We start from the raw sequence: 71516 nt of genomic DNA on the forward strand, positions 1-71516 counted from the left end.
CCCACAGGACCACAAGACTGAGCCAGGAGTGAGTGAGCTGGGTGTATGGGTGAGTGCTGAGTTGGCTGGTTATAGATAGGGCATACAATAGTAGAACAGTGGATTTACAAGGACTTGATTTTGAATTTTTAGTAGGATGGATGGGGGACTGAATCATCAGCATGGAAAATGAGGGTGGGGCATGGTGGTAAGAGTTTTTGGAAGGAGAAAGATGAGTGAGAAATTGAAGCTGATCTTCCTATTATTTTTAGGCATTAAACAAGTCAGCTCCCTTACTCCTGACCACCATCCCAAATAGGGAAAAATTAAGTCATTGTCTGTGATCACAAAACAAACTCTATCCAGCTGGGGATTAGTCCTCTCCAGAATTCAGAAATCCTGTTTAAGAATACAATTATTCCTCTGACAAAATTCTCTCGTACAGTTTCCTTCGAAGTCCTTCTTATATCTCCTGATCATTCTGAATATCAGTAATTTGTAGTTAATAGCAAGATCTTTAAAACAAAAACAGTTTTTACCACAGTATGTTCACTCATCCATGCATTCTCTCATTTCTTCAAAAATACTTAATGGGAGAGGGAGCGGAGTTGGGAGGGTTGCGGGTGGGAGGGAAGTTATGGGGGGGAAAAGCCATTTTAATCCATAAGCTGTACTTTGGAAATTTATATTTACTAAATAAAAGTTTAAAAAAATCACAAAGCAAAAAGTGATAAAAAATACTTAATGAGCAGTTACTTAAGTGCTGGGGGTTTAGAAGTAAACATGAGGGGAAGCTTGTCCTTTTATAAGTGGACTTTAGTATTTTTATTGCTTCTTTTACTAATAATTTTGAGATTCTTAATCTAGCCTAAGACTTTCTATGTGAAAGATTCCCATGAGATATCCTAATTATTTACCCAAGACCTCCACACCAGACTTCTGCTAGGTAAGATGACTTACATTTTCCTAGGCAAATACAAATATTTTGAATAACAACAGTGGAAGGAGATTTAAAGCTAAACTTGTTCTGAGGGGAGTCTCTGCTTTCAACGCTTAGATGAGAACATGGATCTCAGTAGGGATGTTAGCACTATTGGCTCAGGGTGAGGTTCTGGAAATATGTCTGGGCCTGTGGCTGTGGTCTGGATGAGTCCCTCTCCAATTCATGTGCTGAAATCGTAAGCTCCAAGGTGACGGTGTCTGGAAGTAGGGCCTTTGGGAGATGGTTAGTTCTGGAGGGAGGGCTTGGCCTTATGATTGGGATTAGTTCCCTTATAGATGAGACCCTAGAGAGCTAGCCAGCTGTTTTCACTACATGACGTTGTAGCGAGAAGACAGCTGTCAGGGGGAAGCAGATCCTCACCATACCGCATGTTTGCCGACTCTTTTTATCTTAAGATTTCCCAGCCTCTAAAACTAGGAGAAACAAGTTTCTGTTGTGTATAAGCCACACATCTTATGGCATTTTGCTTTGGCAACCTGAATGTACCAAGATAGCTGTTTTCCCTTAGGATACTGTGACCTTGCTAAATCTGAAGGGCATGGATGGGGAGACACTGGAATAAAACTATACTCTAGTACCACTGCTGGGATGCAGTGGTCCACATGGCCTCACCTCTGCTTGTCATCCTGGGACTCTGAGGCAGGGACACAAGGAGGCCAGCCAGGGCACTTGAACTCAATTGGGGTGGTGCTTTTGGAGACCTTGGCACCAGCAGACGGGGACTGCTGCATTTAGAGACCAGTGTGGAGGGTAAGGGCCTGGGCTAGCTGTGTGTTGATGGGGGCCTACAATGGAAGACTCTGCCTGGGAAAGAATAGCAGGGCAGAAAACGGGTGGCACCAGGAAGCATCAGGTTGGACTCCCTCCCCCCTCAAGGTGGGCCTGCGAGTTCTGAGACTGGCAGGTGATGGGATGCAACAGGCCTTGCTGGGCAGGGCAGGCAGAGGAGGTAAATTTTGCTTTTAATGTGAAGGCGAGGAGCTGAGAGCAAGCTAGGAGCTAAGAGCAGTAGTGAGAGTTTTTAGAGGGGAGGAGAGCCATGGGAAATGCAAACGATCTTTCTATAATCTGTGAGATATTTGCTTACATGAGCTCATTTTATTCAAATCATCACTCTAGATAAGGAAATCCAGGATCAGGGTAATCACGTAATGTGTCCAAGTCAAATGACTAATAAGCTGGCAGAGTAGGGATCTGACTCCAATTCTGTCTGATATCAGATGCTGGCTCTTTCCAGCTCTTGTCTGGGAGGTGGAAGGTTCCTCCTTTCCCTCTGTAAGCATCCCCTACCTTACCTCTCAGCCCCTATCTCCTATTTCCTCTTCCTCTCTCAGCTCACTTTCCAGTCTTCTTTCCTTCTGCTTTAGCCACAATTTGCAAGAAGTATACTTATTAAATAAACTCAGCTTAAAAGCAGACTAATTGAAAATTTTATATTTTTCTAAAGAACAAGACTCCCGACATCCTAAAACTGGGGAAGCATTGCTTTGTACTTACTTTAACAGAACCTGTAACTTATTTTCCTCTGTGGACCTATACGGTCAAGGGAAACAGTATGGCAATGAGAATGTGATCCAAAGATTAGAGTTGAGAGATGCAGAAACTGCCACACAAGCAGTTCAGTGGCTTGTTTGGAGTGGGTTGGCTAGTTCCTGAGTGAGTCAAGTAATTGAGGGAAAGCGTAAAACAGAGAACATCCCAAGTTTACCAGTAAATTGAGGTTGAGTGTGTTTGCATCAGTTGTCTGACATTTGGACTATTTTCCCAATAAAGGGACAATTGATATGATCCGATTGTCTCACAGAAAATAGCTGCATGCTATTATTTAGACCCAACAACAGTAAAAACAAACTGAAATTATTACATAATATTTATACTTAACACAAAGACAGTATGTTGAGTAATTTATACTTAACACAAAGACAGTATGTTGAGTAATTTATACTTAACACAAAGACAGTATGGGGAGTAAGAAGGACTTTAATTTTAATTGCACAGGAAGAGAAAGCGTAATTAGGAGGATCAGAGAGTTACTTGGAGAATCTGGTGCAGAGTCTGAAGGTGACTTTTGATCCTAGGGACTTTGGGAGATGTCAGACACTGGCTTTTAACAGGCAGTAAAAGGAGATTTCCTGAGTGTCCATTATTTATACCACCCAGCAGCTAAAACTCATCAGTGTTGTACTTAGTGAAGTACAGCACTCAGGGCTACATGTGCATATGGCATTCTGCCTTTAGGCACCCCCCTCCGCCCCCATCCTGATCATTTTGGAAAGGTCAGTTCACACATGCACATAAAGGTCTGTTTCTTCATTTGGTTTTTGCGGTGCACTTAACTAGACCACCCTTTCTGTCCCGATTTGCCTTAAAAAATACCTTTCCTCAAAGGCTAACTCGAAGGCTACATCAATCAGGCTTTTTAATCCCTTGACCAAATACTAGCTGTCTCTCCTCTGAACCCAGGTGCGTTTTATGCTCTTCTTTCATAGCTGGCCATCTGTGCCTCAATTTTCGTGTCTGTATACTTGCCTTATCTCCAACATGAAGGTGCACTCTCTGATGCATGCTTTTTCCATAGGTGCTCTGTAAATAGCTGTCAATACAATTAAATTCTTTCAGTCTCTGCTCAAGTCTTCTCAGAAATACCTTCAAAACAGTGTTCCCCGCACCACCGTTCCCTAGCCTTGTGTCATTTTATTCATAGCATAAATGTCTACTAATTCATCTGTCCTGTGATTATTTAGCTCAAGGACATAGAGCATTAACCCATGATGGCATCACTTTCCTAGGGAATCAATCACTGTTAAACATAGAATCACCGAGGTTCTGTCTAATTCCATTTCTGCAGCAGTAGGAAAAAAAAGAGACGCAAAAGATCGAGCAGATGAGGGTGCTGGGCAAAAAAGAAGTCTCTGGGCCTCTGCTGTGGCATTGTGGACTAAACTTTCACCTCTGGCGCTGGCATCCCATATGGGTGCTTAATGCTGTCCAGGCTGCTCCTCTTCCGATCCAGCTCTCTGCTACGGTCTGGGAAAGCAGCAGAAAATGGCCGAAGTCCTTTGGCCTCTGCACCTGCATGGGAGACCCGAAAGATGCTCCTGGCTCCTAGCTTGGGATTGGCCCGCTGTGGCCGCTGTGGCCATTTGGGGAGTGAACCAGTGGATGCAAGACCTTTCTCCATCTCTCCTTCTTTCTCTAGCTCTGCCTCTCAACTAAACGAAACATTTTAAAAAAAGTCTGTAAGCCTGCTGAAAGGGGCTGCTATTGGTAAAGAGCAGAGAGAGACAGGAGAAGCACGAGGGTCAGAGACAGACGCCAAGGAAACGCTGCCTGTAGTCAGGCACAGGGGCCTGTAATGGACGCGCTGGAAGGAGCGCTGAAGTCAGGCGCCCAGGGCCGGGCAGAGACGCGGGCTGGTGCCGGGGAGGCTGTCTGGCCCTGGTCTGCAGGGCCAGGAGGAGTGGCCAGCTCCACCCACTCCGCAGTTTGGCTCCCCTTTTCTGACAATTACCGCTCTGTGTGACTTGGCTCCCCTTTTCTGACAATTACCGCTCTGTGTGACTTAGCCAGGACCCCACTGAGGCAGCTCACATCTAGAAGCAAAGGAGACGATCTAAACAAAGAGTCACATTCATTTTCATTTATTCTTCCTCATTTCAGACTAGTCCCTTTCTGTCCTCTGCTGAGCCGCCACAACACTTTGCACTTCTCATCCTGGGGCATTTGTCTCTAGAACACTGGGCCTGCTGTCGCAAGCTCTTGCCCTCTTGCCTTATCTTGTCGCCTGCCTTCTCCATCCCAGCAGGTCCCAGAATCGGAGCTGTCTCTCTCCATTTCTGCTTTTCCAGCGCCAGGCTAACACAGTACCCTGGAGACTCGCCCTCCACTCTCAAAACCTCATGTGTTTCGCGTTGAACCAGTACGGGCCATGGCTCGCGTTCAAGCTCTATTCAAGTTCTGGGTTAGTTTTGACAATATAAGCTAGTTACAGGCCTGGGCTTTGAAATATTCCACACAGGCTACTAAATATCCATGTAAGAGACGGCCATTTAGGAAGGAATCATTGACACTTTAAGAAGACAAAAAAACAATTAACTTGGGCCACAGCTCACAAAGCTGCACACTTTCCCTACATGACGGTCAAAGACGCGCTGTCCCCGGCTGCAGTGACTACGCTCACGCGCCCCAGGGAGGCCACAGCTGCTGTGGCGACCGCGGACCGAGGTCCCAGCGACCCCAAGCCCCGAGTCCCGGACAGCTCCCCGCGCCCTCTTCAGGGCCCCGGAGGAGCGGCGCCCCCTCCCGGTAACAGTGGAGCCTCAGCCTGGCCCCACCCGGCCGCTGGCCCCGCCGGGCATCCCACGCACCCTCGGGAGGGAGTGGGTCGAGCCGCGCCCCACGCAGGCGCGCTGAGGCCCGGGCTGGGGTGAGGTCCCGGCAGGGGCGGGCCACGCTCGTGGGGCAGGGCCGGGGCGGGGCCGCCGGCGTTTCCGTTGCTTGGAGTAGTTAGGGAGCAGGGCCCAGATCCCTCTCCGCCTTATCCCTGCCCTGCCCTTGCGCGCCGCGGGCTCGCACTCCGCAACTCTGCGGTAGGCTCGAGGTACCCAGTCTAGGCGAGTGGTCGCACAGCCCGGGCTGGGTCGGGGAGAGGGGTCGCGCAGCCGCCTCTGGAGCTGTGGAGAGCGCGCGTCTCCCAGCCTCAGATTCCGCCCAGTTCTGCGCTCTGGGGAGGGCCGGGGGCTAGCAGTGGCTCGCTAAGCCGGGTGTCTCTACTCTCTTGCAGTGCTCCGTCCCTGTCTCCTGCCGCTAGCAGTCGCCATGGCACAGGTAAGGCGGTGCGCCCCAGGGCCGCGCTCGGATTTACGCACACCTCTGTGAGCGGCCACAAGAAAGTTCCAGAACTTGTGGGACAGCCAGAAAAGTTTCAGAAGGAACTGAGCCTGTCGCCTGACCATCGCTTACACTTTTCTTGCTTCCCTTCTCCTCCCCGCCCTTTTCCCGCGTCCTTTGAGCTTCCCGCGGAGCGTTCCCTGGAAAGGGCGCCCGCGCGGCGACGCGGACAGCGGCCGGTGACGTGGCCGAGATTCCGTTTGCTCCCGGTTCACGAGAGAATGGATAAAAGAGGGCCTTCCCCGCAATGCTGAGCGCCCCTAAAATTAGAGCCGGAGCCAGGACGGCTCATCGTGGTGACGTGAGGCGGACGCTCACGCACCCTCCCCTCCCTGGCTTCCTTTATTTTTTTCTCAGCAAAGTTTCCTGTATTTTAATTCCGTGCGTGGGCACTGGCCTTTTCCAGTGGGGTCGCCATGGAGCTTTTTGCATGTGCGCAGCCCAGTTTTACTCAAAGAACTTGGTCGTCCACAGTGATTTTTTTTTTTTAATGCAAAAAGTTAAACAGGAGAGCTGTTTTTCTTAAATCATGAACTTGTGGAACGAGTTCTGAATTTGCCTTTGGGACTGTCAGAAGTTGGTTACCAAAGTGTAAGAAAGAGAAGGTAGGGTAATTTACATAGTAGTGTTCAAAAGTCGACCATGTGAGACAATCTTTTGTGACAATCAGTTCCTAAAACTCCACCCCAGAACTAATTACACAGATCTTGTCATTTTAAAAGATATTTGCACTTGGGGCACGCATAGTGCTGCAGCTGTGTTGCCCACATGAGGGCTTATGTGAGACTTGAGTCCAGGCTGTCCCACTTCTGATCCAGCTCCTTGCTAATGCACCTGGGAGGGAGCAGATGATAGTCTTAGTGCTTGGGCCCCTGCCACGGGGTGGAAGACCTGGATGGAGTTCCTGGCTCCTGGCTTTGGCCTGGCCCAGCCCTGGTTTGGGGAGTGAACCAGTGGATGAAAGATTTGTTTCTGTCTCTCCCTCACTATGATTTTGCCTTTCAAGTAAATTAAATCTTTAAAAAAGAAAAAAAAAAGATTTATTTGGGTGGTTGGTGGGTGAGGGAGGTGGGGAGAAAAAGGAGAGGAGTGTGGTAGCAAGAGAGAGCCTCCACCCTTAGGTTCACTTGCCAAATGGCCACAACAGCCAGGGCTGGGCTAGGTGGGAGCTAGTAGCCAGGAACTCCATCTGGGTTTCCCAAGTTGGTGGCAGGGAGCCAAATACTTGGACCATCATCTGCTGCCTCCCAGGTGTATCAGCAGGAAGTTGTATTGGATGCGCAGGGTAGCTGGGAGCCTAACCAGGTACTCTGCTATGGGTTTCGGGTGTATTACAGGCTGTGCCGCGACACTTGTCCCTGCCCCATAAATATTTTAAACAAATGTTTTAATTGCCCAGGCAATACTCTCTCTCATTTGTACTTCATTTTTTTTTATCAGATAGGTTCATCAAAATAATATAAGATTTCATGGCCCTTTCCAAGAGAAAATGGGAGGATTGAGTGGAGTTGGTAACTTTATTAACTTTGTACAGTGCTCCCATTCTTATTCCTTTGTTGAGCTTAGCTGTTAGCATAAGCCCGCTCTCACATTACTTCAGGTGGAAAGCTTATTGTAGGTTCTTCCCGTGGAAAGGATACTTCTGTGTGGAATTAACTTTCCTTCCTGGAACAGTATCTTTCCTGTCTTGAGGTGGTGATGTACATGATGAGTTAGTAAGTAGCAAAGAATCATTCCCTTATCCTTGCTCATTGGCTGTTTCTTGGATCTCTTCGAATGTTTCCCAGTGATATCTGAAGTTTTTCTGTCAATTCTTTTTAATTATGTAGACTCCTTACCCAAGGTGGTAAAAAATGGATATGTTTCCCAGTTGTGGATGTTAGTTTTAATAATTTCAAAGAACGATAATAGGGACTGGCATTGTGGCATAGTGGGTAAAGCCGCCATCTGCATCCCATATGGGCGCCGATTTTGGGTCCTGACTGCTCCACTTCTGATCCAGCTCCCTGATAACAGCCTGAGAAAAACAGCAGAAGATGGCCCAAGTACTTGGATGCCTGCCGCCCACATGGGAGACCTTTCTGAAACTCCTGGCTTCGGCCTGGGTTAGTAGTGGCAGTTGTGGCCATCTGGAGAGTGAACCAGTAGATGGAAGATCTCACTCTGCCTTTCTCTCTGTCTCTCCCTTTCTCTGTATGATTCTTTCAAATAAATAATTTTCAAAAAAAAAGAATGATAATAGCATAAATGCCTTTTGAAGATTGATTTATTTTTCATTGGAATGACAGAGAGAGCGAGAGAGAGCACGCACGCAATCTTCCAGCTGCTGGTTCACTCCCTAAATAGTTGCAAAGGCCGGGGCTGGGCCAGGCTGAGTCCAGGAACCCAGAGCTTCTTCTGAGTCTCCCCACATGGGTGCAGGAACCCAAGCACTTTGCTCATCTTCCACAGCTTTCTGTAGCACATTATCAGGGAGCTGGATTGGAAGTGGAGCAGCCAAGCCTTGAACTGATGGGGTACCAGTGTTGTAGGCAGAGCCTAACCTGATAGGCTACAACACTAGCCCCACGTAAAGGCCTTTACATATAGAAAACCTAGGAGAATAGTGGCTTGCATCATTAAATTATGTGTATGATCTCTACCACAATGTAACACCAGGGCTATTTCCTATCAAAACCCTAGTTTTTAGTCATCATGAAAGTTGCAAGTAGTGTTTAAAAAAGCAAGTGTTGAGGTTTGCTCCTGCCCTGTCATTAGTTATCCTTGGAAATCGTGAAAGTAAAACATTTTGTGAAAATATTAAGTATAAAGATGGAGTCTTGTGACCTTTATGTTTACATTTTGTGATGTGCAGAATGCATTGAAATTGTACTTGTATTGTGTAAAATTGTGTTAAGTCCCAGGGTAATTGTAGTACAGATGGAGAAAACTCAGTGTTAGGTTTCTGTGGGTTGCTATGGTAGTACCTTTGCTGACCTTTGGGTATCCTATAGGAACCAGTGACCAACCTCCATTCCTTAATCATCTGCAGAGTGATGATGACAGATGCTCAAGTCTTAGAGGTGCACATTCCAGTGACTTAAAATGTATTATTTTAAATAGAAATGTCTCTTATTTATTGAAAAATTAAAATGTCATTTCCCAGTCAGAGCAATTCATGTTTATTGATTATATCTTTCATTCCAACAGTTTTTTCTTTTTAATATGTTGGGACCACTATGTCACTAACCATTAGCCAAAGTCCAGAGACATTAGTTACTGCTTGTGCATATGGTGGGCCTGATCCCCAAGTTTATGAACTGTGAAGTTCGTAACCAGCATGATTAAGACTTGTTAGAGAATTGTTAGGAATTTTGGTTTTTGATGATTCCATTGGGGTTTCTTTTTTTTTAAATAAACAAGTATTACTAGAACTGTGTTGATATTCATGCATATTTGTGTTGATGTTTGCATTTGAAATATGTATTCATATTGATGTAAATTGTTTCAGTTAAATTTTACCTTCATTATGCCAGTGTAGGGGAACACAGCCAGGGCAGAAGATAGTACTGGGAACTCCATAAAAATGATTTATATTATGTTGGGTGAATACATTCAGAGTTGGAGGCATTTGTGGGGTAACCACTTGATCTGCCCTTTTCTTTCTCGTTCTAATCCTTGATCTAATCCTGATTCTCTTGAAATATGTGAGATTGTATTCAACTGACAGTTATAATGGAAAAAAAAGTAGTTTAGTAATAGGTCACCTAGTCCTTAGAGTATGTTGGGTAACTTTATCTTCTATGATATATAAGAAAAAATTAAATTACCAGTGCACCTGCAAGTGAATAATTCCTAGACAGTATTTACTTTTCAAATGTGTTTGCAACATTTATTCCAATGATTTATATATAGTTTGAAATAATAAGATCCATGTTATTGTAGTATAAACTTTACTAAATGAGTAATTAGTTTGATTTTTAGATCAGTTATATTCTCTACCATGTTAAATTTAGTATCAGCTAGGTCAAATAAAATGCTAAGAATGGCCAAAGAACTGTTAAAAGCTGCCTGATGACCCACGTGTAGTAAAATATTTTGAATCTTCTCATCTTTTCTTTCTATAGGCAACTTCTGACTATATATAAATATGATTTTTTCATTAGGTCTTAGGGTCATTTTCTCAATCACACTTAGTATATTTTGAGTTGGATTTCTTAAATTGAGTTTTTATTTGTTACTTGCTCATGCAGGTTTTTCATCCTACCATTTAGTTAGAGCCAAATTTCATAGATACACTAATTTATTTAAGTACTTAAAAGCTTGTGAGCTTGTAGTGTTTGATTTGTCTGGCTGTATTTCACAGATGAATGATCCATTTAATACATTTTAATTCAGTTTAAGGCTTTGCTATCTTTCCCTCTAAAATAGATGTTCAAAATTGAATTTTTGACAGTGTGAAGTGAATTTTATTTATAATGTTGCTTGTAAAGAGTTAATATATTAATATATTCTGGGCATTAGGAATGGGATAAAGGCAAAACTAGGATACATAATTGTTTACTTTGTTTCATGAGTATCAGAATTATTGCCATGATATATACTTAAACTGTCAATGATTTTTTTTTTTTTGACAGGCAGAATTAGACAGTGAGAGAGAGAGACAGAGAGAGAAAGGTCTTCCTTCCGTTGGTTCATCCCCCAAATTGCCACTATGGCCGGCGCGCTGCGCCAATCCAAAGCCAGGAGCCAGATGCTTCCTCCTGGTCTCCCATACGGGTGCAGGGCCCAAGGACTTAGGCCATCCTCCACTGCCTTCCCGGGCCACAGCAGAGAGCTGGACTGGAAGAGGAGCAACCGGGACAGAATCCAGTACCCCAACCGGGTCTAGAACCCGGGTTGCTGGCGCCGCAGGCGGAGGATTAGCCCAGTGAGCCGCGCTGCCTGCCAAACTGTCCATGATTTGATTAGAAAATTTTTTGGTCAGTTTGAAATTATTGTGCCTCAATAAGTTACAGAGTCCCTGTGCAGAGCAAGCAGATTCAAAATGTAAGCGAGTAAATCTGAGATGAGGCTCATTCCAAAGGGGTTGACTGGATATTGATGGCATCTTTTCATGCCATTCACATTTTTTCTAGATGACACAATTTTCTTTATTTCTTGGATATATTAATTTTTTCTATGTCCTAAAACACTGTACATTTTAAGCTTAAATTTTTTAGCTTTCATTTAATAAATACAGATTTCATAGGTACAGCTTTAGGAATATAGCTGTTTTCCCCCCATACCCACCCTCCCACCCCCACTCCCATCCCACCTCCTACTCCCTCTCTCATCCCATTCTTCATTAAGATTCATTTTTAATTATCTTTATATATAGAAGACCAACTCTATACTAAGTAAAGATTTCAACAGTATGTACCCACACAGAAACACAAAGTATAAAGTACTGTTTGAAGACAAGTTTTACCGTTAATTCTTGTAGTACAGCTCATTAAGGACAGAGATCCTACATGGGGAGTAAGTGCACAGTGACTCCTGTTGTTGATTTAGCAATTGACACTCTTATTTTTGGTGTCATTGATCACCCAAGGCTCTTGTTATAAGCTGCCAAGGCTATGGAAGCCTTTTTTTTTTTTTTTTAAAGATTTATTTATTTAAAAGGCAGGGTTACAGAGATGCAGAGGCAGAAAGGGGGGGGGAAGAGAGAGGGAGAGGGAGAGGGAGGGAGAGAGAGGTCTTCCATCCACTGGTTCACTCCCCAGTTGGCTGGAATGCCTGGAGCTGCACCAATCCGAAGCCAGGAGCCAGGAGCTTCTTTGGGTCTCCCACACAGGTGCAGGGGCCCAAGGACTTGAACCATCTTCTACTGCTTTACCAGGGCAAAGCAGAGAGTTGGATCGAAAGTGGAGTAGCCGGGGCTTGAACTGGCGCCCATATGGGATGTCGACACTGCAGGCAGCAGCTTTACCAGCTGCACCACAGTGCTGGCTCCGGAAGCCTTTTGAGTCCACAAACTCCCATCAATATTTAGAAAGGCCATAAGCAAAGTGGAAGTTCTCTTCTCCCTTCAGAGAAAAGTACCTCCTTCTTTGCATGCCATCACTTTTAAGGTCAAATCTTGCTATAGCTAATGATTCACAATTAGGAAATTAGATCAGGGTTACCTGTTTCCCCATGGCCTTTGCTGCTCTAGATTAGACTCTGTTCCTGATTCTTTTGACTCTTTTATCCATGTTGGATGCTGAGAAAAAAAACCAGATTGCAAACTGATAGGCTGCTTTGGAAGCCATTGAGCAATTCTTTGGCATTCAGCAAACCCCAGCTCCCTTATGTAGTATCTAGTATCCATTGCCTTTTGGGAGAACTGCAAAGGTGAATTAAGCTAGCATGGAGCAGGTACTCTGGGGTTTTCCTCTTTCAATGACTTAGAAGTTAAACGTGGTAACATGGGAAGTGAGATACACAGCAGACTCATAGAATGGTGGATGTCCTAAACAGCACTCTGGCCTCAGAATCAACCCTTAAGGCATGCAGATCTCGCTGAAAAGCCCATGAAAGTATTTCAGAGGCATGGAAAGCCAAGACACTCTGGAAAAAAAAAATGACCTAAATGAAAGATCTCCGCGAGTGAGATCCCAGTGGAAAGAACAGGTAATCAAAAAAGGGGGTACCTTTCTCTGAAGGGAGGAGAGAACTTCCACTCTGACTACGACCTTTTCTAAATATGATCAGTCGGTGAACTCAAAAGGCTTCCATAGCCTTGGCAACTCATGACAAGAGCCTAGGTTGATTACTGATGCCATAAACAAGAGTGTCAATTTCTTAAGTCAACAACAGGAGTCACTGTGCACTTACTCCTCATGTAGGATCTCTGTCCTTAGTGTGCTGTACATTGTGATTTAATGCTATAACTAGTACTGAAACAGTATTTTTCACTCTGTGTTTCTGTGTGGGTGCAAACTGTTGAAACCTTTACTTAATGTATGCTAAACTGATCTTCTGTATATAAAGAGAATTGAAAATGAATCTTGATGTGAATGGAAGGGGAGAGGGAGTGGGAAAGGGGAGGGTTGCGGGTGGGAGGGAAGTTATGGGTGGGGGGAAGCCGTTGTAATCCATAAGCTGTACTTTGGAAATTTATATTCATTAAATAAAAGTTAAAAAAGAAAAGATACCTTAGGAGGGAAAAAGAATGAAATGAAAAAAAAAAGAAGTTAAACATAGTAGAAATTGATGGATCCATTTGCGTGATAGATCCATTTCTGAAATAGATTTTATTCACATAAGTGTTATGGTATTCTAAAATTTCACAAATGCATCAGTTGATTTATTTTTAAATGAGTACGCCTAAGACCTTTGCTTTAAGTGCTGTTTTGGACTCAGCCTTTAGTCATTTTTGTAACATGTAAACATATAAGCAGTTGATGAATCGGAAGGAATGAGGATTCCAATTGGCTTCATTTCTTTGGACACTAGTTTCTAGCTGTTCTCTTTACCTTCGATTTGTGCATTCATTCATGAAAATATGAGGATACTTTAGAAAGTTCTGGAAAGTGGAATTAAAAGATGTTTTAGTGTAAAAGATTTTGAAAACTATGAATCATTTTTTTCATAATACGTATTTTCTGTGAAATTTTTGAAGATCTCTCCTAACATGGATTTGAAAATCTTTTTGCTCAAGATTAACATCTTCTATTAACTTTTTTTTTTTTTTTGACAGGCAGAGTGGATAGTGAGAGAGAGAGACAGAGAGAAAGGTCTTCCTTTTTGCCGTTGGTTCACCCTCCAATGGCCGCCATGGCCGGTGCGCTGTAGCCAGCGCACTGCGCTGATCCGATGGCTGGAGCCAGGTACTTACCCTGGTCTCCCATGGGGTGCAGGGCCCAAGGACCTGGGCCATCCTCCACTGCACTCCCTGGCAACAGCAGAGAGCTGGCCTGGAAGAGGGGCAACCGGGACAGAATCGGGTGCCCCGACCGGGACTAGAACCCGGTGTGCCGGCACTGCAAGGCAGAGGATTAGCCTAGTGAGTCGCGGTGCTGGCCCATTCTATTAACTTTTATTTATGTTTATTAAGGGGAGGCAGTAGAGAGAGAGTGAGAGAGAGAAATAGAGTCCCATCTACTGGGTCACTCTCCAAAAGTCTGTGACACTGGGATTGGGCTGAGGTGGAAACCTGGAGTTAGGGATGCAGTGCACACAATTCAGATTCCATGTGGTGACAAGAACCCAGCTTCCTGGGCCATCACTGCTGCCCCCCCGGGTTGGCTTTGCCAGGCAGCTGGAATCAGGAGCCAGAGACTTGTATGAAACCCAGGCACTCTGATGTGGAACATGGGTGTCCTAACCACTAGACCAGGTGCCCAGCCCTCCACTTGACGTTTTAAATCCATTTTCTGTTAACTTTTTGAAGTACCCTTCTATGAAGGTTTTGAATTCCTGCTCTATGCCAGCTATCATTAGCTAGGAAACAGGAAATGGAACTAAGCCTCATTGACTTAACAGATGCATTGCCAAGTCCTTTGTGTGCGTTTTTTAGTGCATACAATACAGTTTTGGAGGTTAGTGTTACTATTTCTGATTCACTTAGGAGGAAATTGAGGTTACTTAGTTGGGATGAGTTGCAGGGGAGAAAGGAGGGAAGGCATTTTACAGTGAATTCTGGGGGTGTTGGGGCATGGCCTGCACCTGATGGTAGCCGGGCAGTGCTGGAGTGAGGCTCAGCAAGGGAGGCCGTGGAGCCCTGTCTTGGAAAGAGGTGCCGTCTTGGAAAGGGGTGTCGGCTAAGTAGACAGGAGCCAGAGCTAAAGAAGATGAACTGGTTTCTAGGTGTGGAGAGCTACCAGAGGATTCTAAGAGAGAGTATGCCGTGGTTGCATTTGTGTCTCACAAAGATTGTCCTGTGGCCAAGGAGGTGGTTGCCTTTCTGGGGGTTGCAGAGGAGGAGTGATGTGGTAGAGTTTCTGGGAGGGGAGAAGAGGGAGGCTGGGCATGGGAAGGCCACTTAGGAATCTGATGCAGTAATCCTGGTGAGACTTTAGGACTTCGAGTGGGCAGCGGCTGTGGCTTAATAGATAGGAGAGGTCTAGGGGAGAGAGTGGGCAAATTGGATGCACAGATGGGGTAGTGGTTGCTGGCGAAAGGTCAGGAAAGGGCCAAGATGACTGGGCTGCTTGAGTGTATTTTCTTGGGGAGTGCAGATTTGAGTCAGGAAAGAGGCAGTAGTGGGGATGTTGAATTTGCATTCCTTATGAAACATTTAGGTGGCACCAGCTCTGTGTGGAAGTTAGCTCGGTGTTATATGATCTCCAAGTCCTCTTTTATCTCTGTAAGTCCATTTGCTTATGCATTATTTATCTCTTCCTGCAGCCAAAAAGGATTTGAAGCTAGCTTACTTTCTGCCTTGGCTTAGGGTCAGTCATATTCATTAGGTTTGTTCCCCTTGTTTTCTATGAAAAAGGAAATGAAGTTGTAAATCTGTGTATGCTCTTCTCTGCTGTGAGAATTCTGTACACTTGATTATCTTGTGATGCACTGGTGTGAATGAGTTGGTGCGTGCTGCAGCTTTTCAAGTACTAGTCACAGAATGCCCAGGTGCACACATAGGGAAAACATTCCTGGCTCCCTTGACTTAGTGTGAGCTTTGGGCGGCCACTGCCGCTCGCCTCCATCTCTTTAACTTACTCAGCTGTCACCTTGTCTCCCCTGCTCTTGGGTAACTTTTAGGAGCACCCATTTTAGCTTTCCATTTTATTGTTGTTTACCAAGGGAAGACTTTTTTTTTAAATTTATTTTTTATTTATTTGAAAGGTAGTGTTAGAAAGAGAGAGATTGATTGATTGATTTCCATCTTGTAGCTTCTCTCCCCAAATGGCTGCCACAGCTGGGCCTGAGTCAGGCTGAAGCCAGGAGCCCAGAACCTCTTCCGGGTCTCCAACATGAGTGCAGTGGCCCAAGCACTTGGGCCATCCTCCACTTCCCTCCTAGGCCCATTAGCAAGGAGCTGGATTGGAAGTGGAGCTGCTAGGACTTGAAGCAGTGCTCACATGGGATGCCGGCGGTACCGCAGGCTTTACCCACTATGCTACGATGCCTACAGGCCCCAGAAGACATTCTTATACTGGCAGGGAAGTTTAAAGAAACAGCACATTCAACACAGGAGTCAAGGCACAATAAACATTTAAATCATGCTCGTGAATTTTTATTTGATTATCAGTTTCTTTTCTACTGCTGTGCAAACTATTTTAAAATGGTACTTTCCTCCCTTAATGCTTGATTTTATGAAGGAAGTCAATTGTAGTGGGCTCCTCACCTCAGCCCCATCCCAGGCTTCTCTTTGATTTTGGTTACCTAAGATCAAGCAGGATCCAAAAGTATTACTGTGATGCAGTGAGGAATTAAGATACTGAGAGAGAGAGAGAGCGAAAGAGAGAGCCATTCATGTTAACTGTTACTATAGTATATTATTCCAGTTGTCCTATTTTATTATTAGTTATTGTTAATCTCTTGTTGTGCCTAATTGATAGATTGAACTTTGTCACGGCATGTGCAAATAGGACAAGGCACAGTATGGGCTCCAGCATCCAGTGGGGGCCTTGGAGCTAACCCCTCGAGACTAAGAGGGGGACTGCCGTGTTAGACAAGGTGGAAGGAAGCAAAAACAAGCAAGGAGGAGCATGGAAGGGGAAGGAAGCTGAGTGGAAGAAGCAGCAGGCCAATTCGAGTTTCAGGCTTTTAACTGTGACCTTCACCTTTTCTGATGGGATTGCAGCAAGGGTGTGGGTGGTGGTTGAGATCTTGTTTCTGATCCCTGATGTGTTGGTGCCCCTCAGTCTTCTTGGGGATTCTGTGTTTTTTTTTTTGTTTGTTTTTTTTGTTTTTTTTTTTTTTTTTAATTTCCTGATATTTAATTTACTTTGAAGCTCACAGCATGATTTTCTCTTTCCTGGCTTATCTCCTTTCTTTGTACAGTGATTAATTTTTTTTTAAGATTTATTTACTTATTTGAAAGGCAAAGTGACAAAGAGAAAAAGATTTTTCATGTGCTGGTTCACTCCCCAAACAGTTGCAACAGCCAGGCATGGGCCAGGCTGAGACCAGGCTGAGACCAGGAGCCTGCAGCTCCATACTGTTCTCAACGGCACCAACACTTGGGCCGTCCTCCATTGCTTTTCCAGGCACATCAGCAGGGAGCTGGATTGAAAGCAGGGCAGCTGGGATTGTAACCAGCACTTTGATTTGGATTCTGGTGTTAATAAGCAGCATTTTAAATGGCTGTGACACACATTGACCCCCACTTTTTTTTTTATCAGTGGGACCCATTATCACAGGAAGGAGTAATGGGGTCCCTAAGTATCTGTGTCAGGTAAGACCCGAGCTGCTCTGACTGTGAAGGGAGGCAGACTCTGCCCATTTGGTCTTCCTGTCTTCCCATCTTTCCCGGTGGCCCCTCCCTGAGGCTTTTAGGAAGCCAAGCCTCTGAAGAGCCATCCTTAAAAATCATCACAGGTGAAGCCACTGTGTGCAGTGCTGGCATCTCATATGGGCGCTGGTTCAAGTCCCAGCTACTCCCCTTCTGATTCAGCTCTCTGCTATGGCCTGGGAAAGCAGTGGAAGGCGGCTCAAGTTCTTGGGCTTCTGTACCTGCATGGGAGATCCTGAAGAAGCTTCTGGTTCCTGGCTTCAGATTGGTCCAGTTTTGGCTGTTGGGGCCATTTTGGGAATGAAACAGTAGGTAGAAGACATCTCTGTCTGCCTCTGCCTCTCTGTAACTCTGCCTTTCAAATAAACAAAGAAATCTAAAAAAAAAAAAAAAAAAGAAATCTCTGCTCAGCTGCTTAGCACTTGTTCAAATTGAGTGGTTTGTGCCATGATTTCTGGCTCCTGGTTAGCATCACGTGGAATGTTGGGTGGGTTTTGATGAAGTACTGATTACATAGAACTGCAAGACAGACTTAAAAAGGGTTCAGTCCTCCCCTGTGCCTCTGGGAAAAGCTTTGTTTAAAATGTTCCAGGCATGTGAATATTTTCTCATTTAAACCAGAAATTGTTATTTCTGTGTTATTTTTCTGTGTCTCTTAATTCTCTGTCTAGAGAAGCAGCCCTTTGTTTGTGTTTTGGCTGATTTTATTCATTTTATTTTGGCATGCCTAGTCTTGGAAGGTAAAGAACTTTTTAGTTTAGAGGGAGAAAAAAAGCCAACAAAAATACAGAGCTAAAGAATGGATATTTTTGAGGGTGTGAGTTAAAAGAGTTAATTAGATGTTCTGACCATGTGTTGTCTGAGAATATGTAATAATTCTGGGAAGGCGTTAGCGGGTTGAGGATAGAGTGAGGCTTTGTGAACCTGCTTGGAGGTGGCGTTGAATGGGTAAATGTGGGACTCGGGAAACAGGGGAAGCCCTCTTGAATGAGTCACTTCTAGTCCCATATGCAGAGTTTGTGTGGGCAGAGAGGGGGACTGGGCAGGATGTCCAAACAAGGCCTCTGCCCTGTGACTCATGTCTGTGTTTCTCATCTGGTCCCTTGACACTGCCACATGGCTTGGCTAGCTTTGGTGAATGACTGCAATGACTTGGAATGTAGCAAAAGTATTTCACAATTTCTAGAAAGCTCCCAAAAATATGGCCAGCAGTTATTTCTTCTTCATAGCTGGTAGCGTAGATTTCTGAGGACACTTCTCTTCCTTTCATCTTTCACCCCTTTTCCTGTGGTCTCTGAGGTCAGGTTATCATTTTGCTATAAGGCAGATCCCTCCTGTCTCTTCTGTTTGTAACCTTCCCCCTGCTGTTAACCTTTCGCTCCACTAGCAGTTTCTTCATGGCCTACAAACTGGGTCCAGGCCTTCTTTGAAGTGTGTTTTGAAAATTGCGTTTTTCCAGACTTTGTAAAGTGGGTTCCATGGAGATGACCTGTTTCTTTCTTTCTCTTTTTTTTTTTTAAAGATTTATTTTTTTTTTGAAAGGCACAGTTAGAGAGAGAGAGAGAGAGACAGAGGGAGAGAGAGAGAGGGAGGGAGGGAGAGAGAGAGAAAGAAATCTTCCATCTGCTGTTTCATTTCACAGATGGCTGAAGACAGGAGCCAGGTGCTTCCTCTGGGTCTCCCACATGGGTGCAGGGCCCCAAGCACTTGGGCCATCTTCTGCTACTTTCCCAGGTGCATTAGCAGAGAGCTGGATTGGAAATGGAGCAGCTGGGACTTGAACCAGCACTCATGTGGGATGCCAGCCTTGTAGGCATTTACCTGCTATGCCACAACACTGTCCCAATGACCTGCTTCTCAGATCACGCTAGAGTATCCCACAGCTGGGCTCTTACTGCTGCTCCAGCCTGTGTCCAGGGGCCTCTGTGATCTTCCCACTTCCTAGACTTGCCTATGATATTGGAAGTTGCTTTTTCTTCCTTTCCCCTTGGAATGTTCTCCCCTTTGGCTCCCATGCCACCACCCTCTTTGGATTTTCTTCTTTCTCTTGGGAAATGGTGAAGCATTGTGGTTGAGAGCCCATTAGCCATAGCGCCATAAGGCCTGAGTTCCAGTCCCAGCTTTGCTACTTGCTTGCTTGGTGGCACTTGGGTGTTTTGCCAAGCCTTCCTGAGCCAGTAGTTTGCTTCATTTGTAAAGTGGGGTTCACTGAGATGACCACATGAAGCTCTGAGTGCAGTCTGGCTCACAGTTGCGCCAGGCAGATATCGGCTGCCATCTGATTGTGGGTCACTTTCCTGGCCTTTTCCTTCCTTTCCATCTTAATGTTGTGTGGTGGTCCCTGCATGTGGCCCCACCTTCCATCTGTGTGTGCTCATAACTCACTGGCCTGCTTCTCTTCCAGTGTACCTACTAAGAGGAATTGCAAAAGCAGCCATCCCTTTCCCATCTGGAAGTGAAATCATCCTCAGTAGTAGTTCCCTTCTTCCCTGACTCCTTTTCCATTCCATTTCCACTGCCCTGCCTTTGACTTTGACTTCCTCACCCTTCATTATGCAAATAATTTTTAAATAATCTTTTTTGTCTCCACTCTTTTTATTTTTTTTTTTTAATACTTATTTACTTTATTTGAAAGGCAAGGCTACTGGGGGCCGGCGCCATGGCACACTAGGTTAATCTTCTGCCTGCGGCACCGGATTCCCATAAAAGGCGCTGGTTCTAATCCCGTTGCTCCTCTTCCAGTCCAACTCTCTGCTGTGGCCTGAGAAGGCAGTGGAGGATGGCCCAAGTGCTTGGGCCCTGCACCCGCATGGGAGACCAGGAAGAAACTCTTGGCTCCTGGCTTCAGATCGGCGTAGCTCTGGCCATTGCAGCCATTTGGATAGTGAACCAACGGAAGGAAGACCTTTCTCTCTCTCTCTCTCTCTCTCTCTCTCTCTCTGTAGTTCTACCTGTCAAATAAATACATTAAAAAAAAAAAAAAAAGAAAGGCAGGGCTACGGCGGGTGAGGGGGAGACCCATCTTCCATCCACTGGTTGACTCCCCAGATGGTCACGCTAGCTAGGCTGGGACTGGGCAACGCTGAAGCCAGGAGCCCTGAACTAATCTGGGTCTTCCTTGTGGGTGGCAGGGCCTCGAGTTCATCCTCTGCTGCTTTCCCATGTGCATTAGCAGGGAGCCAGATGGGAAGTGGAGCATATGGGATACCAGCATTGCAGATGGTGGCTTAACCCACTGTGCCACAATGCCAGTTCCTTGTCTCCACTCTTGAACAGTCTGTTCCCATGTCTCCATTGCTGCAGGAGACATAGTACCATGCAGAGTTGACTCTGTTGCCCTCTGAACCCCGCCACCCCTGAATATCCTCCAGCGGTCTCCTGTTGCCCACAGGATGATGGCTGTACTTTTTTCTGTGGCTTTTATACCCCATCTCTCCCCCGATCATGGCTCCCCTTGTTGAGTTTTCTTTCCAGCCTGACTGCTTATTCCCATCCGTTGAGGTTCTTAACCCTTTATCCAAAGTACCAGATTATTTTGTTCTCTCATGTTTTGTTTTTCTGTGTGTTAAAACAATACTATACTGCACGGCTCTGCCTCCTGAACCTGCCTGAAAAAATTGCTGCCAACTTTGAAGACATTTTTTGGAAGTTTTTCCAATTTCTTCTGACCTGTCCTTCCCAGCTCAGTCCCCAGTTTATGTGTTCACATGACCCTGATTCAACCTGTGTCTATGTTAACTGCACTTGATTATGAATATACTTGTCAGTTCTTATTTGACTTAGGCATCAAGATATTTTCTAGTGATGAGTATGATACATGGCATGTTAAAAGGCATTAAAAAATCGTTGTTAGGGAAAGCATTTGGCACAGTGGTTAAGTTGCCACTTGGGACACCTGCATTCCATATTGGAGTGCTTGGTTCAAGTCCTGGCTCTCCCACTTCTGATTAAGCTTCCTGTGAATGCATAGCCTGAGAGGGAGCTGACTGATAAGTACTTGGGGCCCTGTCACTCATATGAGAGACCTGGATTGGGTTCCAGGCTCTATTCTGACCCTGACTGTTGTAGGCATTTGGGGAGTGAATCAGTGGATAGAATATGGAAGATCTTTGTCTGTCTCTTTCTTATAAAGTGAAAATAAACAAAGAATTTAAAAACACTGTGGAGTGAATGAATAAATAGATGAATTATAAAGGCAGTCATTCCCGAATTCTCACATTGAGAGTACTTGTGGTATTTGTCATTTTTCCAATGGGTATTGGTAGTATCTTTGTAATAGATTTGAAGTTGTCCCACTAAACAGAAACTGCAGTTGGACCAGAGAGAAAGGTGTGGACCTTACCCACACCAGGTTTGAAGGACCATCTTCTCAAGTAAATCATGTTTCTTTCCTGTCTCATAGCTCATTTTAATTATGTTGAACCATAAGAAATTGCCAGTATTCACCCCTTCAGTTTCACAGGAGTCCAGGTCTAGAACTCAAGGAATGGACTTTATTGGTTTTTCTGATCTGTGCTCCTTTGGGAAAGTGGAACTAGAGACTTACCCATTTGTAGGAGTGAACAGCTGCAGTTTGGTTTTATGATCCTTCCAGGAGATATGTTAAGGAGTAGCTCCTCAATTTTTCCCTTACACCCTTTTTTCCTAGTTGACCACAGTCCTTTGTGTAGCTGAGGGACAGAGGAAATGACAGTTGCTACCAGTCAACAGTCTCTGCATGGACATCAGCCTGGGCAGCACCCCTTGTTTTGGATTGTGTTCTTTTGGCTTCACGATTGTAATCCTTGGCCTAAGTGGTTGAGGTCAGGAAGAGCTCCACTAGGCCAGATTTTCCTGCAAGTTCTCTCATAGCCATCTCCATTGAGGGAAAAGAAGGAAGACTTTATTCAAGACTGTGGCATTATGGGTCATGGCTATCACAACAGGGGAGAGAGAGATCAGACTGGACTGTGAATACAGCAAGGATATCAGGGGATTTATTGCTAATGAGCAGTGTGAGGGAATCAGTGGAGGGAAATTTACCAAGAGGAAGCATCAAATGTAGGGGATTCTTGCTGAAGCATGGTGATCAGACGTCAAGGTTGGGTGATGAGAGAATTGATCACATATTGCAAGGGAGCTAAATTCCATTTGGGCTGCTGTAACAGACTGGGTGGTGTATATAGAGACAAATTTATATACACAGTTTTATAGGCTAGGAGTGAGAGAGAGGGCACCAGCACAGTCTGATCCCGGTGAGGGCCCTCTCCCTGGGATGTACACTGCTACCTTCTTGTTGCATCTTCAGTTGATGATGGACAGCAAGGGGAGCAAGCAAGCTCTCTGAATAGTCTTCCGAGGATGGTGCCCGTGTGATGGGGGCCTTGCTCTCATGACCTCAGCTAACTCTAATGATTTCCCAAAGGCCTTATGTCTTAATGCCATCAAACTGTGGGGTAGAGTTTCAATACATGAGTTGTGGCAGGACACAAGCATTTGGTCCATGGTAGGGAGTGATCCGCTGTCAAGAGTAGGGGTGTCTTTCCAAAACTGACTTAGTAGGATTCTCGCTACCACCTAGCCAGGCAGTCAGAGAAGGCCCAAAAATGAGGCCGAGGTGAGAAGAGGCTCAGAAAGCCTGTCCAAAGTTTGGTCAAGGAGAGTCTTTGCCACTGTCTCCTGGGTTCATGAGTGTCAGTTTTTCAGGCAGCATAATTTAGTACCACTGAAACAGCCTTCGGCATTGTGTCTTATGGAAGCTGTTCCCTGTGCCCATCTCTCTTGTCATCTTAGAACCTGGCTGGCTTCATGGTGTTGTTGGTATATGCAGCAGTTGGAGGCCAGTGTGGAAAAGAAATTTTTCTCCTAATAGGCAATTGTGTTTTTATGCATTTATTATGAAACATATGAATGTAGGCCAGACTACATATTCTAAACCCCTCCGTCCTTTAGGCTGTTTGTTGTTTTAGATGGTACCTTAACAGAAGTTTTGAAAGAATCTAAAAACATTGATTAGACAAAGAAAATGCTGGGAACCTCCTTTTTTTTTTGACAGGCAGAGTGGACAGTGAGAGAGAGAGACAGAGAGAAAGGTCTTCCTTTTTTTGTTGGTTCACCCCCAAAATGACCTCTATGGCTGGCGTGTTGTGGCCGGCGCGCTGTGCCGAACCGAAGCCAGGAGCCAGATGCTTCCTCCTAGTCTCCCATGCAGGTACAGGGGCCAAGGACCCGGGCCATCCTCCACTGCACTCCCGGGCCACAGCATGAAAGCTGGACTGGAAGAGGAGCAACTGGGACAGACCCTGGCGCCCCAACCGGGACTAGAACCTGGGGTGCCAGCCCCGCAGGCGGAGGACTAGCCTAGTGAGCCGCAGCGCCGGCTGGGAGCCTCCTTTTATAAGATAAAAAATTATGGCTCAGTATTAAAAAGTGTTTTGGCCATACATATGATGAAGCAGTGTGTGACAGGAGACCTAATAAAGAACATTTTGCAGTGTAATTTGAAGATTGGAATTCCTGTGGCACATAAACTACCAAATATCTTTCAGGCTTTGCTGGGTTATCATAAAATCCCTGCTTCCAAGTACTTGCGGAGAAATGGAACTGAAAGATAAGTTCATTTTGATGCAGAAAATTTTTGGAATCCACGCTTTTTTATAGTGCATTTTTTCATGAACTTTTTCAAGACCCTTCACATGCTTGGATTTCAAGATTGTTTTGCATCAAAATAAACGTACCTTTTAATTCTACTTTCTATGGACTTTTGAATTACCCTGGTACAGAAACTGGGGACTTAGGGGACAACATACATAAGACAGGTATTGCTTAGCACTGACTGCTCAGGGGAGAGCATTGAGTTTGAATGCAGGCTCAGCTTCCTCCTAGATTAGATCAGAGTGGTGAGAGACTTGATGCGAGGCACACGTGCAAGGAGTTGCCTTCTGTGACCCGAGAGGTGTTGGTGTGGCATGATGGCAGGGGTGATGCCCAAGGGAAGAGGGAGCCGGCCTTCCCACTAATGACGTTGCAGGGGACTCTGAGTTGCTCCTGCCAATCCACATCGTAAATGGTCCACTTCCCGTTTCGAATGGGGTCATGAATATTATCAAGTGGTACGTCCATTTAAAAGCAGAACATGTATGTGGCAACTGACTTACTGTTTGTGTTATGGCTGTGTCATGTTAGCTGTGATGTGAGTAATACCCTTGTGTTTCCTGTCTCAGGCTCTCAGAGGAACTGTGACTGCCTTCCCCGGGTTTGATGAGCGGGCTGATGCAGAGATTCTCCGGAAGGCCATGAAAGGCCTGGGTAATTCATCTTCTTTTTTGTTCTGCAGAAGTGTGACATGTGTTTTGCTAAACAGAAAGTCATTGATTCTAATGGAAGGAATAGGCCAAAGCCTATTTTGATCTGAAATTTATAGGAGAAAAAATACATGAAGATAAGAAAATAATACTAGCAGCCACCCCTAATATTCAGTCTCTAGAACCAGATGGGCAGTCAAATTCGGGCCCTGGGCTGATGAACTTGTCAGCTTCATCTGTGTGGCAGTCAGGGGAGTCCGTGAGCAGCTCTGTCCCTCTGCCCAGCCAGATAAGTTTTCCCTCTGTGGGTCTCAAGCATACCACTGTCGTCTCTTCTAGCCCTGGCCATCTCTCAGGGTGCCTTCAGGAGGGTTTCCACGTCCCTGAGCTCCTGGTGTACTGTCCCGGCCTCATGGGGGCCTTTCTCAGTATCCCCAGCCCTACATCTCCTCTCAGCTCCCTTTGTGCTTGATTTGTGCTCTTATCCGACCAGGCTGGGTTATCTACTCCTCATGAAAGACTCCTATGAGGGGTCTTCAAAGAGTGCCTGGAGGGGCAGGTGCTGTGGCGTAGCTGGTAAAGTAGCTGCCTGCAGTGCCAGCATCCCAAATGGACGCTGATTGGAGTCCCGGCTGCTCCACTTCCGATCCAACTCTCTGCTATGGCCTGAGAAGGCAGTAGAGGATGGCCCAAGTCCTTGGGCTGCTGCACATGCGTGGGGGACCTGGAGGAAGCTCCCGGCTCCTGGCTTTGGATTGGCCCAGCTCTGGCCATTGTGGCCATTTTGGGAGTGAACCTGGATGGAAGACCTCTCTTTCTCTTTCTGCCTCTGCCCCTCTGTAACTCTGCCTTTCAAATAATAAATAAATCTTCAAAAAAAAACAAAAAAGGCAGACATAGCCTTTGAGTATTAAAAAAAAAGTGCCTGGAGAACACATATTATAAAAAACTCTGCCTACATTTCAAAATGGTTTGCACCAAAAACAAACTCCTCTTTGAATTGTGTGACCCTGTGACCTTTCAGAGGTTCCCTTACGTTTTTGTACTGCTGAGCTTTGCCTGGCTGCCTTCCTCTTGGAGCCTTTCACATCCTGTTGTCCCTCAAGACTGTCTGCAGTGTCGCTTTCTCCCTGAGGCTTTTCCTGAAGTCCCTTCTTCTGTCTGTCAGCTAAGAGACCCTTCCCTTAACCCCCTTTCACACTGGAACTTTCTGGAGACACTTGTCAGTCTGCTCAGCTCACAGTCACTCCTGTGTTTTGAGGTTCCCCTCAAATTGTAACCCGAAGCCAGAGTCTCCTCTCTAACACCAGCACATTGCACCTTGTGCATAGCTGTTATTTGAGTAAGTTTTTGTTGCATGCAAAACCAGATGCAGCTCAGATTTCAAAGCTGGTAGTATTTTTCCACCCTACTTCACCATACATTGGAGAGAGAGGATCCTGTGTAGTAGAAGCACATTTTGTATGTATTGTACATTTTCTGTCTGTGATAAATTATTCAGTAGAACACGTCAAGTGTATTTCATATGCTCCCAGAGAAAGGGAAGGCTGTTGAGAGTGGGCTCGCGGGAGTTGAGGTGTCACCGTGCGCTGTGAATTACAGGCACCGACGAGGACAGCATTCTGACCCTGCTGACAGCGCGCAGCAACGGGCAGCGCCAGGAGATCGCCGACGCTTTCAAAACTCTCTATGGCAGGGTAAGTCTGTATTGGCACCCAAGGGTGACAGGAGCAAGCAGCTGTGAATTTTCCTAATAGTGTGAAACACACCTACATCCTTGGGCGAACACCGCTTATTTTGTGCTTCTGACTTCCCTGTCAATCGTCAGCGGTTGGCGTGCAGCGCTCGCCCCGCTTATCCTCAGCGTACTTGTTCTTTGCTGGATGCCACGAAGCTGCCTGCAGATGCCTGGTGGTCGTCTCGCCCCCTCCTCCGTTCCATTCCTCCGCACTTTACACTGAGGCTTGCTGTCTAGGCGGACGCCCGTGTTGTGACAGTCACAGTCCGGGTTCCTTTTGTGGGGATTTTAATAAATGAACGTTTGCTTAATTGACTTAAATGTTCTTGTTAGATTAATAATTCAAAGTAAAAAGCTTAACCTTTGTTAGTAAATAAATGACTACGTTACACGGAAAACTTAAAATGAAGTCTTGTTATTCTGAAAATTTGTGTCTGTCACTTCATTAAAGAACAAATGCAGAGAAAAAAAAAAAGAATATTCCGAACACTATTTCTAGGTGCCTGATGTGAAACCGAACAAATATGAAATCCTGTTTTTTTTGTTTCATAATTATGTCCATAATTTCCCCTTAGTAAGTGATGTCTCTCAACAGTCAGGAGCATGATAATAAGTGTAATCTTATGTTCCACAAGGGGGGTATCTATTGAGAGAAAACAATTGTCATGTTTAGGTGTGACACACTAAATTTTGTCCTTTGTAAAAATGCACTTATGAGGGGTTTTTTGGCTTTTAAAAAAGATACGTAAATACATGTTTCTCAGAAGAATGCTTTAAAAATAAACTATTTTAAGCCACTTTTCAAATTTTTTTTAACTCTTGAAGTTAAGAGAAACATTTTTTAAAAAACAAGCATCTTCATGACTGAGTAGCTTTGCTTTAACTTAAGATTTAGCAAAAGATAGATATATTGACCCTAATTGGACATCATAAAACATATACATGTGTCAGTGCATCACACGATATACAATTTTTATGTGTTTATTTAAAACTTTAAAAATTACATAAAAATACATAATTCAGGGCTTTGTGTTTTATTTAGCTATGTGCTTTCTACTTGGGGACAGCAATGTAAAGAATTCCTTAGAGCAAAGGGCTGTCATTCATATTAAGAAGAATCTTAAAATTTCTGTCTGGTTAACAAGTTTGTGTTTTCTGTGGGGGTAGGACCTCCTGGATGACCTGAAATCGGAGCTGACTGGAAAATTTGAGAAATTGATTGTGGCTCTGATGAAGCCTTCTCGGCTTTACGATGCCTATGAACTGAAGCATGCTCTCAAGGTAAAAAACTAAAGTAATATTATTCTGATTTGGTAATTATTTAATCTCGTTTGTATGTTTAAAAGTTTCATTTGACTTATTTCACTGAGGGCTGCTTGGAAGATAAAACAGCAGAAGGCAATAAAAAGTAAATGAAGGAGAAAATTAAAAGTGTGCAATAAATCTTTTTGTATGCTTAAACTCAGTAATATTGGCTACTTAAAATTTTAATTTTTAAATAGCTTTTTGTGTTTTATTATCATGTCTGTCTTCTGATTTTGAGAAGTGCTTAAAAATGTTGTGGATGAGATATTTTCTATTTTAAAATAGGAATTTGCCTGATTAGGGAAAAGGACCCTACTAGCTGAGCCATCACCTGTTGTCCCCCAGGGCCTGACACTGAATCCAGGGTAGGGAGTGGAGGTGGGGCGTGAATTCAGGCACTTCTTTTGGGATGCCAGGGTTCTAGTCAGTGTCTTTGCTGTGCAAAATGCCTGCATCAACAGTTAGATTTTGAATGGGAAAATTGAGATTAACATGAAGTACAGGTTAAGGCACTGTGGTGCAGTGGGTTAAGCCACTGCTGAGACACCTGCATCCTGTATTGGAGTTCTGATTTGATTTATGGCTGCTCTGCTGTTATTCTGCTTCCTGCTAATGTATCCTGGGAGGCAGCAAATGATGGCTCAAGTGCTTTGGCCTCTGCCACTGGTGTGGGAGATAGCAGTAGAATTCTGGACTCTAGGCTTCTGTCCTGACCCAGCCTGGGCTGTTGCAGGCATTTGGGACATGAACCATTGGGTGGAAGATCTGTTTGTCAGTATGTATTTCAAGTAGATGAAAATAAATAAATATGTAAAAAAGAACTAGACCATACAGCTTGGGTATTGTTATTTGTGGAATGGATGGAGGAGAAAATTTATCTGATTAGTGGCCTATTTATGCTTATTCTCTTCATTTTCCTACAATGGTTTTTCTGGAGTAAACATAATCTTAGGATATTGAAAAAGTTTTTTTTTTTTTTTTTAAACAGTGCTTCTGAAATGTCAGCAGTGGTTGAAATTCTGCCAGAGAATGAACCTGGGTTTTCAGTGCTTGATTTCTTTTAGAAACAGAAATACAAAAATAGGGCTTTAAAGTACATCTCTTTTTTCTTTTTGTACAAATTAAGTTCAACTGTATTGTTGCTTGTATCCTCTCACTTTGTGGTGTAGATATGACTTTTATAAGCAGAGAAGGGAAAACCAACTAAAATAAATTTTCAGAAAATAATTTCCAATTTGTTGATAGTTTATATTGATTCAATTTGTAATAACTAAATAATGCCATAAGTATTGCTTATTTTTTTTTCCTGCAGAAGTTCCCTTTGGCTTGATAGAGAACTTGGGAGCATGAGTCTTTCTCTTCTTTTTAAAAAAGATTTATTCATTTATTTGAAAGGCAAGAATTTCAGAAAGAGAAGGAGAGACCAGAGAGAGAGAATCTTCTATCTACTGGTTCACTTCTCAGATGGCTGCAATGGGCAGACTAGGTCAGGTTGGACAGGAGCCTGGAATTCCACCCTAGACTGCTGTGTGGGTGCAGGGGCCCAAGTATTTGGGCCATCTTCCTCTACTTTCCCAGATGCATTGGCAGGGAGTTGGATTGGAAATAGAGCAGCTGGGACATGAACTGGCATTTATATGGTGTGCTGGTATTGCAAGTGGCAGCTTAACTCACTGCCCCACAACACTGGTCTGAGCAATTTGTTTTTTGAGGTAGACATTGTTTAAGTATCAGTGCTCCTCTGTACACTATTATGCACTTTGGTAAATTTTATAAAGTTATTTTATAGTTTTAATAAAATTTTTAAACTAAAGTTAATGATCAAATAACAAGTTTACAAATTTATATAACTTGTTATATACAAAGGATCATCAAGGAATTTGTGGAAAATGCATATTATAGGAAAACTATGCATGATGGATTTCAAAACTTTTTACACCAAAATAAGCTTATCTTTTAATTCTGTTATTCCATGGAAGTTTTGAAGTCTGCTCATATTTGCATATATATATATACACACACACACACATACATACATACCACACATGTGTACAGTAAACATTGTTTCCATTAGGCAAAAAAGAATAAAACCTCTTTGGAGAGGAAATTAATTTAAAATTTCTTTATCACTTATAGAACTTGCATACAAAGATGTCTGTTATGTTAGATATATATGTGTGTGTGTGTGTGTGTGTGTGTGATGCAGTTTGAGTAACATGTATTCTAGGAAAATAACTTTCTTTGATTTTTTTCCCTCTATTACAAATAAACAGGGAGCTGGGACAGATGAAAAGGTGCTGACAGAAATTATTGCTTCAAGGACACCTGCAGAACTAACAGCCATAAAGCAAGTTTATGAAGAAGGTAAAATGTTTTGAATGACTTTTCGTCTATTTCCACCATCATTTCCTTCATTTCTCCAACACGAATGCAGTCCTCCATAGATAAGGGAGGCAGGCAGTGCATGATTGTTGAATGAATGAATGAGCTATAATTCAAGCCACTTTTTCTTCATTTAGGGGCTGAAAAATTGTCTATTCACTTACAACTATTTTTGTAGTTTTTAAGAAGTTGCTTATGAAGATAGAGTTTACTTTTACATAAGATTTGCAACTGTTATAGGAATAGACAGGTTTTCTTTCTTTTACATTAACTTTGAAGCACAAGGAAGTGGTTTTTTTTCCTTGAAATAAATTCAGTTGCATGTTAGTAGAAGTTAAGAGTTACCTAAAAGGCATTTTAGGAACCTAGGAGAAGAAGCCAAAACCCTTTTCCAGATCAGAGTTGTTAAAAGCATTTGAGTATAATGTATGCTGTTTCAGCTGGTGGCAATGCTTGGGTAAAATGCTCAGCATTTTGACTTTTCTTTGTGGTGTGCCTTACTTTTTTTGTGAAAACAAAATCAGTGTTTCAATCTGCAGCATGTTCCGTGAATGGAATCAAGAAAATGAAATAGAAAGTGAAGGCCGAGGGCCCTGTTCTCATCAGATTTCTCGTAGCTGACCCTTTCTGCTACCTGACTGAGCAGGGCCAGGGCACTCCATTATCAACCCAGTCAGCAGATTGCAATCCTAGTGCCTGCAGCTGGGGAGCTGGGTCTCCAGGACACCACTCGTTTGTTGATGTTAACAATCTTAAACGAGTCAATCAGAACAGTGTGAATATTAAAGCTACTGAGTGGTTACCTTTCCGAGGTGTAGGGTCTTTTGCTTCTCTTTTTCTAGGCAGACAGGTCTGGCCACTAAGACAGAGGTGATTCTGCTCTATTTAATACAGTACTCCAGGATCTCCTTGAGGGTGATGACGCTGATGAGCGAGACTCTATGACTTTGCTGTGGGAGAGCAGATGGAGTGCTGTGAGGGGACCATCACTCTGTGTGGTGTGTCCTCCTTAGCCGTGTTGCTCAGCACTGGCTGCGTGTCCACAGGTATACAGCACGGCCCCTGACCTTGTGGAGATTACATGCAGTCTGTTTAGGGGGGCACATAATTTAGGATAGCTGTAATAGTCAAAGAGTAGTAAAATGCAAACTAAAGTCAGGTACAACGTTTAATGTGAGAGCACACTCTGAGGGGACAAGGCATCATGGCTTTGGATGTTAGGGGAGGCATCACACCACAAATGAGGCATTAATCGGAGTTTCAAGACTAGGTAGGCTTATTAAGTGTCCATTAATGGATAAAGACAGTAGGAGACGGACACACACCCACCCCGTGGAATACTATTCAGCCTGAAAGAAGGAATTCCTGCCATTTGCAACAACATAGATGAACCTGGAGGTCATTATGCAATGTGCAGTGAGCTGGGGCAGAAAGACGAACACTGCATCTTGTCACATGTAGGATCTAAAAAAGCCAAAACTCTCAGAAGCAGAGAGGGGAACGGGGGTTGCCAGCATTGGCGGGAAGGAAACCAGGACAGAAGTAAAAGGAAGAAGGTGATAGAGCCATTTGGTCCAAGGGTACAAAGTTTGTGTTAGGAAGGGGGAGTAGTGGAGATCTAATGTGTGGCACAGTGACTGTGTTAATAGTACTGTACTGTATACTTGAAGTTTGCTAAGAAAGTACATCTTAAATGTTCTCACCGTGTGCACACACACATCCCTGGGGTAATGGATGTACTAATTAGCTTGACTGTGGTAATTTCACAGGGTATGTGTATATCAAAGCATCATGTTGTAAGCCTTAATTACATAAACTTTTTATTCATGTCTCCTAACTCAGTAAAGCTGGGGGAAAAGACTAGGTGGGTTTCGGATCGGTGAGGACGGTGTTTTCAGCCCAGGTGGCCGCTGTATGCCGTGGCATGGAGACTGGGCTGCGGAGAGCTTACTGGGGGCACAGAGAGAACCTGAGCCTAGTGAAGGATGCACAGCTGACCTTCATGGGAGGTGAAATGAACAAGCGAGGCTGGGCGAGGTTACAAGCACAGACAGTTTTGCATAACTGGATTAGAAATTTGGGCAAGATTCAGAGGCACTGCAAATCCTAAAAGGGCAGTGGAATGTTGAACAAAAAATCTTGGAGGTTTGAATCCTGAGGCTAATTACATATTGGTATGGGGGAGGCCAGCTAGGTGTTTCATAATTATGGCCCAACTTAGGCCTATGGGAGGTGTGAGGATGACAAATCAGGGGAGAAATATTTGATAGGATTTGATAACACACACACACATACACACACACACAGAGGTGGAGTTGAGGAAAGAATCAAAACGTTTCTGAAAGGTTTTGTATTTGGGTACCTGGTTGAAATAGATACAAAACTCTTTTGGGTCTTGTAAGATAGAAGTTTCAGGCTTTTCAAGTTTGCCTCCTTTCAAAGTAATGATTAAATATTTAGATGGGTTAGAGTAAGACCTCCTTGGTTTTAACAGCTGAGTGACAGCGGAGAGGCTTGCTACTCCTGCAGACTCTGTTCTCCCCCTTCCTAGGACATGTGGTTGAACAGTTGGAAATAGAGGTCAGAGGGGGCATACTTTAAAGTACCTTTGCAGTCTCTCAGAGTTAAGTGCATTTGCCACAGAGGGAGAATATGTCATTACGAGAAGGCCAGGCCATGCCCAGAGAAAGAAGTCTCTGACTATTTGAGGATGGGAGATGTTTGGAAACCAATCACCTGGGACATTTGGAAGAAAGCAAACCAAAGTTCAGACTGCAGATTGATTGCATTTAGGAGGCTTTCCAGGACCATCATGTCTTGCAAACTAATAACTACCTTGAGTGAGAGCATCTCTGATTTAGGCATGAACCCAGTGCTTTTGGGAGGCTTGAATTCGCTTTTGTCCAGTCACTCACAGCATTTGCCTTTCATCTTTAGGGATGGCACAGAGAAAACTTACGTTAATAAATACAGCGTTTCTTCCCCTATGTCTCTCTCATTCGATGAAGGGGCAGGCTATCCTGATGTAGTTTACGAAGCTGTAAATAAGTGTGACGTGATTCTGTTGCAGAATATGGCTCAAGCCTGGAAGATGACGTGATGGGGGATACCTCAGGGTACTATCAGAGGATGTTGGTGGTTCTCCTTCAGGTATTGGGTGGACACGAATAGTTTGACTAAAATGTCCGAACTTGGACTGGCCTGAATCCAATGAAGTCAGGTCACTTAAAATTCTCTTAATAATTTCTAATGACATGCTGATTCCTGCTGCCATGATTCTGGATGTCTGTTGTCTGTGCTTGTTTGTGTTTTAGAACCTATGACTTAAACTTTTAATAGCTAATTCCTCAGTTTGTTTTAGATAGCAGTACATGTCCTCTGTTTTTCATAGAAATTAAGATCAAGAGGCTCAGATAGGTTTTGTACAGTGCTGGGTGGAGTATTGTAGGGTTGATATCTTAATAAAAGCGTAATATTATTGCTAAGAGAAAAAGCTTTATAGGTGTACGATCATGTGTAACCTTTTTCCATTTAAATGAAAATATTCTACAATTCAGTAATATGACATATTATCTCATATAGGCTAACAGAGACCCTGATTCTGGAATTGATACAGCTCAGGTTGAACAGGATGCCCAGGTGAGTGAGACCCAATATGTGATGACTTTATTCTGACCTAGAAATGAAAAAAGAATTCAAAATCACAGTGTATGTTCTAACCCCCTCTTGAAATAATCTTGTTTATGGGCCCTTTGCAAATCACAGACCCACAGAGGTAAGATTTCTTTTAGTCTGATCTGGCAAACAGAATATTATCCCAAAGCCAAAATGAAATAAAATTAATTATATAGCAAGTTCCACATAGCACATATATTTTTGTAATTAGGGAATATTCATAAAATATAGAATTTTACAAAACAAACAAAAAAACCTTAAAAACAAAACAGGTGCAATATCTTAATAGGAGGGGATAAGGAAGAAAGAATAAAGTAATGGTGATGTTTTATTACACAAGAGATGACAAATGATTGTAGTATTAAGAAGTTTCTGGCTCCTGACTCTGACCTCAGCCCAGCCCCAGTTACTGTGAACATTTGGAGCAGTGAACCAATGGATGGGAGGTCTGTGTCTATGCTTCTCTGTCCCTCAAAGAAAAAATAAAAGTAAGCCTGTTGTGTCATGGTCCTGTGTTTTTTTTTTTTTTTTTTTTTTTTTTTAAGATTTATTTATTTGTTTGAAAGTCAGAGTTACACAGAGAGAGGAGAGGCAGAGAGAGAAAGAGGTCTTCCATCCGCTGGTTCACTCCCCAATTGACCGCAATGGCCAGAGCTGTGCAGATCTGAAGCCAGGAGCCAGGAGCTTCTTCTGGGTCTCCCACGCAGGTGCAGGGGCCTGACTTGGGCCATCCTCTGCTGCTATCCCAGGCCATAGCAGAGAGCTGGATCGGAAGTGGAGCAGCCAGGTCTCGAACCGGCACCCATATGGGATGCTGGTACCTCAGGCCAGGGTGTTAACCCACTGTGCCACAGCGCCAGCCCTGGTCCTGTTTTTAAAATCATAAAACCCTCTATGGGTTCTACTCAGGCTGTGTCCAGGCCCTTAATTTTCCGTGCCTTGCCTCTTTAGGTCTTCAGCCTCTCCCTCATGTTCTTTCCTCCTCTTGTCCTTTCCTCTCCCTAGTCACTTGACTGATTTCTCTTCACAGGTCAGTCCTCAGCTCAGTACTTTGCATGTAGGCTTGCCTGACCCCCAAGGTGTGAGTCAGGTGTTCTTCCAGGGGAAAATGTAGCACCCTAAGCTTCTTGTCCCAGCACCTGCCACGTCACATCGAAGCTGCCTGTTTACTTGTCTGCCTTCCCAGGCATCCTGTGCTGCAGTTGGGTTGTAGCCTCAACTCCTAGCACCTGGTAGATACTCAGTCAATAACTGCTGGATGAATGAGTGTACAACTCTACAAGGGAGGGGCATTTTCCCTGTGGGTAGGGAAACAAGTCCAAGGCCCCTACTGAATAGTGGTGGAGCTGGGATTCCCAACCAGGTCTGCTTGTCTGCAAAGCCCCTTCTCTTGCATCAGCCTCCATGTTATTGACTCTTGCTTGCCTATACAGAGTTTATTAAATACAGATGGGAAGCTTGGCTCTAGCTTGACTCCACCTTCTTGTGGAGAAAAGGGCAAGAGCAGCCCTACCAAGCTGTGCTCCTAGCAGCCTTAATCGGTACTGAGAATGACCTTTTGCTTTCCAAGCAGTAATTATTTGTGGGCTTTGGAGGGAGGCAGTGCTGCTTCTCATTCTCCTACTCCCAGGAGCAGGCCTTTTGGAAGCTTTTCAATGGTCACCATGTTGGAAGCCAGCTCTGGTAGTCTCAGATGACCGGCGGGCGGGGGCGGGGGCTTGCATTAGTGAGCGCTGGGCAGATTTCCCAGCACAGTTGGTGATACAATGAGAGCTTGGCTGCAGCCTGAGGCTCCCAAGGGGAAAGCCGTGCATTTTAACTCCTTTACATTGATTTCCCTCCTCACAGCACTCACTGATCTCAAACTTGCATGGGCATGGGCATCACCTGGGGACCTCATTAAACTGCTGCAGATTTGGATTCTGAGTCTGGGCAGGGTCTGGGAGCCTGCATTCCTGACACAGCCTTGGGGGACGCTGAGACGTGCATGCACCTGTCACTTTCCTTGTCCTGTGGCGGTACCATCATTCAGAACCTTGAGATCGAAACCGTGTTCACCGAGCTGCTTTGATAAATCCCTTGGATGGCATCCAGGCTTCTGTCACCTTCCCAGGGAGCAGGGGCAGCACAGAACATGCTGCCCTGGCCATTAGTTTTTGATTCTGTAAAATGTCCTATTACGAATTAATTAGACCCACTAAAAACAATTCTTTCAGCAGTCTGAGAAGGAAAAGCCATTTACACATGGCCGTAAGGGCACGGGGTTGTTACCACTAATGCAAATGTAAGATTTCTTTCTTTTTTTTTCTTTTTAAAAAAACATTATTTATTTATTTATTTGAGAGGTAGAGTGAGAGGGAGAGACAGAGAGAAAGATTTACTCCCCAAATGCCTGCAATGGCCAGGGCTGTGCCGATCCAAAGCTAGGAGCCAGGAGCTTCCTCCCGGTCTTCCATGCGGGTGCAGGGGCCCAAGGACTTGGGCCATCCTCCACTGCCTTCCTAGGCCATAGCAGAGAGCTGGATTGGAAGAGGAGCAGCCAGGACTAGAACCGGCACCCATGTGGGATGCCGACGCATCAGTTGGAGGATTAACCTGTGCCACAGCGCCAGCCCCCTAAATGTAAGATTTCTTAATTGGGAGCAAGGCGAGGCAGTGAGAGGACGCTTTCAAAAGCTTTTGAATTTTTCTCCTGCTGATGCCTGGCACTGAGAGAATTCCTGTTGCAGAGTTGAGAAGCTGCAGTGAGTCATTCACTTGGGACTCACATGCACGTTTTGAAGCTAATTTACTATGCTTTTTAACATCTTAAATGTGTTAAAATGATGATATGTTTAATCTGCTAAAACTGATTTTACCTGCTGTCCTGCCAAATCATTGTTTTATGCTTTCTCTGGAGGCAGAGTTGAAATCTTAGGGGGAAGAGAAGGGAAGCAATGTTTATTGAGCACCTGCTACTAATTGGTTGACACTGGTCCTTGCATTCCATAAGCTATAATCTCTAATGACTCTACAGGAAGATCATTCCCGCTCTGTAGGTGAGGACCCTGAGGCCTGAGAAGAGATTTAGGTAGTTCAAAGATAAGGCCAAGGGCCAGGTCTCTCTGTGAATCCAAAGCCTGTTGTGTCCTTTGTACTGATACAGGGCTTCTCAGACTGTTCCTGGTCTGAGCTACCAAGGACAAGTGCTGAGGAGGTGTGAGGAGTGGGAAGGGCCCTCATGCAGGGCAGCTCCTTAGATCCTGGGTGTGCTTGTGTAGCGGAAAGGATGCTTGATGAAATCAAACCCACCTTTCAGTGTCTTTGCTACATGTGAAGATGCCATCATTATTGTTACATATGATTTGTTTAATAATAGCTTTCAAATAAATATTGATTTCAGAACTGTCTTTTTAGTTTTGAAGAGCATACTCATACAACCAGAATTTATTTCTTTGTCATTTTAAAAACAACTTTTTCAGATTTATTTATTTATTTGAACGGCAGAGATAAAGAGAGAGAGAGATCCTCCATTCGCTGGTTCACTCCCCAAATGGCTGCAGCAGGCTGGGCTGGGCCAAGCTGAAGCCAGGAACCAGGAGCAGGAGCCTCCTCCGGGTCTCCCACATGGGTGCAGGGTCCCAAGCACGTGGACCATCTGCTGCCCTCTCAGGTGCATTAACCCGGGGCTTGGATGGGAAGTAGAGCAGCTTGGATTCTAAATGGAGCCCTTATGGGATGCTGGCACCACAGGCAGGAGCCTAACCTTCCATGCCACAATGCTAGCCCCTAAATTTCAAAATTGACTCTAAAATGTGTATAATTTTCATCTTTTAAAAAAATTTCTGAAAATATAATAAAAATAGGTCTATCGACACCAACATAACTACATTCTTCTGCATGCTGTGATGAACACTTCTGCCTCTGAGTGCACAAGCTGTTGCTGCCTCCCGTCCTTCCTTACGTTGCCAGTAAGGGCATGAGGCCAACTCCATGCAGCAGCCTCAGCCAGTGGCCTTCATCTTGGTCTAATTGGTGTCCTTATTTAAAATGAATAACCAAATGGGCAGTGTAGGCCTTGTAAAGATTGATTCTCTGGGTTTTAATAAATTATCCACATCTCAATAAATGGACTCAGACTGAATGACGACATCTGTATATAAATTTTATTTTTAAGCAGTTACACGAACAATGGAAAGCATATATTATTTTCCATGTCAAAAATGCAGTCACTCAGACCATCCAACTAGTATTTATTATATATTCTAGGAACCAGGCAATACCCACAGTCTTTAAAAAGCTTGTGGGTGCAGGTGTTTGGCACAGCATGTTAAGCAGCTGCTTGAGATACCTGCATCTCCTATCGGAGTGCTTGGGTTTGGGTCCCGGCTCCACTCTCCATTCCTGTTCCCTGGTAATGCATACTCTGAGAGACAGCAGGTGATGGCTAAAGTACTGGTGTCCCTGCCACCTGTGTGGGAGACCTGGATTGAACCTGACCCAGCCCTGGCTGTCATGGATATTTGGCAAGTGAACCAGCAGATGGGGAGATCTCAGTCTCTCTTCCTTTCAAGTAAAACAAATAAAAAAAAAAATTATTGTGACCCTTTGGAAATCTGACAACATTTTATAGCTAACCTTGGCTAAATTATAAAGAGAAAATGTAGAGTTTGCTTTTTGTCATATGCTATTGAACAGCTGCAGAATATGCAAAACCAAAAATGCAGACAACTCCCAGTTAAATTCTTCACTACTCTGTAAGTGGATCTGGCAATAGGGAGGTGATCAGAACTTTCTGCAACCCACACGATTGTTCTCACAAGACTGCAAGTTATGGTAGACAGTTTGGGAGTATTTAACCTTGCTCCATCACCCTGCTGTGTTGCTCTGACCCATTGTTGTGCATTACAGATCAGTGCATGCTTCTAAGTTCGCTCCAAACCTAGCTAAGACTCAAAGTAGGAAACATTTGCAATGGAAAGTGGAAGATGATGAATCAGGCAAATGAATATTGAGGGAATAAAAACAAGATGTGATTAAGAACCTGGAAGTGGCACTGTGGTGTGGTGGATAAAGCTGCTGCCTGCAGTGCTGGCATCCCATATGGGGGATGGTTTGAGTCCCTGCTGCTCCACTTCTGACCCAGCTCTCTGCCATGGCCTGGGAAAGCAGTATAAGATGGCCCAATTCTTTGGGCCCCTGCATCTGTGTGGGTGACCTGGGGGAAGCTCCTGGATCCTGGATTCAGATAGGCACAGCTCCTGCCATTGTGACCATTTGGGGGGTGAACCAGAGGATGCAAGACCTCTCTTTCTTTCTCTCTCTGCCTCTCTATATCTTTCAAATGAATTAAATAAAATCTTTTTTAAAAAAAGTACCTGGAAATGAGGGGGAACAACATTCTACTAACCGAGGTGGAAATGTTTGCAGACATTGTTTCAGGCTGGAGAACTTAAGTGGGGGACAGATGAAGAAAAGTTCATCACCATCTTTGGAACACGCAGCGTGTCTCATCTGAGAAGGGGTGAGTGAAGGAGGACTGCATGGGGTTGATGCTTTGGTGTGTTTTGCATGCCAAAGCACCAGCCACGTGGCAGGTACTTAGTGAATCGTTTTTGTATTTTTTTCCTTTCTGTGACCTGGAGAAGTCTCATGATCCTGTTTGTTGCTATCAAAACTTCTGTGAAATTAGAGATCTTAAATCCACCCTTCACTCTCATTAGAGGGTGGTGAGGGAAGTCAAGCCTTTAGATTGTTCTCTGAGTCACACATCACTGAGTAGTGGTTCAGTTAAGACCTCATTTGTGGATATTCTTCAGTACTTGGGAATGAGTTCTGTGGTGAGTGACAGAAAATCATAACAGTCACCTTTGGGTATTTCTCTAAGAAGGATCCATGATTGTCTTGGCAAGACCTGAGATCTCTGTTTTTGCCTTCTACTCTTAGCATTTTGGTTTTCTTTTTCATGATTATTACCACATCATCACAAGACAGTTTGTGATGTAGCCCTTTTTATAGCAGGAAGGAAAGAATGGGATAACTAGTTTTCTATTACTTGCTATAAGGAAACAGACTCCTCAGAATGCCCTCAAGCAGATTTACCTGTAGGTCTTATTGGTTATAACTAGGAAAGGGGCTGAGAAGTCAGTTAATTGGGAACACTTGTCATCTGTTGCTTAGGGCCTGGCACGCTGAGGCTCTGAACACAAGGTTCTGCCTTCAAGGAGGAAGCTGTCTTTAGTGGGAGGAACAATAGCTGTGCAGAGAAAATACCTTCTTTCTGGGAAGAATGATCCATATGGTATTAACAAATCCTTTTCATTTTCTTCTAGTGTTTGATAAATACATGACTATATCAGGATTTCAGATTGAGGAAACCATTGACCGAGAGACTTCTGGTAATTTGGAGCAACTACTCTTGGCTGTCGGTAGGTAATTTTTCAATGTATATAGTGTTTGTAGTGATTAAGAGCAAAAGTGTTTTGTTCATGTGAAGTTTAGGCTGTATTTGAAAACAACCACCTATTTGTTTATGACATAATATTTGGGTGAAGCAGACTCTTCAGTTTCCAATTTGAAAGTCTGTATTGATACTGGAAATACATGTTCATTTGCTTAGTTCTTGGTACACAGTTGTGAAATTCATGCATATGAGAGGTTTCTTCAAAAAGTTCATGTGAAATGCATATTATGAAAGACCTATATATGTATTTCACATTTTTTGGCACCAAAATAAGCTCTTAATTCCAAATCTAGGGAGAATCTGGTTGTCCAGTGGTCCTGGTTTTCATTTGGATATAGAGTGAGCCTCATCTGCCTTGTTCCTCAAGTTTTTGGGATGGAGCTCAAGCTTTTGTGTTCTCTGTCTTTTGGAAAATGAGTTAAGGACATGTATGAATCATAAAACAGTAGCCTTTCACCTGAGTATGAATTTAGTGAGCTTTGCCTGGAAAGCTTTTAGACAGTTCCTGTATAATTAGAATAAATGCACAAAATATGCACAATCCGTATGGTATTAACATTATTATGCACAACTATAATCCAAAATTTATACTTGCTGGTGGTTGTTTTTCTTCAGCATGGAAAAGGGACAATTGAAAAAACCCCTACAGTTCCAATGATGCTATCTTTGTAAATTAAGGAACTTCCAGATGATAGGCTTTCTGAAGCTAAGCCGACTGAGATCTGAGAAGCCTTGACCTACGTTACACATGTAGATGTTCAGAGGTCAACTCTTGATGTCAGTTTGAATGTATGGAAATGGGTATCTCATCCACCTTGTGTACATTATGGATATGAAAGAATATGGGGGGGGGAATAGGAAGCTAGTTCAAGATAATTCAAACATCACATAGAGTAGTAATCTTATATTATGGGCTTGCATTTCTTGGAGTGAAAGCTTCCAAGAAGTTTGTATAATGTGTTGCTGCTGAGGAAGGTTGTGACATAACAACCTAGGCTGCCCAAACTGCTGTGTCTAAAAAGTACTTCCAGCTCTGGCCTCAGAATCAGCCCTTAAGGCATTCAGATCTGGCTAAAAAGCCCATGAGAGTATTTCAGGTATGGAAAGCCAAGACACTGTGGCCAAAAAAAAAAAAAAAAAAAAGACCTAAATGAAAAATCTCTGTGAGATCCCAGTGGGAAGAACAGGCCATCAAAGAAGGAAGTACCTTTCTCTGAAGGGAGGAGAGAACTTCCACTTTGACTATGACCTTGTCTAAATAATGTGAGAGTTAGTGGACTCAAGAGGCTTCCATGGCCTTGGCAACTCATGATAAGAGCCTTGGTTGATTACTGACATCATAAATAAGAGTGTCAATTGTTAAGTCAACAACGGGAGTCACTGTGCACTTATTCCACATGTAGGATCTCTGTCCTTAATGTGTTGTACTCTGCGAATTAACAGTAAAGCTAGTATTCAAACAGTACTTTATACTTTGTGTGTCTGTGGGTACAAACTGTTGAAATCTTAGTATATACTAAGTTGATCTTCTGTATATAAGATAATTGAAAATGAATCTTAATGAAGAATGGGATGGGAGAGGGAGTGAGAGATGCGATGGTTGTGGGTGGGAGGGTGGTTATGGGGGAAAAAAACAGCTATAATCCAAAATTATACTTTGGAAATTTATATTTATTAAATTAAAGTTTTAAAAAGTGCTTCCAGAAAAAGGGCCATAAAAAACTTGCATTAGTGTTCTATATACCTTTCTTTCTTTTCTTTTTTTTTTGGAATTTTTTTATTGATCTCTTTTTTATTTTTTTAAGCTTTTATTTAATAAATGTAAATTTCCAAAGTAGAACTTTTGGATTACAGTGGCTTTTTCCCCCCCATAACTTCCCTCCGACCCGCAACTCTCCCATCTCCCGCTCCCTCTCCCATTCCATTCACATCAAGATTCATTTTTAATTCTCTTTATATACAGAAGATCAATTTAGTATATACTAAGTAAAGATTTCAACAGTTTGCACCCACACAGAAACTCAAAGTGTAAAGTACTATTTGAGTACTAGTTATATTATTAATTCACATTGTACAATCCATTAAGGACAGAGATCCTACATGGGGAGTAAGTGCACAGTGACTCCTGTTGTTGACTTAACAAATTGACACTCTTGTTTATGGTGTTAGTAATCACCCAAGGCTGTTGTCATGAGTTGCCAAGGCTATGGAAGCCTTTTGAGTTCGCCGACTCCAATCTAATTTAGACAAGGTCATAGTCAAAGTGGAAGTTCTCTCCTCCCTTCAGAGAAAGGTACCTCCCGCTTCCCATGTTGGATCATTCTCCCCACCCCCCCCTTTTTTTTTTTTTTTGGACAGGCAGAGTGGACAGTGAGAGAGAGAGAGACAGAGAGAAAGGTCTTCCTTGGTTCACCCTCCAATGGCCGCCGCGGCCGGCGCGCTGCGGCCGGCGCACCGCGCTGATCCGATGGCAGGAGCCAGGAGCCAGGTGCTTTTTCCTGGTCTCCCATGGGGTGCAGGGCCCAAGCACCTGGGCCATCCTCCACTGCACTCCCTGGCCACAGCAGAGAGCTGGCCTGGAAGAGGGGCAACCGGGACAGAATCCGGCGCCCCAACCAGGACTAGAACCCGGTGTGCCGGCGCTGCAAGGCGGAGGATTAGCCTAGTGAGCCGCGGCGCCGGCCCTCCCCTTTTTAATTCTATAGGTTAGTATTTGCAGACACTTTTCTTGTTTATGTGATCCCTTTGACTCTTAAATCTATCATTATGATCAATTGTGAACTGAAACTGATCACTTGGAGTATGAGATGGCATTGGTACATGCCACCTTGATGGGATTGAATTGGAATCCCCTGGCATGTTTCTAACTCTACCATTTGGAGCAAGTCAGATTGAGCATGTCCCAAATTGTACATCTCCTCCCTCTCTTATTCCCACTCTTATATTTAACAGGGATCACTTTTCAGTTAAATTTAAACACCTAAGAATAATTGTGTGTTAATTACAGAATTCAACCAATAGTATTAAATAGAACAAAAAAAATACTAAAAGGGATAAAGTATTAAGTTGTTCATTAACATTCAGAACAAGGGCTTATCAAGTCACTGTTTCTCCTAGTGTCCATTTTTTTTTGGGAATTTTTTAAAAAATGATTTGTTTACCTGAAAGGTAGTTACAAAGAGAAGGAAAGACAGAGAGAAGGAGAGAGAGAGATCTTCCATCAGCTGGTTCACTCCCCAAATGGCTACAGCTACTAGGGCTGGGCCAGGCCAAAGCCAGGAGCCAAGAGATTATTTTGGGTTTCCTATGTGGGTGCAAGGGCCCAGGGGCTTGGGCCATCGTCTGCTGTTTTCCCATGTGTATTAGCAGGGAGCTTGATAGGAAGTGGAGCAGCCAGGACTCAAGCTGGTACCCACATGGGATGCTGGTGCTGCAGGCCATGTTTTAACCCACTGTGCCACAGCGCTGGCCCCCTCTATACCTTTCTTTGTAGAACTAAGAACTCCAAGGAAAAACCAAGCCAGTATACAAGGAAATACTTGGTATGTGAGGAAATCAGGTCAGCTTACAAACAGGTAGCACTTTGGCCTGTTACCTTTATAGAGGTAGGTAGGTACTTCACAGAGTTCATGAAAAAATGGAATTTAAAGATGAGTCGTGGTGCAAAAAAAGCTGAAATCAATCTATGCATAATGGGAATTTTCCATGGACTTTTTGAAGAGCTGTAAGCATGAGGCAGCATTTCATTTTTAATAAACTAGTCCTTCTCATATTGGAGTAGCATCTGATCACTGTCTTATTTTTAGTGAAATCTATTCGAAGTATACCCGCCTACCTTGCAGAGACTCTCTACTATGCTATGAAGGTAAGTTGATCCCTTGAACCTTCCATCCAATAAAGGTCTCCATCTCTGATGATGATTCAGATAATAGACCTTAAACATTTTTCTCTTCTTAAAACATAAAAACTGTATTTAATAACGTGCCCCTTTCTTTTTATTTCTCAAAGGGAGCTGGGACCGATGATCATACCCTCATCAGAGTCATGGTGTCCAGGAGTGAGATTGATCTGTATAACATCAGGAAGGAATTTAGGAAGAATTTTGGAACCTCTCTTTATTCCATGATTAAGGTAGTAGAATGCTTCTTAAATTATGTTTAGAAATCTCAAGGAGACCAACATACAGCATATAAGATACAGATGGGAGAATCTACTTCTTGTGTAAAGTTTAAAATTGTAGTGGTATGATTAGAGCCATGAGTTAGGATGCTTGGTGTAATGTTTCCTGAAGTAGAGATAAGGCTCCTGAGTGAAAGCTTGGGTATTGGTGTGTCTGAGGCTGCCGGTGAATTTAGAAGCATTATTCAGAAGTGGTGACAGGTGACTCAACAAATGCCACCCCTTGCCCATGACAATAATGTGTTCCTTCTGTCTTTTATCAGTTTCAGCTGCCTTTATTACTTATTACTTCCTCCTTTCTTTCATGTCAGTGTTTCCTTTCTTTCTTTAGTCTGTTATCACCTTGTCTCTGGCCTTGGCTCATAGCTCAAGAGAGAACCAACCAGGCCATCTCTGGAGCCAGTAAGGCACCTCGATATTGCCATCATTTTTTTCTTGTGAAGCCAGGTGCTTTGGGCCCTATACTTAAACTTGGCATAAGATCATTGGGCTTTGTGTGTGGGTGTCTCTCTGTGTTGGTAAAGGTTAGTGTGGGCTGTATGCAATGTAGGATTGCAGTTGAGCCAAAGCTGTTCATTCAGTGTGTAAAGGGGACCTCAGAAAGCCTGTTGGAAATCATGTATGATGAAGAAGCTTTGCATGGATTTCCATCTTTTTTTTCTTTTTAAAGATTTATTTATTTATTTATCTAAAAGTCAGAGTTACAGAGAGAGAAGGAGAGGCAGAGAGAGAGAGAGAGAGAGAGAGGTCTTCAGTCCGCTAGTTCACTCCCCAAATGGCTGCAATGGCTGGGGCTGTGCCAATCCGAAGCCAGGAGCCAGGAGCTTCCTCTGGGTCTCCCATGTGGGTGCAGGAACCCAAGGACTTGGGTCATCTTCCACTGCTTTCCCAGGCCACGGCAGAGGGTTGGATTGGAAGTGGAGCAGCCTGGACTCAAACCGGCACCCATATGGGATGCCGGCACTGCAGGCAGCGGCTTTACTTGCTATGCCACAGTGCTGGCCTCTCCACCTTTTTGTTGCACCAAAACACAAAAACTTGTGTTTTTCTTTTTTCTTTTTTTTTTTTTTTTAGATTTAAAAAAAAATTATTTGACAGGTAGAGTTACAGACAGTGAGAGAGAAAGAGAAACAGAAAGGTCTTCCATCTGCTGGTTCACTCTCCAAATGTCTGCAATGGCCAGAGCTGTGCTGATCTGAAGCCAGGAGCCAGGTGCCTCCTCCTGGTCTCCCATGCAGGTGCAGGGGCCCAAGCACTCGAGCTATCCTCCACTGCTTTCCCAGGCCACAGCAGAGAGCTAGACTGGAAGAGGAGCAACTGGGACTAGAACCGGGGCCCATATGGGATGCCGGTGCCGCAGGTGGAAGATTAACCTAGTGCACCACGGCGCTGGCCCCCAATTTATGTTTTAATTCCATTTTCCATGAACTTCTTGAAGTGTCTTTGTTACGTGTCATGTGACTAGGCGGAAGGGTGATGGAGTGGAGCTTTGAAGGCATAGCTAAAGTGCTATTGTGTTCTACACATCTGTGTGTGAGAAAAGAAGCTAAGCATGTGCATCCTTTCCATATTTGAGGCAAAAAACATAACAAAGTGGCCTCATCATTGCCATCCCTTAACCAAAGACATACCATGTGATAGGAACTTAAGAGTCTGTTTAAAAAGCTTGATTGCATTGATGTTGTATAACTTTTCCTGTTCTCTGTGGTACTAGAAGGAAGAGCATACATCATTGTCTTTTTTTTTTTTTTTTTTTTTTTTTTTTTGACAGGCAGAGTGGATAGTGAGAGAGACAGAGAGAAAGGTCTTCCTTTGCCGTTGGTTCATCCTCCAATGGCCACCACGGCTGGCGCGCTGCGGCCGGCGCACTGTGCTGATCTGAAGGCAGGAGCCAGGTGCTTCTCCTGGTCTCCCATGGGGTGCAGGGCCCAAGGACTTGGGCCATCCTCCACTGCCTTCCCAGGCCACAGCAGAGAGCTGGCCTGGAAGGGGGGCAATTGGGACAGAATCCGGCGCCCCGACCAGGACTAGAACCCGGTGTGCTGGCGCCGCTAGGTGGAGGATTAGCCTATTGAGTGGCGGCTCCGGCTCTACCTCATTGTCTTTGAGAGAACTGTGCCCCTAAGGGGTGAAATTAGAGAGTTGCACCTAAGTTGTATTGATAGGAAACTCCACGTCACATTCTTGATGTGAAAGTCACACAGAGGATGACTCACTTGGGAGAGAAGTCATATGAATGAAGCTTGTTGCCAGATATTTCTTAGGTTTTGATTTCCTGTGGCTTCTGTGAGTCACGGAGGTTAATGGAGTGCTTTTGGGTTCTAGGATGACACATCTGGGGACTACAAGAAAGCCCTCCTGCTGCTCTGTGGGGGAGATGACGACTGATATGCTCCCTGGAGAGAGGGATCCTGCTCCATGCCTGCCATGCCACCACCGCCTGCCTTCTGCACGTCCAGCGGGCGTGCGACACCTCGCCTTACACCAGCGTGCTGAGACCAAGACGTGTATTGTAGAAGAAAACATCCTAGCTGCTTCTTACCTTTGAGATCTTTCTCTCTTTGACTAGTGTAGTACTGAAGTGTACTTACGTTACCAAACCTAATTTCTGGGCCATTTACAGTTTCCTTAAGGGGGCAGACTGCTTTAAGCCTTTCATTTATATTGAATTAATAATCTCATCACTGCAATCAGAACCTTCACCTTGAAATTGTGAACTCCTGGAAGTGTTACTAATCAAGTTTGCTATCAAATTAAACCTGCAAATTTATGGTGATTGTTCTCAAAAGATTAATGAAAAATAAAGATTTCCTTCCCCTTACATTGTGGGCAGACGTGTGTTTTGAAAGTTTATTTATATTTTTAACAGTATCCTCTTTCAAGCCAATCAAGTGATAACGATGTTAATTGAGAACTGAACTTCCAGTTGGTCTTCTGGGTGATAAGAAATACAACAGCACAAACTATGAATTTCCTTCCCACCCACCATGGAACGAGGGCAAGGTCGTAGGGATCTGGTTTGTTTGAGCATCGTTAAGGCAGTGTTGATGCTGCTGCTTGCTTAGTACAATAGCTAATTTTAAAGCTTAGTCTAAAAATTCAAAGCACTACCTTCCTCTTTGCTGCTATAAACTTGTTTTCCCTCTTTACCATCTGCCCCCTTCTTTGAGATAAAAAGACAGGCAATACTTTTTAGAAAGGAGCACTTTCTTTATCTCTTCTAATAGTTACCTTTCAGTTTTCTGTTTTCAGCTGCCTCCTCACTCAGTGTCACTTTTCTTTTGTACTTATACCTCAATAGGTAACTTTTAATTTTTTTATTTATTTCTTTTATTTAGTAAATATAAATTTCCAAAGTACAGTTTATGGAATACAATGGCTCCCCCCCCCCATAATTTCCCTCCCACTTGCACCCCTCCTATCTCCCACTCCCTCTCCCATTCCATTCACATCAAGATTCAATTCTCTTTATATACAGAAGATTGATTTAGTATATATAAAGATTTCATCAGTTTGCACCCACACAGAAACACAAAGTGTAAAATACTGTTTCAGTACTAGTTATAGCATTACTTCACATTAGACAACACATTAAGGACAGATCCCACATGAGAAGTAAGTACACAGTGACTCCTGTTGTTGACTTAACAATTTGACACACTTGTTTATGGCGTCAGTAATCTTCCCTAGGCTCTAGTCATGAGTTGCCAAGGCTATGGAAGCCTGTTGAATTCGCCAGCTTTGATCTTATTCCGACAGGGTTTTAGTCAAAGTGGAAGTCCTCTCTTCCCTTCAGAGAAAGGTACCTCCTTCTTTGATGGCCCCGTAGATAACGTTTTTTAAAGTAAACATTGACATTAATAGGAATATCATACTGATAAAATGGACTATTCTCCCTTCAAAACTTTTGAACAGTGATAATGTTCTCCTTACAGCCTTTAATACTCATCTGATTATCCAGGGGAAACTTACATATTGTGTTTGTGTACATGTGAGGTGGAACTTTTCTCCCTTAAAGGGTCATAGATGGGCCCTGTGCTGTGGTGTTGTGGGCTAAGCCTCTGCTTGTGGCAGTGGCATCCTGTATGGGTGCCGATTCATGTCCTGGCTGCTCCTCTTTGATCCAGCTCTCTGCTATGGCCTGGGAAAGCAGAAGATGGCCCAAGTGCTTGGGCTCTTGCACCTGTGTGGGAGACCCAGCGGAAGCTCCTGACTCCTGGCTTCGGATGGCTCAGCTCTGGCCACTGTGGCCATTTGGGGAATGGGAGTGAACCAGTAGATGGAAGACTTTTCTCTTTGTCTCTCCCTCTCCGTCTATAACTCTGCCTCTCAAATAAATAAATATAATCTTAAAGAAAAAGGGTCATAGGCAGTTTCAATACAGAGCTAAGGTAAACATTTATTGTCTGCACTTTTCATAAGAAAGATAGCATGTTTTGAAGAGTTTTGCTATGTTTTGCTTTTTAATAACTCACTGGCTTTATGTGGATAAGCCTTGGATAATTTATTTGTCATGCTTTAAAAGAAATGAACTAATGAACTGTAACATTTGCTATGTATATCGTCTTTGTGATCTGCTCAGTTCTTCCTGTGGCCTTATTGTGATCCCGGTTTTTTGGAACTAGACAAGCTGATTCTAATTTACTGTGAATAAAGAGGAGTTGTTGTCAAATCTTAAGAGAACGATGGAAGAGCACTAATATTTGCATCCTTTTGAGTGGACCATAAGGCCAGAACAGTTAAAGCCATGTATATCATACTGGTGTGTGAATAGACTGACACATGGACAAAATAGTGTGTCTAGATAATGAAGCAAATCTATCTGAAAATTTAGCATATGATAATGATAGGTTTTAACTTGCTGTTAAAGATGGAGTTCATTCTAAAAATGTGTGAAGACAGTTGAACAGACATGTTTAGAGAGATGGTTATGTCTGCACTCATGTGATAATATCCCATGAAGTGGACCAAAGACTTAAGTATAAAAATTAAATCATAGAAAGCAACATGGGGCAATTTCCTCACAGCTGTGCCTGCTGAATTCTCTGGGAAGCGGATGCTGAGATGGAGTTGCAGTACAAAAGGTTAATTGGGAAGGCAGGAAGCAGGACTGGCATGGGGTTTCATTAGACCGCCTGGCAGGTGTGACCAAGCCTATGCCGGTACAGTGTAAGGACCTAGAAGAGGAGTCCCTGTTAGACAGAAGTGCTTGGCCTTGTACCATTACCCCCACGCCCTCAGTTATTGGTTGGGTGTCTCCTAGAGGAGAACGTGGCTGGCCCAGTTCAATGCCAAGGCAAACCCTGAAAGAATGACAGGTAGAAACTTTGAGCATCCTATCTATCCTATAGCTTAGGATTGAATCTTTTCTTTCTGTTTAAAAACACTTTATTCACTTATTTGTAAGGCAAATAAAAGGGTCCTATCCACTGGTTCACTACCCAGATGCCTGCAATAGCCATGGTTGGGCCCGGCCAAGACCAGGAGCTGTGATCTTGGTTCAGGTCTTCTATGTAGGTGGCAGAAACCCAAGTATCTAAGCTATCACCTGCCGCCTTCTAAAGTGTACATTAGCAGGAAGCTGGAATCCAGAGCAGAACTAGTCTTCTAACCTGGGCACATGGTTATGGGATGTAGGTGTCATACACAGTGGCTTAACTGCTAGGCCAAATGCCTGCCTCCTGAGTCTTAGCAAGAGGATCTGTGTGGAGCAGCCCAGGTCAGTCATTATAGTCTTAAAGTGGGAGCTCTTCCCAACTATTGGGAGCCCTTCCCAACTATTACTCCAAATCCAAAAGTCACAAGAGAAAAAATTATTTTTGAACACCCAAGAAAATCAGCACTTTCTGCATGATCCAAAAAGGCAAGAGGGAAAACACTACCACCACTTAGAAGAAAAGTCAATGGACATGAGGAAAGCTGAGGAAAATATTTGTAACATATAATAAGGTACTAATCTTTGAATATAAATAAATCCTACAAAGCAAAAAGGGAAGACAAATAGTATCATAGTTAAGAAAAATGGCTATAAGAGATGAATGAGAAACACAAGTGATATTTAAACAGGAAAAGATGCTCAGCCTCACTTATAATAAAAGAAACAAAATAAAATTACATGGAGATCCCTTTTTTTCACTAATCATATTGTCAGAAATCCACAAATTGGATAACATTCTAGAGTTGGCAGCCATGGTGAACTCGAAACTCCCACAGATAGCCAATGGGGTGAATGGTGATACAATGCTCTGGTGAGTAGTTGAGCAATATTTAGCAAAACCTTAAATGCATGTATCTTCCAACCCAGCTTAGCACTCTGGGAGTTTAATCCACACATTACTACACAATTATGAAATGAGGTATGTACCAGGTTATTGCAACACTGTTTTAGCAAAAGATTGTAAATATCCCAAGTATCCATCAATAGAAGACTGGTTAAAAGAACTATAGTTTATACAAATAATAGAATACTATTGCCACATACAGATGAAAAGGCCCTTATGTATCTTAGGAAAAGGTCAATTTAAGTGTTCCGTGAAAACAGCGAGTTGTTATTTCTTAACTAGTGTGTGAAAGTAAGAGACAGGGATATATATTCCTATTAGCTTGTTTCTATGTGAAGGCACACTAGAAAGGAAGTTAGGGCATTGATAACAGTAGTTAACTACAGGCAATAAGACTATATATTCTAGTTTGCCCAAAACAGAGTCTATTTATGCCTATCATCCTGAATAATTATTAGTAGCATCACTTAGAGCTCAAAAGTGCTTTGGGACTTGTGGAAATGGAATCAGCAGATGTGCCTATGACAAAAATCTCAACGTATATGATCATGAAATTGTTTTGAGGTTTGAAATGTCATGTATTACTTATTTTTTGAAAAGGGAATGCATTAGAAAAAAATGAGGGTGGGAAATTCGTGTCAGCCAATGTCCCATGTGGAAGAAAATGCTCTACACCCTACGAAATGTATTTTACTGTAAGACATATATAAGATTATCCTATATTTCCCATTTCCAAAGGGACTGAAAATTTAGTATAATGTTCATCACAGTGCTTTGCACTCAGGTTCCAGCAGGGGCAGCATTGTTCATGTGAGCAGGCCTATGAGACCACACTAAACATCTTTTCATGTTTAAAGATCACTTGTTGTTTCTCATTCATCTCTTATAGCCATTTTTCTTAACTATGGTACTGTTTTGTCTTCCATTTTTGCTTTTTAGGATTTATTTATATTTGAAGATTATTATATGTTACATGTATAATATGTTACATATAAAATGTTACACTAGCACACACTACTGTGCTTAAGGTCCTTTGAGTTGTGTGTCCTACTGGGGAAAAGACACTTGAACTAAGGAAAGGCGAATTGCAGTATTGGATATGGTCTCAACATCACAAAAATGTTCATTCTCATTAATGTTTTCTAACTGGTAATGTGATCCTAATAAAAATACCCAGAGAAAATTTTTGAAAGTTTCTGTGGAAAAACAGACAAGAAAGAAGGCCAGGAAATTCTTTTAAAAAATCAGGGAGCTAAGGGGCTAGACTTACCAGATATTACAGGGAGGTTTAAGACTATAATAAATACTTGCATGGGAGGCAGACAGATAATAGAGTACAAATGACAAAAATAGGTCTAGTACATGGGAACTTGGTATAAGGTAAAATGTCATGTCAAGTCAATAGAGAAAATAGACGTTACGTAATTGGTGCTGGGGTCCTGTCTCCAAAAACTGAGCTATACCTGTAACTCACATCTCATGATACTCAATGATTTCATAAGAAAAAAAAAGATAAATCTGACAAATACTAAAACCCTTCTAATACCTGACTTGTTAGTATATTATAAAATCTAAAGACTGTAAAAGAAAAAGACCAATTACATTTAACTAAAACCTTAAACTTTATGGAACTGAAAATTAAAGATTTATGAATGTCCAAAGCCACAATAGGCAAATTAAAAAAAAAATCACCCACAGTAAAATATTTACAACTCCCAGGTATGATTTCCGTAATATGTAATGAGATCCTTACATAATATGTAATGAGGACCAATGAGAAATGAAGGTCAAGGACATGGAAAGCTCATAGATAGAGAGCAGGAGCACAAGTACATTTGGAAAGATGTTTAACTTCATAGTAAGAATAATACAAAATAAAACCATGGTGAGGTACAATTTTTTATGTAGCAGTTTAGCAAAGACCAGAAGGCTGATAATGGCCTTGTGACACAGTCATTGTTACATGTGGATGGTGCCGGTATAAATGGTTCTCATCTTCTTGGAGGACATTTGGCTCTATACGTCACATATGTGAGTACTTACATTCTTTGACTCAGCAGATATATTCCTAGAAATCCTCTCAGAGATACCACTCAAGTGAGATAACATAGGAGTAAGGCTGTTTCATTGTAGTATTTCTTCCAGCAACAAAATATTGAAACAACCTCAAAGTTTGTCAGTAGGAAGCTGGGTAAAGTAAAAAAATACACATTTGTAATAAGAAAGATACATATGTATTGATGTGGAAATGATATTGAGGAATTGAATATTATTAAAAATGTTGAGATTGGGGCCAGTGTTATGGTGCAGCGGTGAAGTCACCACCTGTGATGCCAGTATTGACTGCTACACATTCCATCCAGCTCCTGTGAATGGCCTGGGAAAAGCAACAGAAGAAGGCCAAGTTCTTGGGCCCCTGCAACCCATGTGGGAGACCTGGATGGAGTTACAGGCTTCTAGTTTCGGCCTGGCCCATCTCCTGACATTGCAGCCATTTGGGGAGTGAAGCAGCAGTTAGATCTCTCCCTCTCACTCTCTCTTTGTCTCTCTCTCTCTCTCTAATTCTGCTTTTCAAATAAATATTGAAAAAAGAACACCTAGAGGCAGAATAATGGTCATAATAGGTTTCTCGTGTAAAAAAATGAAAAATAAGAGTTCATGTATGCATTTGAGGTGCAAGAGTAAAATACTCCTGAAGGAGTTATAGAATCCTGGTGATAATGGTTACATGAAACTAGGGGGATGAGAAACAGGGAAGAGAGAGGATGGAAGAGGAACAGGGAAGAGGGAAACATTTACTTATACCTTTTTAATCTTTTGATTTGGTTATGCTTGTAAAGACACACATAACTCCAAAATACATAAATACAATCTTTGCTAATAGAAAAAATGAAGAATATCATAATGAATATTTCTAAAACATTTTAAAGTTTAACTTTTTATACATATATTGTGTAATTGTAAGTCTATGTGTGAATTTAAAAATTTTTTTAATTTTAATTTTTAATTATTTTTTAAACAGATTCAATGTGCTTTTTTTTCTTTAAAGATTTATATTTTTATTTATTTGAAAGGCAGAGTTACAGAGAGAGGCAGAGACAGAGAGAGGTCTTCCACCCACTGGTTCACTCCCCAGATGGCTGCAACAGCTGGAGCTGAGCTGATCTGAAGCCAGGAACCAGGAGCTTCTTCAGGGTCTCCCACACAGGTGCAGGGGACCAAGGACTTGGGCCATCTTCCACTGCTATTGTAGGCCATAGCAGAGAGCTAGATCAGAAGAGGAGCAGCCGAGACTAGAACTGGTGCCCATATGAGATGCCGGTGCTTTAGGCCAGGGCTTTAACCTGCTGCGCCACAGTGCCAGCCCCTCAATGTGCTTTCTAGATACAGTTCTAAGAACATGATGATATTCCCTTCCCCCCTGCCTCCCTTACTCCTTCTCTCTGCCTCCCACCATCCTTCCCACCCCCCCTTTTTTTAAAGTTTTTTGATAATATATTTTAAATTTACAAACAGTAAAAAGGCTTAAAACTTAACCAAATAAGAAGTTTAACAAGTAAAAAGCAAAAAGATCCTAGTTTAGTAGAGATATAGGCAATGGTTATAAATAATAATTGAATGGAAAAATGACCATATACAGTAAATTTTAAAGTAGTCACAAGCTATATCAAAACTACAGTAGTATAACATTCTTAACCATTGATTTCACAAAGGTACAAAGCAAAGTTTTACAAAACTGTATTTGCAGCAATGCTGATACACAGACACTTCTTTCTTCTTTTTCTTTTTTTTTAAATTTTAGATCCCACACAAAAGAGAAGACATGCAATATTTGTATTTCTGCGTCCCGCTTATTTCACTCAACATGATGTCCTTTAGTTGCATGCATTTTACTGCAAGTGGTAGAATTTCATTCTTTTTTATAACTGAATAATATTCCATTGTGTATTTTCTTTATCCATTCATCTTCTGATGGACACCTTGATTGATTCCAAATTTTGGCTACTGTGAACGGTGCTGCTATGAACATAGTGGTTCAGGTATCTCTTTGATACTTTGTGTTCAAGTCTTTTGGCTATGTCCCCAGTAGTGGGATTGCTGGATCATATGGCGAGTCTATTTCAAGTTTTTGTTTTTTTTTTTAAAGAGATCTGCACACTTTTTTTTTTTTTTTGTTTAAAGATTTATTTTATTTATTTGAAAGACAGAGTTACAGAGAGAGGCAGAGACAGAGAGAGGTCTTCCATCCGCTGGTCCACTCCCCAGATGGCCACAATGGCCGGAGCTGTGCCGATCCGAAGCCAGGAGCGAGGAGCTTCCTCCGGGTCTCTCATGCAGATGAAGGGCCCAAGGACTTGGGCCATCTTCTACTGCCTTCCCAGGCCACAGCAGAGAGCTGGATTGGAAGAGGAGCAGCTGGGATTAGAACTGGCGTCCATATGGGATGCCAGCTCTTCAGGCCAGGGCTTTAAACGGCTGTGCCACAGTGCTGGCCCCCTCCACACTCTTTTCTGCACTAATTTACTTTCCCACCAACTGTATATAAGTTTTCCCTTTGTCCATATCCTCACCAGAATTTGTTACTCTCTGTGTTTTGGAATTTAGCCATTCTTACTGGGGTTAGGTGATATTTCATTGTGGTTGAATTTGCATTTTCCTGATGGGTAATGATGTTGAGCATTTTTTCATATGTTAGTTGGCGATTTGTATATCTTTTGAGAACTGTCTATTGAAGTCCTTTGCTGATTTCTCAACTGAATTTGTTGAATTTTTGTTGTTGTTAAGTTGCTGATTTTTTTGGGATATTAATCTTTTGTCAGATAAGTAGTTTTTAAATATTTTTTCCCATTCTTTTGGATGTCTCTTCACTCTATTGATTATTTTCTTTCCTGTGCAAAACCTTCTGTGTTTGATTTATTTAGTTTTGCTTTTATTGCCTATGCCTTGGGGGTCTTGTCCAAGAAATCCCCTACACCAAAGTCTTGGAGTCTGTTCCTTATATTTTCTTCTGCAACTTACTACTCTCAGGTCTTAAAGTTAGATCTTTGATTCATCTTGAGTTAATTTTTGTATATGGTTAGGGGTATGGATCTAATTTCATCTTTCTACATATATAAATCCAGTATATAAAAGCAGCATTTGTTGAAGAAACAACCCTTACTCCACTGTATGGTCTGAGCATTTTTAGTTAAAAATCAGTTGCTGTAAGTATGTGGTTAATTTCTAGGCTATTATGTTCCATTGATCTAAGTGCTGGTTTTTATGCCAGTAGCATGCTGTTTTAATCAATATAGCTTTGTATTATGCTTTGAAATCAGGTATTGTTATCCCTCCAGTTTGATTTTTCTTGTTCAAGATAGCTTTGGCTATTCTGGATCTTTTGTGACTGTATAATGTTAGGATTGTTTTTTTGAGTTCTATAAAGAATGCCATTGGTATTTTGATAGTGATTTAATTGAATTTGTATATTGCTTTAGATAGTATGGACATTTTAATGATATTGTTTCTTTCAAGGACTATCTTTTCGTGTTTTTTTGTCCTTGATGATTTCTTTCATCAATGTTTGATAATTGTGAATAGGATTTCTTTACTGATTTTCTCTGAGTTCATTTTCAGCATGCAAAAAAGCTACTGTTTTTTTGTATGTTTATTTTATAAACTGCAACTTTACTGAATTGATTTATCAATTCTACCAGCTTTTTGGTGGAGCATTTAGGTTTTTCCATGTACATCATGTCAACTGCAAACATGGATAATTTGACTTCTTCTTTTCTAATTTTGGTGCCTTTTATTTCTTTCTCTCCTCTAATTTCCCTCACTAAAACTTCCAGTACTATATTGAAAAACAGTGACAAAAGTGGACATCCTTGTCTTGTTTGAACCTGAAGGGAAATGCTTTTGTTTTTTTCTCATTCAGTATGATATTGGCTCTTGGTTTGTGATATATAGCCTTTACAATTTTGAGGAATGATCCTTCTATACCTAATTTTTGGAGGGTTTTTATCATGAAGAGTGTGGAATCTTATCAAATGCTTTCTCTGCATCTATTGAGATGACTATGTGGTTTTTGTTCTTAATTCTTTTGATGTGATTCATGATGTTTATTGATTTGCAAATGTTGAACCACCATTGCATTTCTGGGATAAATCTTACTTGATCATGATGTATCATCTTTTTGATGTAGTTTGGATTTTATTTGCTAGTATTTTGTTGAGAATATTTGCAACTATGTTATTAGGGCTATAGGTCCGTAGTTTTCTTTTTGTGTCCTGCCTTTGTTTGGTTTTGGTATCAAAGTAATGCTGGCCTCATAAAAAAGAGTTTGGCAGAGTTTCATCCTGTTTAATATTCTGAAACAGTTTGAAGAGTATTGTGGTTACTTCCTCTTTGAATGTCTTGTAAAATTTAGTAGTAAAGCCATCAGTTCCTGGAATTTTCCTTGATAGAAGAATTTTGATTATTGCCTCAATCTCATTGCTTGTTTTAGGTCTGTTTAGGTTGTCTACATCCTCTTGATTTAATCTTTGTAGATTACATGAATCCAGGAATTTATTAATTTCCTTGAGATTTTCTGGTTTATTAGCATATAGTTCTTCCTGGTAGTTTTTTTTTTATAATCCTTTGTATTTCAGTTGTGTCAGTTTTAATGCCTCCTTTTTCATCTCTAATTTTAGTTATTTGAGGTTTTTCTCTTTTTTTCTTTGTTAGTCTGGCTAGATATTTATCTATTTTGTTTGTTTTCTCAAAAAACCAACTTTTTGTTGATTTTTTTGGCCTTTGTTTCAATTTCACTTATTTACACTCTGATCCTTGTTATTTCTTGTCTCATGCTGATTTTGGGTTTGGTTTGTTCTTGTTTTTCTAAATCTTCAAGGTACATCATTAGATCTTTAATATGAGACATTTCTCTTTTTTTCATTTTAGCACTTAATGTTATAAACTTCCCTGTTAATACTGCTTTTGCTGTATCTCACAGGTTTTTATATGTTGTGTTTTCATTTTTACTTATTCCAAGAAAGTTTTTGATTTCCTTTTTAATTTGTTTAAAGACCCATTAATCAGGGCCTGCACTGTGGCGTGGTAGGCTAAGCCTCTGCCTGCTGTGCCGGTATCCCATATGGGCACTAGTTTGTGTCCTGGCTACTCCTCTTCCAGTCGAGCTCCCCTGCTGATGGCCTGGGAAAGCAGTGGAAGATGTCTCAAGTTCTTGGGCCTTTGCATTCATGTGGAAGACCTGGATGAAGCTTCTGCTCCTGGCTTTGAATGGGCCTAGTTCTGGCTGTTGTGGTCATTTTGGGAGTGAACCAATGGATGGAAGATCTTTCTCTTTATCTCTCCCTCTTTCTGTCTGTAACTCTAACTCTCAAATAAATAAATAAAATATTAGGAAAAAAGCTGCATTGATTATTCAGTAGCGTGTTATTTAATTTCCAAGTATTTATGAATGTTGTTCTTCTTATTGTTGATTTTTAGTTTTATTCCTCTATGGTCTAAGAAGATACATGGCATGATTTTAATCTTTTTAAATTTGCTAAGACTTGATTTCTGGCCCAATATATGGTCTATCCTAGAAAATATTCCATGTTATGATGAAAAGAATGTGTATTCTGTAGCTTTTCAGTGAAATGTCCTCTAAATGTCTATTAGGTCCATTGGTTCAATAATATGTTTGAACTCTGATGTATTTTTTTTTTTGATTTGTTTTTTGTCTGGAAGATTTGTTCATTGATGAGAGTAGGTTGTTGAGGGCACTGTTGTATTGGAGTCTATCTCTCCCTTTAGGTCTAGTAGTATTTGCTATATATATCTGGGTGGTCTTGTATTTGGTGCATTTGTATTTGTGGTTGTTATGTCTTCTTGCTGAATTGAACCTTTTATCAAAATATAATGTCCTTCTTTATCTCTTTTTAAGTTTTTAATTTTAAGTCTGTTTTATATGATATCAGGATAGCTTGCCTGCTCACTTTTGGTTTCCATTTTTCTGGTATATCTTTTCTCAACACTCTACTTTCAGTCTATGTGTATTTTTGTTTGTGAAGTGAGTTTCTTGTAGGCAGCATATGGTGGGTCATGGTTTTTTTTTATCCATTCAGCCAAACTAAGTCTTTTGATTGGTGAATTTAATCCATTTACATTCAAGCTAGTGCTGATGTATAAAAACTAAGACCTGCCATTTTGTTGATAGGATACTGTTTCTACTTGCTCTGTTAGTGAATTTGGTGGTATTGTGTATTTTCATTATGTTCATTTCTAACTCAGAAACCCTTCAGAATTTCTCATAAGGTTGATCTGGTGGTGATGAATTCTGTTTTTATTTATCTGGAAAATACTTTATTTGTCTTTCACTTTTAAAGGATAGCTTTTCTGGATACAATATTCTTGGTTAGAAGTTTTTTTTTCTTTAAAGATCTTGAACATATCATTGCATTCTCTTTTGGCATCTAGGGTTTCCATTGAGTCATCTGATATTAATCTAATTGGTTTTCCTTTATATTTAACTTGATGCTTTTCTCTTACTGTATTTAGGGTTCTCTCCTTGCCTCTAACTTTGACAATTTGATGACAATATGCCTTGGAGAAGAACTTTTCTGGTTGAGTCTGCTTGGGGTTGTTTGAGCTTCTTGTATCTGGATATCTATGTCTCTCTCAAGACCTGGGAAATTTTCAACTATTTTTTCATTTAGTAGGTTTGCAATGCTTTTTTTCTTTTCTTCTCCTTCAGGAACACCTATAATACTCTTATTTTGTCATTTATTAGTATCCCATATTCCATAGACTTTCTTCATTCTTTTTAATTATTTTTCTCTGTATTTTTTTGATTGGATTATTTCAAAATTCTTGTCCTTGAGATCAGAAATTCTTTTCTCCATTTGGCCTTTTCTGCTATTAAAGTTCTCAATTGTATTTTTTATTTCACTGATTGAAGATTTCATCTTCAAAAGTTCTATTTTTTTTTTAATGAGTTCTATCTCTTTAGTAATATTTTCATTCTTGGCACTCATTGATTTCCTCCTTTCTTTAATATGTCTATCTGTATTCTCTTGCTTCTCACTGTGCTTCTTTTTCTTTTTTGACAGGCAGAGTGGACAGTGAGAGAGAGACAGGGAAAAAGGTCTTCCTTTTCCGTTGGTTCACCCCACAATGGCCGCCGCTGCGGCAGGTGCACCGCACTGATCCGAAGCCAGGAGCCAGGTGCTTTTCCTGGTCTCCCATGCGGGTGCAGGGCCCAAGGTCTTGGGCCATCCTCCACTGCACTCCCGGGCCACAGCAGAGAGCTGGACTGGAAGAGGAGCAACCAGAAAGAATCCGGCGCCTCGACCAGGACTAGAACCCAGTGTGCCGGCGCCACAGGTGGAGGATTAGCCTAGTGAGCCATGGCACCGGCCCTCACTGTGCTTCTTTACAATCATTATTTTGAATTCTTTATCTCATTTCATAGATTTCCTTCAGTTCAGGACCTAACTCTGGAGGAGTATTGTGTTCTTTGGAGGCGTCATGCTACCATGTTTCTTCATGTCTCCTGTGTTCCTAGATTGATGTCTGCCCATCTGATATATTTGTCTCTTCTTCTTTATGGAGTCTGTTTTATTGTAAAAGAGTTTATGGTTTAGCTGGAATGCAGGGTATCACTTGGCTTGTTGCTTTGACTTTAGTTCTAGGTTGGTCCAGGAGTGTAGTCTCAGTGATTTCTTTTGTTTTAATCAATATTAGCTGTGTCTGTAAGCGACACAGTGGGCTAGTCTGCTGCACTTGAGAAGGATAGAAGTATGAATTTTAGATGAATAAGGATTTCCTTAGATGTTTACCTTTGTTCCACAGAGTGAGCAGTGTCAGTCTCCCTGGGGAATGTGATTGCCAGGGCTTTGTTTTTGGTGTAGAGGGAGACAGGAGTGACAGCCCCTTAGTCCCACTGACAAGCCAGAGAGATGCTGAGGTTTGTGGCACCAATTCCTGTGGCTCCAGGACTGTGTGATATGGATGGACCCTTCCTCAGGTCTTGGTAGGAGAGTCCAACTGGTGCTGGGGCTTATAATACCAATAGCCCTAGTCCTAGGACTAGGGGATATGAACTAGACCTTGTTCTCATTCTACAGTGTGATGACAAGGTACACAGATTTTACTCTGGAGGCTGTGAGTCCAGAGCGGTGGGGTACAGGTAGGTCCTTCCTTATGTCCACAGGGTAGAGTCCAGTGGCACTGAGAAATTTAGGATGAATTGCTAGAGTTCTGGTGTTGCAGGGTAAAGTGGGGTCTTTTCCCAGGTCTCCCATGATGGGAGCTGAGTTTTTGATGGGCTGCTTCTGGTGTTAGCCCCAGAAACTAAGGTGAATACCCTTTGTTCACACAGAGTGTGTGAGTGTAGCTCAGGGGCTAATGTCCAAAACTCCCACAGTTGCAGGATGCAGGGCATCTGTCCTTTGCTCCACACATTGCACTGACTCTAAGATGCTGGGAGCAGATCTGAGGCACACTGTATGGCTTTGCACTGCCAGAAGTGAAGTAAAAGTCAATGGGTGACTGTGGAATTCCCTCTCAGCTAAAACTGTTAGTTGCGGGGCATGCGGCAATTTTTTCCTGCCTTGATGTGGTAAGATGGAGGCTCACAGCTGGCAGCTGGCTGCAGCGGTGTGTCTGTTTTCAATCCTCTTGTCCTATGGAGTCTTCATTTTTTTTTTTTCTTTTTGCTTCTTCACCGAAAATGTCCATGAGTCAGACCCCTGGAAACTTAGTCCTGCTTTTGTTCTTTTCCCACCCCAAAACAGCTTCTAGGTGAATTTCTATTAAAAAAATTTTTATTTGTGCGGCACATTGGGGGACAGAGAGAGAGCAAGTGAGTGAGAGAGAGCGAGCGACAGAGAGAGATTCTATAAATACCTGCAATAGCTAGGTCTTGACCTGGAGCTCCACCTGGTAGAGACCTAACTACTTAAGCCATCTTGGGCTGCCTCCCAGTGGGAAGCAGGGTTGGAAGCAGAAGTGGAACTGGAGGGGCCGGCGCCATGGCTCACTTGGTTAATCATCTGCCTGGGGTGCCAGCATCCCATGTGGGCGCCAGGTCCTAGTCCTGGCTGCTCCTCTTCCAGTCCAGCTCTCTGCTGTGGCCTGGAAGGCAGTGGAGGATGGCTCAGGTGCTTGGGCCCCTGCACCAGTGTGGGAGACCAGGAGGAAGCACCTGGCTCCTGGCTTTGGATCAGCGTAGTTCCAGCTGTAGCGGCCATTTGGGGGGTGAACCAATGGAAGGAAGACCTTTCTCTCTGTCTCTCTCTCTCACTGTATAACTCTGTCAAATAAAAAAAAAAAGTGGAACTGGATCCCAGGGATGTGGGTGTCCCAAATAGCAGCTTAACCTGTCATACCACAACACCTGCCCCTTAAAATGCTATTGATAAAAGACTGAATCAATGTATACATGGTTACTTCTCCACTTTTCCACCCAACTTCTTATTGATTTGGGATTGCTCAATTCTCCAAAGTTCAGGTATTGAAAATTCAGTAAGTCCCAAAGTTAACAGTCAGTTTTCATGTTAAGTTGTTTTTTAAATGACTTGTATTTTATTTATTTTAATTTAATTAAGTGCATAAAGGTTGAGTTTACATGCAGAAAAAATCCATCCTTTTTAGGTGTATGATTTTTTTTTTACAGGCAGAGTTAGACAGTGAGAGAGACAGAGAGAAAGGTCTTCCTTTTCCATTGGCTCACCCCCCAAATGGCTGCTACGGCCAGCAGGCTGCGCCGATCCAAAGCCAGGAGCCAGGTGCTTCCCCCTGGTCTCCCATGCTTGGGCCATCCTCTACTGCCTTCCAGGCCACAGCAGAGAGCTGGACTGTAAGAGGAGCAACCGGGATAGAACCGGCACCCCAACCAGGATTAGAACCCGGGGTGCTGGCGCCACAAGTGGAGGATTAGCCTAGTGAGCCACAGCACCGGCCAAGTGTATGATGTTGTGATTTTTTTAAACTTTTATTTAGCAAATATGATGTTTTGAATCTTGACAAGATAATTGTGCATCTATCACCACAGTTAAGATTTAGTATATTTCTATTGCTGTTGTCTCAAAAAATGTTTTCTCAAAACCATTTTTAGTCAATTTTCTACTCAGGAAACTAGTAATCTGGTTTCTGTTTTTGTTGTTTTTCCTTTTCCAGAATGTTCTATAAATGGAATCCTACAGTATGCAGCCCTTTGAGCCTGATTTTCTAGCATGTATTGGCTGTTGATTTATTCTCATTATATGGATGTACTACAATGTTTATCTATTCACCAGTTTTAATGTACAATAGGATTGGTTCCAGTTTAGGGTGATTCTGAATGCAGCCACTGCAAACATTCATGTACAATTTTTTGTTTTATTTCTCTTGGGTAAATAAGAATGGGATTGCTGGGTTATCTAGTAAGTCTGTATGTAACTTTGTTAGAAACTGCTACATTCCTTCCTAAATCAGTGGAAACATTTTGCATCCTTATGGCAATGTGTGTGTGTAGAGAAAGAGAGATGGAGGAAGAGGGAGAAGGAAAGAGAGAGGGAAAGGGGGAGGGAGGGAGGGAGGGAGTTAGAGAGACAGACTGACAGAAAGAATGTGCCTCCTTGTGGTAGGTACTCTGAAGACTCTTGACAAGTCTGGTTAGTCTCTTTTGTGCCCAGTGGGTGGTGCTGTAGGCACAAGTTTACTTCCTTCACCTTCAAACTATACTTATTTACAACAAACTTTAAAAATTTTTCAGTGCCACAGGGTGCTCCTATAAAATCTTCCCCCGGCTGGCGCCGTGGCTCACTTGGTTAATCCTCCGCCTGCGGCGCAGGCATCCCATAGGAGCACCGGTTCTAGTCCCGGTTGCTCCTCTTCCTTTCCAGCTCTCTGCTGTGGCCCGGGAAGGCAGTGGAGAATGGCCCAAGTGCTTGGGCTCCTGCACCCGAGTGGGAGACCAGGAGGAAGCACCTGGCTCCTGGCTTCGGATTGGCACAGTGCGCCGGCTGTGGTGGCCATTTCGGGGGGTGAACCAACGGAAGGAAGACCTTTGTCTCTCTCACTGTTTAACTCTGTCAAAAACAAAAAACAAACAAACAAACAAAACAAACAAACAAAAAAAACCACTTCCCTAACACTCAAAAAATGAATCTAAACTTTCGTTCCATATTTGGGACATGGTGGTTTGGAATCACCTATTTTCCCAGCGAAGACACTTTTTTTTTTTTTTTTTTTGTAGGCACCAGTTTCTGAATTCTGATTCCCATCCTCTCTCCTGCTGCAGCTCTTCCATGGAGCATGGAGCACAGCCTTCTCCTTTGTGAAGTCTTTATATTTCCTCTGCTGCTGATGAACTTTTCTCTCCGTTTTTCATATCTGAAAACAATTAGATAAACAGCCACAGGCACACACAAGGAAAACAATCCCTTCTGCAGGTACATGTGCTTGTTGGATTATGAAATTTGAAATGAAGGAATGTTTTCAATGAAATTGACCTATTTCTACTGCAACTACACTTGCTGTAGACAAGTAGGCCCTCCCAAACTCCCTGTTTTTACAGTGCCTCAAATCCTTCCACTCAACTAGACTCAGAACTTGGAGAATATCCTTCTATCTTCTCATTCCATATCCTTTGTGCTAACTTAATGGTCAGTTCTCAGGTAGTTCTCCCTACCTTGTGTCTATCACACCTGCCGACCTTCCCAGTCTTGCTGCTCTCCTATTTCTAGAACCAATTACTGCATTGGAACTACATAAATGTTTTCTTTTTATTACAGAAAAAAGTTATTTTTTATCAAATCGATAAGCATGCTTTAAAAAGTCAAATGGTATTGAAGTCTCACCAAGAAAAGGAGAACTGCTTATCTGCTTATTGGCTCAGTTCCTCACATCCCCTTGAGTCCCTATTGTGGGGGGTGGTGGTGGTGGTGGAGGTGGTGGTGTCTTAAAAACTTCCTACTTTTATTTTCTGTTTTTGTTTTTTTTTTTCAGGTAGTTCCAGTCATATTTCTGAATAGTATGCATAAACTGCAATTTCCTCATTCCTCTACTTCAAGATCGCCACCCCCCCCTTAAAAGATTCATTTATTTGTTTGTCAGGTAGAGTGACAGAGAGAGAGAGAGGAGGGAGGGTGAGAGAGAGAGGAGAGGGAGAGGGAAGGAGAAAGGGAGGGAGAAGGAGAGAGAGAGGAAGGGAGAGGGAGGGAGAGGAAGAGGGAAGGAGAGGGAGGGAGAGAGGGAGAGAGGTGAAGGAAGAGAGATGAAGAGAGGGAAAAGGGGAGGAAGGAGAGGAAGGGGGAGGAGGAGGGAGAAGGGGAGAGAGGGAGAGAGGATTTTCCATTAGCTTGTTCACTCCTCAAATGTCTGTAACAGCCAGGGCTTGGCCAGGCCAGACAGGAGCCAGGAACTCAATCTGGATCTTCCATGTATGTGGCAGGAAACCAAGCAAGTGGGGCATTATCTGCTGCCTCCCAGGTACAATAGCAGGGAGTGGATCAGAAGTGCAGAAAAGCCAGGACTCACACCAAGCATTCTGATATGGGATGCAGTGAGGGGTCCCAGGCAGCAGCTTCACCTGCTGCTCCACAACACTTACCCCTCCAAGTTTTCTATTGGATTCTGCTGTGATAGATGATGTTTGACTCATTAACCCCACTCTGCTTTCCTCTTCTCCGCTAACCTCCTCCAGCTCACCTGAAACTCTTCTTAGTTCCCTCCTGGTTACCTATGTAATTTTATTTTATTTTGAAAATTTGAATGGAAATTAAAAACATCTTTTTATTATTTATTTTCATTTTGTTGGAAAGGGTTGGGGAAGAGAGAGAGGAAGAGATCCTCTATCCACTGGATGAGAGATCTTCCATCCTTAAATGCCTGCAACAGCTGGAGCTGAGCCAGGTTGATGCCAGGAGCCTGGAGCTCATTCTGGGCATCATGGGTGTCAGGGACTCACGTACTTGAGCCTTCACTACTGCATTCCAGGGCGCATCCCAGGGAAGAGGAGCTAGGATTCTAGTTCAGGCACTTCAACATGGGATGCATGGGATGCAGGTGTGTCAAGAAGCATCCTAATTGCTGTGCCAACTGCCCACCTAAACCTGAGTAATTTAATATATTTATATTTTAATTTTTTGTTCTGATTCTCAAAGGTCCTTATTCTGAAAGGTTCAGGTACTAGAGACACTGTCTGTCATCTTTTCTTTCCCTTCTTCTTCTTTTTTTTTGACAGGCAGAGTGGACAGTGAGAGAGTGCGAGACAGAGAGAAAGGTCTTCCTTTTCCATTGGTTCACCCCACAATGGCCGCTGCGACGGGCGCACCGCGCTGATCCGAAGCCAGGAGCCAGGTGCTTTTCCTGATCTCCCATGGGGTGCAGGGCCCAAGGACTTGGGCCATCCTCCACTGCACTCCCAGGCCACAGCAGAGAGCTAGACTGGAAGAGGAGCAACTGGGACAGAATCTGGCGCCCCAACCGGGACTAGAACCCGGTGTGCTGGTGCCACAGGCGGAGGATAAGCCTATTGAGCCGTGGCGCCGGCCCCCTCTTCTTTCTTATTTATTTATTTCAGAGGTAGGGTTACAGGCAGATAGAGGGGAAAACAGAGAGAAAGGTCTTCCCCAAATCATTGCAAAAGGCTGGAGCTGTGCCGATTCGAAGCCAGGAGACAGGAGCTTCTTCTGGGTCTCCCACATGGGTGCAGGGGCCCAAGCACTTTGGCCATGTTCCATTGCTTTCCCAGGCTCTATAACAGAAAGCCAGATTGGAAGAGGAGCAGCCAGGACACGAACCGGTGCCCATATGGGATGTCAGTGCCGCAGGCAGGCAGAGGCTTAGGCTGCTAAGCCCCAGTGCTGGCCCCTCCTGTCTCCTTTTCATCTTCCAGCTCCTGTTAACTGTAATTTTGCACTTAAGTTGTTGGAGTTGAGGATATTTGCATTGATTTCATTCAGGTCTTGTGTGCTTTACCAGTGTTAATTGCACAACTGGGAAATAAAAACAGATTGTCAGCTGATATCTGCAAGGTGTCCGGTGCATAACTAATCTTCCCAGCCAAATGAATCAATTTACAGGCTTTTATTGGGATTCCGCTCCCAGGCAAGGTTCACTGGTCCCAACAGACTGGGGACCGGGGAAGTCACATGTCAGAGCTTGGAAGGGCTCCTTTTATAGATACAGGGCATGGGGGTAAAGGGTTGAGGCGTGTCCGATCCTCACTGGTTGGCCTTTTGGCGCACGTGGGGACCTTGGTGAGAACTTTTCATTCCAGGAAGTGTGGTTAGGGACTCTCCATTCCTGGAAGTGTGGGCCTTCTCTCCTGCAGATCCCGAAGCTACCAATATCTAATCCAGCTGTGTTCTATGATTTTATTTTCCTTTTGTCTCCCCATCCCTCCCACCCTCAGGACATCTGCCTCTAATATTTCTTAAGCATTTTCAATATCCCAGCATTGTGGGAAGTCTATAGCACCTCTCCAGCTGTTTCTTCCCAAGGTTTCTTTCCTGGAGCCTCTGTTATTTGATTAGATTGATTTCTCTCTAAGCCTGCTGCATAGTCTTTACACTGGAGCCTCTGAATGCCAGCAGGTGGTGGCTGACTTAGTCTGGAGAGTGGCCTTAGCTTAGTAAGTAACTAGTTCTCCTTGCTTGGTCTTTTAATTATTTAAATTTATTTTTAAAATATGTTATTTATTTATTTATTTGAATGGCAGAGTCACAGAGAGAGAGAAGGAGAGACAGATCATCCAACCACTGGTTCACTCCCCAAATGGCTGCAATGGCTGGAGCTGGGCTGATCCGAAGCCAGGAGCCCAATCCTGGCTTCTTTTGGGTCTCCCACGTGAGTGCAGGGGCCCAAGGACTTGTGCCATTTTCCACTGCTTTCCCAGGTGCATTAGCAGGGAGCTGGATGGAAGTGAAGCAGCCAGGACTGGCACTGGTGCCCATATAGGATGGTGGCATTGCAGGCAGCATCTTAACACACAAAAACCCTCATTTGGCCTTTTTACTAAAGGATTTCCTTTCCCTCTGCTTTTCTTTCCCTCCCCTCCTCCCCTCCCTTCTCTTCTCACCTCTCCCCTCCTTCCCTCTTTTTCCTGGAGTTGGGGTAGAGAGCAGGTGGGAAGAGTGTGCTTAGCCCAAGTTATTGAATGCAACGTTTACTGTTTCATAGCTGGATTGTCAGTTAACTGCTCTGTTTTAGGGCCTGCCTATCTTTCTCACCTGCGTGCTGCTGGATTCTTGTGTGTTCCGAGCCTCTCTGGGGGCATGCAGGTTAGGCTGTCTTTATCTTCAACTGCTGTCTCTGCTCTGTGTGCCCTGGGCCAGGGCTTCCTCAGCCCTACTTCTTCTGCTTTCCACTTCCCAGAAATTTGATGGCATCTCTCCAGTGCTGACCTTGTACTTCACAGTCTCTTTGATGTACCTCCTTTATTCTCCTGTTAATGGAGTCCGGGTTTCACAATTGCTCGTACTGCCATTTTGAACGCAATGTTCCCAAGAGACTTTTCAAGTGCCCGTGCAGCCCAGGACCTTTGCTGCCTTTTGTTCTGCCAGCCCTGCCTGCTTTCCCATGTCTTTGTCATCACTGGGTCCCTTTGTGCAACCCACCGGTGATCTGCTTTCTTGAAGATTCAGCTCTTTGCTTATTATCAGACCAACCCAGCCAATCCAGCTTGACATAAAGAAGGTTGCACTTAAACCCCTCAGGACTTCCTTCTCTGGGGATCATCAGAAATTGTCTTGCAGGGCTGTGGCCCTGGTCCTAGTGCTCATCTCTGCTCCCAGGTGAGCCCCGTGTATCATAGCTTCTTCTGCCCCAGACTCGACTTAGTTTCTGCTGTGTTCCCATTCCTAGCAACTTTGGGGTAGCCTCTTCTCACGCCTGTAGTCCCTCTTGTGGGCTGGCCATGGCTAGCATGTCCCAGCCACCGCCTCAGAGTCCCTGTGACTGTGTAAAGTCTGCCTCCTGGGGACCTCAGAGCCTTCTGGGAATCCAGATTCAAACTGCTTCCTGCCTCTCCCTGGGGTGGCCACTGTTTGGAGAAGTTCCTGCCCTTCTGGTGACCTCCCTGCTCTTAGCTCAGTCTGCTTCCCAACTGTACTCTCACGGCCACCTTTGCTTTGTTGGATCCCTGTTTTTCTCCCTCCCTGCCTGCTGGGGCTGCTTGGAGGGACACAGCAAACACTTTGTATACCCAGTGTTCATTCATCCCGCTCTGCTGTGCTCTGAATGTGTGTGTAGATTTCCTAACCACCAGGGGTTGGTATTAGGAGGTGGGGTCCTCAGGAGAGGGATTAGTGCCCCTGTAAAATAGACCCAGACAGCTTGGTTATCCCTTCCAATATGTGAGGATGCAGTGAGAAGACTCCACCTATGAACCAGGAAATGGGCCCACACCAAACACTGAACCTGCTGCGTCCTTAATCTTAAACATCCCAGCCTGTAGCACTGTGCAAAATAAAGTTTCCTCATTTAAAGGCTGCTTAGCTTGTGGTATTTTGTTACAGCAGCCCAAACAGATGGAGACACCCTCCAAACCTACCCATCCTATAACCTCTTCAGTCTCAATGCAATATCACCCCTAAGAGGGTGGAGATTATTTTTGGGCTGAAAAAAAATTCTTCCCACTCTTATGTGTAGATACTTGAGGCAGTCCATAAATAGACATTCCATACATCTGTGGCATTCAAATGTCACAGGAGGGCACAGCCTTGGAGGGACAAGTCATAATGAAAGAGGTTGAAAAACACTGCTGTAGTTTTTTTTTTTTTAAAGAAGTTTTATTAATGCATCACTAAATAAAGAGTTCAACAAGTAAAAAGTAAAACATTCTTCCTAGTTTGGTGAGAATATTGACAAGGGCAAGAAAGAATAATGAAATAAAAACATGACCATTTCACTCATATACAGAAAATTTTAAAATAATCACAGATCATTAGGACTATAGTAGTATATCATTTGTAACCATTGATTTGACAAAGATATAAAACAAAGTTTGACAAAACTATATTTACAGCAATACTGATACATATGTGTTTTCTCTTTTTTGGTTTTTGTTTCTTTGATTTTTAAAAAATTTTTGCTCCCACATGTAAAGAAGAACATGTGGTATTTGTCTTTCTGTGTCTGGCTTACTTAAGAGTTTTCTTGTTTTCCAATACTATACATTATCTACATCCTGTAGTTAGTGGAAATGGATTACTCTTGCTTTTACTCATTCTGTGTAGGTATTATCCCCAACAGAACAGAAGTCCTTGAAGAGCACTTTTGAGGCTTTACTCACCTCCACCTAGGTTTGCAGTTGGCATTGATACTTTTTATTTTTTTAAGATTTATTTATTTACTTGAAAGTCGGACTTACACAGAGAAAAAAAGAGGCAGAGACACAGAGAGAGGTCTTCCATTTGCTGGTTCTCTCCCGGGATGCCCACAACGGCTGGAGCTGCGCTGTTCTGAAGCCAGAAACCAGAAGCCAGGAGCTTCTTTTGGGTCTCCTACACGGGTTCAGGGGCCCAAGGACTTGGCCATATTCTACTGCTTTCCCAGGCCATAGCAGAGAGCTGGATCAGAAGTGGAGCAGCTGGGACTTGAACTGGTACCCATATGGGATGCTGGCACTGTAGGTGGCGGCTTTACCCGCTAAACCACAGCACTGGCCCCATGAATCAATTATTTCTGATTTTGATTAGCACCAAGTCCTAGCATATATTTGTAGAATAAATTTTGTTGATAGTATAAATAGACTAATCTGATTTTTCAAAATACATCTCTTTTTCTTCCTAATTAAAATAATGATCATATTTGTCATCAAGAACACACTGTTATACAGCTATGAGCCAAAAACTCTATGGAAACCATAGGTTATGGTACTCTCATTTCTCCTTTTTAAAAATAATGATCATGGGGCTGGTTCTGTGGTGTAGTGCTTAAAGTCACTGCCTGTAGGGCCAGCATCCCATATGGGCGCTGGTTCAAGACCTGGCTGCTCCATTTCTGATCTAGCTCTCTGCTATGGCGTGGGAAGGCAGTAGAAGGTGGCCCAAGTCTTTGGGCCCCTGCACCCGCATGGGAGACCTGGAGGAAGCTCCTGGCTCCTGGCTTCAGATTGGTGCATCTCCAACCATCGCAACCATCTGAGGAGTGGAACAGCAGACAGAACACCTCTCTCTCTCTCTCTCTCTGCCTCTCTGTAACTATGCCTTTCATTATTTTATTTTATTTTATTTTATTTTATTTTATTTTTTTGACAGGCAGAATGGACAGTGAGAGAGAGAGACAGAGAGAAAGGTCTTCCTTTGCCGTTGGTTCACCCTCCAATGGCCGCCGCGGCTGGCACTGCGGCCAGTGCGCTGTGGCTGGTGCGCTGTGGCCGGTGCACCGCGCTGATCCAATGGCAGGAGCCAGGTACTTCTCCTGGTCTCCCATGGGGTGCAGGGCCCAAGTACTTGGGCCATCCTCCACTGCACTCCCTGGCCACAGCAGAGAGCTGGCCTGGAAGAGGGGCAACCGGGACAGAAATGGCGCCCCGACTGGGACTAGAACCCACTGTGCCGGCGCCACAAGGCGGAGGATTAGCCTAGTGAGCCGTGGCGCCGGCCGTAACTATGCCTTTCAAATGAATTATTAAATATTTAAAAAAAATGATCATAACAGCTTCTCTGGAGTTGTTGGTTAGGGCCAATTAGAATTTTAGAGATCAGAAGAAACTCAAGAAGTGTCAGACAGTAGTTGAAGCTGAAACTTTTTGTAGAAAGAATTGACCTCTGCTTACGAGTAACTTCTGGTCCAGTGGTGAGCCTGCTCTGATGTCCTTACCCAACAGCGTCTTGGGTATGGAACTTGCTGGATTGGGTTGAGGATGAAGCTGGCATACATATGTGGGTTGGAAGAAGGGGAGAGGAAAATAGAGGGGCAATACTGATTCAGCTTTAATAAACTTTTGTAGAATTTCCATATATGAAAACTTAGGGCAAATGATTTTTCATATAG

At 43.1% G+C, this 71516-nt stretch overlaps 1 protein-coding gene across 4 annotated transcripts; it reads left to right on the forward strand.

Moving 5' to 3' along the window:
* Positions 1-5286: 5286 nt before the first annotated feature.
* Positions 5287-47101, forward strand: ANXA5 (annexin A5). 4 transcript variants are annotated; one of them, XM_070047666.2, is made up of 13 exons: positions 5287-5408; positions 5766-5809; positions 24479-24563; positions 26162-26256; positions 27465-27578; positions 29876-29966; positions 33055-33134; positions 33567-33623; positions 39069-39162; positions 39971-40066; positions 43908-43966; positions 44110-44232; positions 46606-47101. In XM_070047666.2, exons 2-13 carry the CDS (start codon positions 5801-5803, stop codon positions 46666-46668), a joined length of 966 nt encoding a protein of 321 aa, XP_069903767.1. In that variant the 5' UTR covers positions 5287-5408; positions 5766-5800; the 3' UTR covers positions 46669-47101. The 4 variants fall into 4 exon arrangements, with proteins under 4 accessions (XP_069903767.1, XP_008266132.1, XP_008266130.1 ...); XM_008267910.5 differs by lacking the exon at positions 5287-5408 and adding an exon at positions 5466-5595; XM_008267908.5 differs by lacking the exon at positions 5287-5408 and adding an exon at positions 5466-5582.
* Positions 47102-71516: the final 24415 nt, after the last annotated feature.

This window comes from Oryctolagus cuniculus, chromosome 8 (assembly GCF_051225735.1).
Source record: "Oryctolagus cuniculus isolate XC-2025 breed Fujian yellow rabbit chromosome 8, ASM5122573v1, whole genome shotgun sequence".
NCBI classification, from domain to species: domain Eukaryota; kingdom Metazoa; phylum Chordata; class Mammalia; order Lagomorpha; family Leporidae; genus Oryctolagus; species Oryctolagus cuniculus.

Bases quoted from the DNA above. Each gene is read 5' to 3' on its own strand.
- ANXA5 (XM_070047666.2), top strand. The intron at 29,967-33,054 runs GTAAAATGTTTT...ATTCTGTTGCAG, and splicing joins AAAGCAAGTTTATGAAGAAG to AATATGGCTCAAGCCTGGAA. The intron at 43,967-44,109 runs GTAAGTTGATCC...TATTTCTCAAAG, and splicing joins CTCTCTACTATGCTATGAAG to GGAGCTGGGACCGATGATCA.